The sequence below is a fragment of the Hippichthys cyanospilos genome, chromosome 12 (genome assembly GCF_059441005.1).
Source record: "Hippichthys cyanospilos isolate Australia breed blue-spotted pipefish chromosome 12, RoL_Hcya_1.0, whole genome shotgun sequence".
Classification (NCBI taxonomy): domain Eukaryota; kingdom Metazoa; phylum Chordata; class Actinopteri; order Syngnathiformes; family Syngnathidae; genus Hippichthys; species Hippichthys cyanospilos.
In genome coordinates this window covers 1978677-2048319 of record NC_142380.1, presented here as the reverse complement: position 1 = coordinate 2048319, position 69643 = coordinate 1978677, and the positions used below count along the sequence as shown (strand labels likewise).

At 40.0% G+C, this 69643-nt stretch overlaps 8 protein-coding genes across 13 annotated transcripts; 1 reads left to right on the top strand and 7 right to left on the bottom strand.

The window, feature by feature from the left end:
- Positions 1-1609: 1609 nt before the first annotated feature.
- On the bottom strand, positions 1610-5656 carry tmem275a (transmembrane protein 275a). The gene is made up of 2 exons (XM_088430548.1): positions 5291-5656; positions 1610-4296 (listed from the first exon to the last, which is right to left on the bottom strand). The coding sequence occupies exon 2, from the start codon at positions 4190-4192 to the stop codon at positions 3590-3592; it is 603 nt and encodes a 200-aa protein (XP_088286674.1). The 5' UTR covers positions 4193-4296; positions 5291-5656; the 3' UTR covers positions 1610-3589.
- Positions 5657-10387: 4731 nt separating this feature from the next.
- Positions 10388-15742, bottom strand: LOC148414370 (complement factor H-related protein 1-like). 2 transcript variants are annotated; one of them, XM_088428961.1, is made up of 11 exons: positions 15446-15742; positions 15188-15370; positions 13789-13971; positions 13526-13711; positions 13394-13462; positions 12321-12404; positions 11663-11710; positions 11267-11428; positions 11002-11163; positions 10899-10924; positions 10388-10509 (listed from the first exon to the last, which is right to left on the bottom strand). In XM_088428961.1, exons 1-11 carry the CDS (start codon positions 15501-15503, stop codon positions 10495-10497), a joined length of 1176 nt encoding a protein of 391 aa, XP_088285087.1. In that variant the 5' UTR covers positions 15504-15742; the 3' UTR covers positions 10388-10494. The 2 variants fall into 2 exon arrangements, with proteins under 2 accessions (XP_088285087.1, XP_088285088.1); XM_088428962.1 differs by lacking the exon at positions 13394-13462 and having other exon boundaries at positions 15446-15741.
- On the top strand, positions 14838-18825 carry LOC148414369 (beta-1,3-galactosyltransferase 2). Of its 4 annotated transcripts, XM_088428965.1 has the most exons (3): positions 14881-14943; positions 15003-15050; positions 17169-18825. In XM_088428965.1, the coding sequence occupies exon 3, from the start codon at positions 17285-17287 to the stop codon at positions 18335-18337; it is 1053 nt and encodes a 350-aa protein (XP_088285091.1). In that variant the 5' UTR covers positions 14881-14943; positions 15003-15050; positions 17169-17284; the 3' UTR covers positions 18338-18825. The 4 variants fall into 4 exon arrangements, with proteins under 4 accessions (XP_088285093.1, XP_088285089.1, XP_088285091.1 ...); XM_088428967.1 differs by having other exon boundaries at positions 14838-15050; positions 17597-18825; XM_088428963.1 differs by having other exon boundaries at positions 14848-15050.
- Positions 18826-19179: 354 nt separating this feature from the next.
- On the bottom strand, positions 19180-26482 carry cdc73 (cell division cycle 73, Paf1/RNA polymerase II complex component, homolog (S. cerevisiae)). The gene is made up of 17 exons (XM_088428960.1): positions 26318-26482; positions 25750-25855; positions 25551-25620; positions 25365-25427; positions 25040-25092; positions 24556-24644; positions 24264-24477; positions 23480-23578; positions 23128-23206; positions 22879-22943; positions 22410-22467; positions 22024-22059; positions 21257-21344; positions 21015-21176; positions 20621-20721; positions 20397-20538; positions 19180-19840 (listed from the first exon to the last, which is right to left on the bottom strand). Exons 1-17 carry the CDS (start codon positions 26446-26448, stop codon positions 19804-19806), a joined length of 1593 nt encoding a protein of 530 aa, XP_088285086.1. The 5' UTR covers positions 26449-26482; the 3' UTR covers positions 19180-19803.
- A 666-nt stretch (positions 26483-27148) lies between these two features.
- On the bottom strand, positions 27149-34196 carry ro60 (Ro60, Y RNA binding protein). 2 transcript variants are annotated; one of them, XM_088429431.1, is made up of 9 exons: positions 34013-34196; positions 31847-32447; positions 30605-30825; positions 30387-30533; positions 30170-30307; positions 29986-30102; positions 29302-29433; positions 29050-29235; positions 27149-28872 (listed from the first exon to the last, which is right to left on the bottom strand). In XM_088429431.1, exons 1-9 carry the CDS (start codon positions 34055-34057, stop codon positions 28720-28722), a joined length of 1740 nt encoding a protein of 579 aa, XP_088285557.1. In that variant the 5' UTR covers positions 34058-34196; the 3' UTR covers positions 27149-28719. The 2 variants fall into 2 exon arrangements, with proteins under 2 accessions (XP_088285557.1, XP_088285558.1); XM_088429432.1 differs by having other exon boundaries at positions 31847-32307; positions 34013-34100.
- Positions 34197-34479: 283 nt separating this feature from the next.
- LOC148414366 (uncharacterized) lies at positions 34480-40676 on the bottom strand. The gene is made up of 8 exons (XM_088429433.1): positions 40533-40676; positions 39996-40073; positions 39862-39923; positions 39622-39788; positions 39413-39543; positions 35978-36039; positions 35223-35389; positions 34480-35130 (listed from the first exon to the last, which is right to left on the bottom strand). Exons 1-8 carry the CDS (start codon positions 40637-40639, stop codon positions 34951-34953), a joined length of 954 nt encoding a protein of 317 aa, XP_088285559.1. The 5' UTR covers positions 40640-40676; the 3' UTR covers positions 34480-34950.
- Positions 40677-44178: 3502 nt separating this feature from the next.
- rgs1 (regulator of G protein signaling 1) lies at positions 44179-46338 on the bottom strand. Its single transcript, XM_088430246.1, has 4 exons — positions 46143-46338; positions 45880-45964; positions 45537-45703; positions 44179-44778 (listed from the first exon to the last, which is right to left on the bottom strand). Exons 1-4 carry the CDS (start codon positions 46173-46175, stop codon positions 44602-44604), a joined length of 462 nt encoding a protein of 153 aa, XP_088286372.1. The 5' UTR covers positions 46176-46338; the 3' UTR covers positions 44179-44601.
- Positions 46339-51799: 5461 nt separating this feature from the next.
- rgs18 (regulator of G protein signaling 18) lies at positions 51800-58459 on the bottom strand. Its single transcript, XM_088430245.1, has 5 exons — positions 58269-58459; positions 56975-57067; positions 56778-56839; positions 55025-55191; positions 51800-53466 (listed from the first exon to the last, which is right to left on the bottom strand). Exons 1-5 carry the CDS (start codon positions 58388-58390, stop codon positions 53212-53214), a joined length of 699 nt encoding a protein of 232 aa, XP_088286371.1. The 5' UTR covers positions 58391-58459; the 3' UTR covers positions 51800-53211.
- Positions 58460-69643: the final 11184 nt, after the last annotated feature.

The following is a 69643-nucleotide window of genomic DNA, read 5'->3' as shown; positions in this document are numbered from 1 at the left end:
AAGTTTCGCGGCAGGAGAAAATAAGTTGTTTTCTTTTCTTCTTCTTCTTTAATCTGCATTGTTCCTCTGATGCTTAATCACAGAAAATCCAATTATATGACGCTGGTATGTGAGAGCCTTATTGTGTTGGCTGAGTTTTCCAGCATGGCTAAGCTAGTCAGCAGCCTGAAGCGACCATCTGCTCCATCTAACCCTTTGTGTTCTTTCTATCTTGTGTTTATGTAAAAACATACAGTATCCGATGTTCATTGGGCGACTAGAGTTCAGTGATTTAAGTGCGGTCCATGATAAAACCTGTAATAGGTTAGCAGGATCGTCAATACCACTTTTTTCCGGCGATACCAGTACGAAACTCTCCTGACTACACGCCGATACTCTTAGTACCTTTGATACATACAATTTCAGTTAACACAATGACATATGTTATAATAATTACTCGATAGGTTCAACAGCCACAGTACGGCGCCACCTACTGGCAAGGAGGGCAATACCAGCTTGATTTTGTTCTTTTATTTTGTTTTGTCGTAAAATATAGCCTGTATCGCTCATCTGTAGCATACAAAGCTGTCATAATCGCCTTCCATTTTTTCCTTATTCAAGTCACAGGTGAACTCAAGCCTGAAATGGTCAGCAGTTAATTACAGCCCTGATTATACAGTTTATCGGAATGCAGGAACAAGTGAAGAAACCCATACAAGCGGCCTTGAACCCTCAGATTGACATGTGAGAACCTCGAATGTGGTATATGTGAATCCCATATATCCAACAAAAACGACACGTGTGCAATTTAAGAAAATAAGCAAATAATTTCCTTTAAAATAATCACTTTTAGTCTCATGCGTCACTTAATTTATGAGCTCCAAAAAAGCAATATGGATTCAAAACGACACCACCACTACGACAACGTTTAGTATCTGCTGACATCTGCTGGCTTGATTTGAAATAACAATTATGTACGAGTCTCATAGATGCAGCTCGACTGCCCACTACTGGTAGAGATCAATACAACCAGTTGACCTGTCTACACCGTTTTATCGACAAAACTGAATTTAAGACAGAATGAGGAATATAAATCATTAAAAAAAAAAAAATCATTATCTTAACCGCTTATTCTGACATGGGTCATGGACATGCTGGAGCCTATCCCAGCTGTCTTTGTGTAGTCGAAGGGTTGCCAGCCATTTTACTGAAATACAACCATTTTGTGTAATTAAGTAAAATATAAAAGCATTTCAACTCCTATTCTTCTTCTTTATATATATATATATATATACCAGCGTTTATAGATGAATAAGAATCTTAAATTATTTAGACATTTGCAGCTATTAATGTTTAATTCGTATATGGCCCTTTTTTCTGTCAATTTGAATTGTCCAACTCCATTTAAATGCATCACGGTTTTCGCGGCTACCGCCAACGCTGGAAAGAGACATGATAGTCGAAGCTAGCTGTTAGCAACCACCGTTGCAAAGGCTAACTTCAAAATAATAATGGACAACAAGTATTACGCTAACTTTCATGCATTATTCGGTGTGTTTATTTTGAAGTTAGCTCGCTGTTAGCGTGTCACATGATGAAGTTGCCACTTCCCTGGCGCACTTAGAAGTCGACAGGAAGCGGATTTGTTTTATTTTTCGTCTTTCACAAAATGAATACTGGGACATTTTATACAGATTCTGAATTGTAATCAATGATCATTTCACACTGACAGTTACTGTCGCGTGATTGGATGGCTATCTCCGTTTGTAACCTATACCCGTACACACACAAGTATCGATTTTCACCCGAAGAACATTTTTATTTACAAACACACGCGCACATTTTACGTATATCGGCTTGGTAGTTCCCGAAATTGAAAGACACACATATATACAATACTGTAAACACTGTATATCACAGCAAGTACGCAAATAACGCTGGTTGCATTTCCGTAAAAGTGAGCATGCAAAAACAGTTATCGGCAGGAGATTTAAGCTGGAATCACAAATAGTGGATCGTAGTTCATAGCTCTATGTACAAGGCTGCGATTCCGCGTGCACCCGGCGGACGCTTCATCAGGAACACCCGCACATCAAATCATCGTCTCTCGTGACACTCAAAAGAGAATGTCGCCCTTGTTCAACATACACAAAAAAGGTACTTCATTTTGATGTTGCAGGTTTATCAAAATCTATGGCATCCAAACGGGAACTTTCCGAAACAAAGTGAGCGTGCCCTTTTTGCTGTAAAATAGCCCTCTTTGAATGGATTCGTATAGCTCAATCTAAGGCAACGTCGCTTTCACAGGAATTCAGGCTTTTTGCAAGTCAGCTTTGTCACAAAAAATGACTTTTGACTCCAAAAGTCAAGTGGACAGTTCATTAAATCTGTCCTAAAAAGTGAGGGCGGGCGGTCCCCGTTCCGCTTGTTTTTTAAATACAAGGAAAGAAAAATCAGTATACACAGTTTTATACCATGGACACAAAATGGAAATATAGTATACTGTTTTGTTTGCCCTTCAGATGATCACAGCACAATTGTGTGAATACCAAAGCGTTTATTTGGTATTCAAATGGCAAACGTCCCAGCGAATGCACTTCGACTCAACCGAGGTCACGCGTAACCTTTGAATTCCAATTTTTGACGGCAACACAGACACGCAGTGGCAGTCGAAAACTTTTTGCAGATCAAACAAACAGTTTTCAACTCCTGCTCCGCAGCCCGGTAGCCATTTTGTTCTGGTCCGAGGACCATTTGGTCCTGGGCCACAACCACGGACGGGGACAAATATTTACAGGATCAGTCAAACATCGGACACACCCTCTAATTCGGATTTTTTTGCATTTGTAGATACATTCTAAAATGTAGATTAAAAATAAAGTCATTGATATTATGATAAAATATCGATGAAGTATTGGGTACACAAAAAATAATGTTACTCGAAACAAGAAATGCACTCCATCACACTGGGCCCCGTTTGACCCAGATTGGATACACACACACACATATATATATATATATATATATATATATATATATATATATATATATATATATATACACATACATATATATATATATATATTATATATATATATATGATTATTACGCTTCAAAACATAGCCATTAATTGGTCTCTACTGCCACCTACTGTCTTGAGGTGGAACACAGGAAAATCAAAGTAATAAATCCTATTAAAATGCATCAGAAAAAATGTAATTATAACGGTTTTGTATGGTCCAAAATTTGGACAATGATTATTTTTGCAGCCGCAGTCACTTAGAAATCGTCGCATTTCAAAATTTGACATGTTTTCATCATCCGCTGGAAATTTCAGCTCGCTAGTGGTTTTCCCCATTGATTGTTTTATGATATCATAAACAAAATCGAAAGAATGTCCATAATTTGTAACATAATGCCACGAGGCGGTAGGGTTCGGGTTAGGGAATTTGAAGGTTTCCAAACTTTTGACTGCTACTAAAAGCAGGCAAAGCCTTTTTTTTCCCTTGTCACGCACGGTTCCTCTGACATTTCCAAAATCGGTCACCATGTTAAAACCGGTTGGATGGTCGGTAAACGAGACAAAGCCGCACTCCGTAAGGTGAGACGGTTATGTACACTGCTGAAATTCAGGCGAGGTAGCCACGTCTTCCCTCGGCAGGCTGAGGGCGGTTTCCCCCCCCGAAGCCGCGGACGCCGAGTAGACGGCGCCGACGGAGCCGTTGGTCTCCACGGTGAAGAGCTTGCAGGTGGCGCCGAGGGCCCCCCCCTCGGGGCTGGATCCCCGAGACGAGGCGGGCGAGGACGCGGGGCTGAGCTGCACGGCCGTGGTGTCCTGCAGCGTGTGCTCGCTGGTCTCGATCTCGAACGCCGCCCCGCCCGCCAGCCCGCCGTTCCCTATCAGGTTCATGCCCCGCCCGCCCGCGGCGCCCCCGTGCGAGCTGCGGGGAGGCGGCAGGCGGCTGCACACGCAACAGGCCCCGAAAAAGGAGAAGGCCACCAGCAGCAGGATGGGTCCGATGATGATGGAAGGGTTGGCGGAAGGCAGCAGGGTCCGGAAGGCGAACACGCCCACCAAGGTGATGTTGAGCCCGGCCAGCATGATGCACAGGCCGCAGGCGCAGCACAAGGCGGGGGAAGGCAGGCCGTGAGGACGGGACGCTCGCCGCTTCTGGGCTTTGGGCGGCTCCTTCTTGGACGCGGCGCCGACCATGACGTCACCTCCGGGCTCGGGCTCGGCCTCGTTTCTTCACCGCGATTTCTTCGCCATTGTCCTCTTTCACAAACAAAAGTGCTGCGGCCGGGTGACGCCTTTGTCTGGGAATGGCAATGCACCATGAAGGTCAAATGTGTGTCAGGTATAGCCATGAAAAGGTTTACGTTAGGGGGGGGGGGGCGCATTTTTTCCTCTATGGCTGCATACAGATAAATAGAAAAGGGGACAATATTTATTTATTTATTTTAAAATTAAACACTGTAATATATGTTAACAATTATATTTATTATGACAGTTATTCATGTTTAATGCATCAATGGCTCGCGATGGGATACGAAAGTCTCATGAAGCAATTGTAATGATTTATTAATCCTGTAGATGGCGCGCTTGGTTTAAAACTGCTGCAGTATTTTATTTCAACCCAATTGCTCTTTACATTAAAGGCGTTTCACATGGAAGGGAAAGCATTGAGAGAAGAGTAGGGAGCTGAAATTTCACCCAGAGGGTGCCAGCATGACCACTTTTTATTGTTATTTTCTATTGTAATAATCATTGATTTAATATTTATTAAATGTCTCTTTTGTATATATATATATATATATATATATATATATATATATATATATATATATATATATATATATATATAGGGTAAGGCAACATTTTTTTTAAATAAAAAATTTTCACACGTTGGTATTTTAATGTTTTTTTTGTGCATTTTAAGGAGTTAGTTTCGTGATATTGGAATTGGGAATTGAAACTTTTGACTGGTACTGTATATACCACTGGCTGGTAAAGTAAAGGTAACCTCAAGCCCATTTTGTACTAAAAATAGTTAATTATTTTGTAAAAATAAATGCATTTGATCAAATTAATATAGTAATACATTTTTTTGTCGAAAGCATAATCAAACAGCACCACTACACTTTCTGCTCTATACTTCATAATTGTATCATCCCTGCACTCTTTGGTGAATTTTTATTAGATTAATTACCTTATGTCAAATAAGCCCATCCATTTTAAAGGCCCTTTGTATAAAAATTCATCTTTTTTTTTGCTGCATAGGAGTAAACATCGGAACCAACATCTGCTTACCTTTCATGCCTAACGACGCCCCATTCTTCAGCGATGCTTTATTTAAAATATATAAAAAAAGCAAAGAGAAGAAATCAAAAGTCGTCGTACGACGATGGTTCGATGTGCAGACGTTGTTTGGCGCGCGGCTGTCTTTGCAAGTGTCTCGAGGGCGCAAGTCATGACACGCGTTCAATCAGCGGCCATGAGGCGAGACGTGGCCGCCAAGTGATGCGCCACATCCGAAACGATCACTTTCTAAAAAAGCATCTCAGACGGATGAGGACCAACCCCAGCAAAAAAAAGGGGGAAGGGCTCGTCTAAAACGAGAAGCGTGCACAGCATATTCCCTCCTTCTGTCAACCTCTGGATGTGTGGAAGTGCGTGTGCAATGACGTGTTTCTTTTTTTTTTTTTTTTTCGTTTTAAAGAGGAACCTACCCAGAAATTGAACAGCACTGTCAGTCCCCATTATGGCGCACCTGAATCTAAAATGAATTGCAATTGCAGGAGAAGTGTATAGTTCACGATTTAAGTGTTTATTGTTGCTTGTACCTACCCTTTTTGTCTAAGATGTTGGCTTTACTTTTCACTAGAGCTGTGTGAAACTTGTGTTTTGGGGATTGATACCAAGTGAATATTGCTGCCAATATCAACGATGTGGCATTGTAAATTATATATATATATATATATATATATATATATATATATATATATATATATATATATATATATATATATATTCATTCATTCATTTTCTATAGCCACTTATCCTCACTAGGGTTTTTGACATGCCAGCATGATTTTGGGATTACGGAAGCTGGAGTACACTAAAGAAAAAAACAACTTGGGCATGGGGAGCGCTTGCAAACTCCATGTAGGAAGGCTGAAGCTGGAAGTGAACCAGTGATCTCTGAACTGTGAGGCAGACATGCTAGGCTGTCACTGTGCGGCTCTAATGACGTGTTTTTTTAAATTAAACTTTTTTTTTAGTTATATATATAATATCATATTATATCATATAAAAATCAAAGTATCATATGAGGGTGTCCAAACAACGGCTCGGGGGCCTTTTGTGGCCCACTATCGAGAGTTTAGCGGCCAGCAGGATGTAGTAAAAATTACATTTTGACACAGCCCGCACCGATATTTTAGAAAAAGTTTGATTCTAATCTGAAATCAAAGCAAGACTAAATTTGGGTAAACGTGAAACTGGACTTCAAAATTTGAAAACAAATCAATAAACTCTGCTTCAAAATAGTATTAAACAATACTCAGGAATTGAATACAAACGAAAGCATGGCGCGCTGGCAGGTGTGTCCCATGTACATGCACTGTAATTGTGTGAGGTACCCATAAAATCATAATAAACACATAAATCTAAATAATCGACAATACCTCATTGTTAATTCGATACCGATATCGTTGAAATCGATACTTGGATTGATCCGCGCAGCCCTCGTCGCCACTTTATTGGTTACGTAACTTGCGCAGGTTGCAGAAGATGCTGGAAGAGATACAGCAGCACCTGCCACTCCAAACACTTTAGTTCCATATACATCTGTGCACATTTACGTCACAAAGCGTTCTATAAAATCTCAAGTGTTTCCCTCGACCCACGCTGCGCAAATGTGACCTTTGCTTTGTGCGCCGCACATCGTCCTCGGGTAGCTATTGTGCGTCTCCCCGCGTTCGCCGTTGTTTCTAGACCGCTAATCAAAAGTGCGGGCGCTCCTCAGGATCCAGCGACTCAAGCCGCGCGGCCAGGTGTTGATCGGCCGCTCAGCACGCTGCCATTTTCTTTTCCAGGCCACAACAATCCACATAATGCGATGTGATGTATTCATACAATAGACTTGTACAATACTGTACACGCGCGGAACACCAAGCGAGGCCACGTAAATATCTGGCATCATATCCTGAGCTCTTCTTCGTATAATAATCATAATGGTTCCTTAATTGTGGGATGAGAACACGACGTGATGAGATGAGCTGCATAGAAATGGAACCACTGGGCTTAATTTGTTTTAATCAGCGTCAGGAAATCGTGAGGCGCCGCTCCAGGAATCCTAATTTAACACCGGAGCCCGAGTTCAATTCGGGATATGTCTACGGAACTACATCAATAAAATATTTCATTTTCTGTAAAAATCGGAGGGAAGAAACTCGAAAAAACATGTTTATGTTGAGGAGGATGGTGGATATGCCAACATGGGAATGAAATAAAACAATGGCCAACATTCAGCTTAAAATCTTCTTCTACACATTAGATTCAGACATTCATTTTTTGAGTGACATGATTTTTTTTTTGCCGCGTGACATAAACACTAATTTGAACACGACTGAATCATGTTCAGGGTCATTATTTCAAGTCAAAATCACATCCGTTTGTTAGCAGTAGCTCATGCTACTTTAAATACCGGAAAAGACGACTACGGAAATAAACCAGAATCAACAGACTGTAGAGAACAAGACCAAAACAGAGACTAGCTAAACTTCGAGCGACAGCGTGACAGCGACTCGAAACGAACCGAACGGAAACTGGAGACTAAATACCCACACACCTAACGAGATGACGCGAGCCAGCTGGACAGGAAACCATTGGCGGAGGGAGCTGATTGGTCAACACAGAGGGGCAGGTTGACAAGGACAGGTGGACGCAATGAGCGCTAACGAGACAGACGTGGCTGGACAAAAAAAAAAAAATTTGGGACATGGCTGGACAAAAAAAAAAAAAAAAACCTACAATCTACATCTACATCCAAATGCGTTTTATTTTTTTCAATGACATAGATTAGATGTGTCACGCTCGTTGCGAATGAGTGGTCAGCGAACATCGTTTTAATATGGAGTTCCCATGGCGACAACATCCGACAAAATTATCCATTGTACCTAGCGATGTTCCTGTTTAAAAAAAAAAAAGTCCCCATTTCTCCTCTAATTGGGTCGGGCTGGCAACAAAAACCTTATTGAGCTGGTTGTTATGTTCTGGTATAAAAGCTGTCATTTATTAATAATCCACCTGTTATTATCATTTAAAAGTTTGCTTTATAGATTTTAAACAAATCATGGACTAAAATTACAATTGAGTGACTTAGGGTTACTAAAATAAATATTAATTTAAACCTTGTGGCAAGATGTTAAAATATATGGAAATAGATTTGATCATCATTAAAGAATCGATGAGAAAGAAAACACAAGGGAGCTGAAATTTCCAGCGGATGATGAAAACATGTAAAATTTCAAAATGCAACCATTCTGACGTTTCTATGTGTTCTATGTGTGTATGTAAATAACCATTATCCAAATTTTGGACCATATAAAACCATTTTAATTCAAATTTTTGAGACGCATTTTAACAGGCTTTATGCCATTGATTTTCCTGCAATGTTTGCAACATTACATTGAGTGGCTGAAAATTCTTCATTGACTCGAGTTTCACCTCACGACAGTAGGTGGCGATAGAGACCAGTTAACGTTTATGTCTTAAAGTCACTTATCCTGCGGTAGGGTCACATGACATGTACATGTCAGTATGCAAATAACGTCAAACGAAATCCCGCATCCATCTGCTATTTTCTCCAATCGGAGCGCAGCGGGTGCGACGCACTCAAAGGTATTAAAATCTGTATTCCGGATAGCGCGTAATGTATTTCCAATAAACTGGAGGCAGAAGATATTAGCTGAAGCGCGGCGCCCGCGGTCATCTCAGTGGCGCATCCCTCCGATTTAACACTTATTGATTCCTCCTTATGAGCGGCGCTAGCTGGCACTAAAACCCTGGCGGGTCCTTGGGGTGGCTGTGAAGCTTGCGTCTGTTCAGAATGTCACGAAAGTAGCGAAGGAGTGAAGAGACTCTGCCAAGAACACTCTGTTCATGCTCATTAGTCAGCTCGTGTGTCGGACGGCGTCAAAACGCACCAAGCCCCCAAAAAACACCTAATTAAAGACACGGCACCGTCTTATCAAGCCGCCGCCCGGTTTTTGAAACGCCCATCATGTGCCGCATTGAAATGTAGACGGAAAGACAAATTAAGCATTCAAAGTTGTTTTTCTCAAGCGTCCGAGATGGAAAGCCCCAGAAATTCTCAAGTGGAGCCGTGAACAGACTTCTTTATCCCGGCGTCGCCGTCGGCTGGCTCCTGTTACTCTGTTATGAAGCCATCACATGGTGTGTTTTTTCATGTACGACCACAAGAAGACGACGCGGATGATACTTTCTCTTTTCGGCTGAAATTTTCGAAAACGATCTATAATAAACTCTGAATTTTCAACACCCAATGCTGTGTTAAAAATAAGATTAGGGGCAAATTCCATTTCTGGTGTATAGTACTACAATTAATGGGAACGGACCCCCCTCCCCGCGAAAAGTGAAAAAACCACAAAGTAGCGTCACCCCCCCACCCCCGATGGAATTTTCATGCAGGTGTATCTAGGCACATGAATTTTTGAAATGTCAAAATATTTATATTTGACATATTTATGACAAATATTACTGCTGTATGTATAATTACCTAAATCTACTCCTGCCCTCATTGAATAATGGTTACGCCGGGAGACAATCACGCGTCTTGTAGGAGTGCCCATCTCCCTCATGAAACTCACACACGTTGTTAGATTGACGCAAAGGGTATATATATATATATATATATATATATATATATATATATATATATATATATATATATATATATATATATATATATATATGTGTTCAGCATTTGAGCAAAGCAGTCTCTTTTTACTTGAACTTACAAGAAGCACTGGCATTCTTTTACAATGCAGCTTAAGTCCTGGAAGTTGCCATAGGAATAGCGTAACTACGGCAACAGAGGAGACGAGGCTACGCACTAACCCCATAATGAATAAGAGGGCAATAAATAAGGAATCAAGAGAAAACGAGGTGGTTGTTCGTGTCTAAAGGGGAGTTGTGGTTCATCGGAAGAGATTTTTTGGGGATGCAAACAAATTGAACATGATATTATTTGTTATTGATGATGATTGATGATGTTATTTCAAGAATTTTTCAGTGCAAGTTTTTTTTTCCCCCTACTCGTCTGCTAATAAATTTTATTTACTAAAACATGGTGTCTAGTTGCTAAAGAAAAGCTTGCAGACATAGAGGAAATGTTTTTTTATTTAAATGTTTATTTTTAATGACCGAAAAAGTGTTTGTTTGTATTGTTGTCTTGATGCGGAGACGATTTTCCGTGGGATGATCGCGCATTAGTTGCACCTTTGCTGTTTGTAACAAATAATACAAAACTGAAGTTACCAAAAAAATGAATCTTACTGAGAAGCTATTAAGAAAATACGCTCGTCCTCAGTTCATAATTACCGTATTTTCCACGATAAGACGCACCTAAAATCCTAAAATAAAGTTTGATTGACTTTGCTTTGTTGACATTAGCTTTAGCTAGTGGATGCATAACACAAGCCCAGCCACTACTGTAGCTTCTATTCTACGCGCCTTATAATGCAATGTACCCTATATATGAAAATTCTTTTAAAATTGGCCATTCGTTGAAGGTGCGCCTTATAACCTGGCGCGCCTTATAGTGTGGAAAATAAGGTAGTGATAATGCATGAAAAAATTAAAAAAAAAAAAAAGGTCACGCTATAACACTTACGTAATAGTGATCCTGGTAATGGCAACCTAAACAATATAAAAATCATAGTCATGACAATTGTGATTTTCAGTAATTTGGGACAAAGTGTGTAGTGCGTACTTACATTGGGTAACTCGAACATTTCCTCGAGTGCACGTAATTCGGCTTGTATACTCAGCCCAGATACATTGAACTCTCCTGCTCTCTCGTTCTTTTAGAATTATGGTTCCAGATTCTTGGAAATTGTAGTTTGTGTATTCATCAAGGTTTATTCGACAAAAAGCTTCTGCACAAAGTAAACAGAAACGTTTAATTGCATTTTTCCCCTTTTTGCGAGTGGATCTTTATATATATATATATATAAACAAAATGGAGGTCAGTTGACTCACCTTTGCACGTAGGCGCCTCTGACCAAGTCCCGTTACGGAAGCAGACCACTGTCTCAGGTCCCAGCCTTTTGTAAAAACCATTGCACGCGTATCTTAGAGATGTTGCTTTTTTTCGCACGACATCACCATTCGCAACTTTTGGATATGGTCCACAGTTGGCAACTGAAAAAAAAAAAGAGAGAAATTTCAGTTGTCTAATAATGTTTCTTTAAAACGTTTTTAAACCTATTTTTACAGCTAAATTATCTATAATGTTTTAAATTGATTTAAGTTGTACTGAATAAGAATCACAATTCTTATGTGAATTTAGGGTTAGGGTTAGGGTTAACCTTATACACCCTAACCCTAACCCTGACCCTAACCCACACAAAATATGAAAACATGCTTTTTTTTTACCTGCCGTGACATGGAGTGAATCCGTTCTGTCAGTCTTGTCAAGAGATCCTTGAACAGAGAAAAAAAAAGTGGAATGTTGCAGGTAGTGTTACAACGGTTGGTATGTGAGAACCAACCGAGTATTGTTAGTTAGCTGCTTTTTGGCGTGCATCTTTTTCTACATAATGTATTCGATTCACATCAGTTCAATTTAAACACATGCCAAAAATTCACATACTGTGGGCTAGTAATTTTCTCATTCCAAATGTTCATGGTTCTTCCAAATTCCCAATTCATTCCCAACGACGGTGAGTTTGCCTCAAATGTCGGTCGTAACCCTTTCCAATTGCACATTCCTGATTACATTTAAATGATTCCCATTAGAAATGTAAAACATTTAGCTTATTAAATTTACCTACGGAAGAATTTCAAATCCTTTTTTACCACGATAATACCCACACAAAAATCCCTATTTATTCACAAATCCTAACACCTAACCTAACCCTGACACCTGCAAAAAAACACATAGAAATTGTCCCCATTTGAAATTCCGAATGCTCATTCATGTCAAATGCCCCCAAAAATTCTACACCCCCAAAAATAAATAAATAAATAAAAACCTCACATAAACAGTTGTCGCGGAACGATTTATTGCTGGAGAATGATTTTGGTTGCGCACCTGTTTCAGTGGCTGTAGAACCACCAGTACCCGCACCAGGAGTTGCGCCACCAGTATTGGTACGGCCCCGCCCGCTTCCTCTGTCTGACGTGAAAACAAAACCATTTTGACTGCGAATATATATATATATATATATATATATATACATATATATATATATATATATATATATATATATATATATATATATATACACACACACATATACATGTATGTGTGTACATAGTGGTATCTCGACTTACATTTGTCCCAGAAGTCATTTCATCATGTAAATTTTTCGTAAGTAGAGCCACTTTTTACATGTAAAAGGCATAATCCGTTCCAAGCCCGAAAAACCGCTCCTAAACCCTATTTTAATATTATATTATAAAAATGCGTATTGTAAAAAAGACATATTAGAATTACATTGGAGCATAGTAATCACGGATTTCAATTTCTTGTAAAAGAATAAAATTAAAAAAAAAAAACAACATCCAAACCTCTTTAAATTAATCATATTAATCATAGCAGTTGACAATATGAATGCAGTGTTTTGTTTTGTTTTCTTTTACCTTGAGATGGTGACGCCGTGCTAGGTGCAGAGAAAGACCTTTTTAGGTCGTGTTATATGTACGGCTTTATTTTACAATTCCGGTGATCTAGGCGTCATTTATCCACGGGATAGTCCACGAGAGCAAGAATAATTATTTCTGTATCATTTTAAATTTACTTACGTTTAGTGTGCAAGGTGCTTCCTGTGTGATGTCACTCAGCCCACCAGCTAAAGTGCAAACAACGCTAACATCAAAGTGGTATGTTATGTATGTATATACGTATGTTTAATGCGAATATGTACAATGTTACCAGAGCTAATGCTTTATTTTATGTTTATTAGTTCTACTATGTGAACGGGAACTGCGGATGAAGCACGTCAAGATGAAAAGTGCAAGACCACGTTAAAAATCGGTGCGAAATCGTCATATCAATAAATTGTGGCAATATTTTTCCCGCAGAGGCGTTTTGCAACCTGAATTATTCGTAACAAGAGGCGTTTGTAAGTAGAGGTACCACTGTGCTGTATATTAATACCCTACTTTCATCAACAGGTTTCGCAACGCCACCCGATTTGTCATCGTCTTCACCAGAAGCTGCTTTGGATATTGCTTAAAAAAAAATGGAAAAACATGAGTGTTTTGGATCTATCTCATCACAGTTTTGTAACTTACTGCAGCTCGGAGCTTTCGTCCAGGTCCCGGCAACGCAAAAGACGGACTTCCTGGCGTTTGCTTGGACGCCGTATCCATCTTCGCATTCGAAGCCAACCTCGGAGTCGGCCGCAAATATATCTTGGTACTCGTGAAGGATAACGGCGTGAGGGATGTTTGGCGGCTCGTTACAAGATGTTTGGCTACCTATGAATGTGTAAATGGGATATAAGCAGGTGAGGTATGAACGGATGTACGTAAGTGGCGAACGCGACGGGACTTACGCTCGCAAAGAGGCAATGCCGACCAAGTTCCCTTTCTGCACGTGGCCGTTGCTCCCCAGGCTTTGTGTTTGTAGCCTTCGTCGCACTTGATCCGGATGACTGATCCTTCTACGTACCACAAGCCTTCGGGACTTTCATTGTATTTCCCATTCGGAATAACCGGTGTAAAGCAGGCATTTTCGTCTAAGGAAGGAAAAAAAAATCACTTTTATTCTTTTAATGCAAGGAGGTGCAGGTGTAAAAAGAAAAAAAAAGCCAGTATTTTATGTTGCTAAATATTTAAAAAAATCATATATATATATATATATATATATATATATATATATATATATATATATATATATATATATATATATATATATATATATATATATATATATATTTTTTTTTTTTTTTTTTAATGAAATCTTTTATTCTAAATTTTATACTTTATTTAATACTATTTTTTAACTATTTTGAGCACAGTCATTGATTCACATCTTTTCAGTTTTTTCCTGTAGTAGTTCCATAAATTGACACCTTAAAACGGTGCTTCTGAAATAGTGGGGCATGCCCACCTGGGTGATGCCAGGGGGTGCACGGACATGTTTTTGTTTCTGACACGGGAAGTGTAATTGCCAAAAATAAGAATTTTCATCTTTTTTTTTTTTTAGTTTCCGGCACTTTTATCTGTTTTAGACTAAGCTGTAACCCATATAAAAGCTATAAAAAATAATTAACTGTACTTGAAAGTTAATTTATATTTTGATAGTTTATTTATAAAACTGCAGACAAATCGCACTGGATTATAAACTGCAGGGTTAAATCTTTATAAAAAAATAAAGAAAACTATGCAGCATGTAGTCCAAAACCGAATGCATACTTATGAAATCATCAAAGGCCTCAGCTCAAGACAGAAATAAAACCTTGTAAATTATCATCTGCAACAAAATGATCCAGATAACGGCCACATGCTGTAAGGCCAGTATAACGTGCAAAACTTCTTTAAGGCGTCCAGATCGGAATCATTACGGGCTCTGAATATTTAAGGCTTGCACACGGAACAAAAATGTATCATATCAACAAGGGGTTGAACACCATCATCGCCGCAAGCAAAAAAAAAAATTGATGTCATCAATTCGGTGTCCTATGAGATAACGCTTCTGCTAGTACCAGGCGAGCTGACCCCGGCCATTGCACTCTATATAAAAAGTAACCTTTTTTTTTCAAAGCAGGAAATGATGCGCGCCTGTGAAGACGAAAACAGCCAAACATCCAGACTGGTAAGACTTTAAAGCTGAAATCCACCATTTTTCATTTTCTATGTAAACATGCCAAGATTGTTCCTAATGTTCAAAATAGTTGACGCTAACTTACTGATCGTTCCTAAAAAGTTCATGCTAACTTACTGTATACTCACCAATACATTGCGGCGGATGAGACCATAACCCATTGAGGCAGACGCTTGTGGCCCACCAGCCCTCAACCGCCGGTTTCCGTCCGGCGCCGCAAGCGTAGGCCAGACTGCTTCCATGCAAGTAGGTTCCGAGTTCCGGCACCCAAAAACCTCCTTCCAGTTCGGGAGCGGGACAAGATTCTTGAGCTACGACAAAACAGAAAGTAAACAAAACAAAACAAAAAAAATGCTGCCGTCATTGTTAGAATGAAGATGACATACCGTCAAGTTCCAGCAGATAAGACGAGGCGAGGACAAATCCGAGACACCTGAGAAACATTTTTCCCGGGAATTGTGTTATTCTCTGACAAAGTTGAGCAAAATGCTCTCAATTACATGAGGAACGGTTAATAATTGTTCAGGCGTACCATCACCCACTCCAAAGTAAATACAGACATCCCACATAGGACAACTTGATGTTTGCTTTGAGAGCGAGATTGCAAACTTTTCAGACATTTCCCATTCAAACGGGGGTGTCGAACAAACGGCGCGCCGCCCGGTTCTGGCCCGCGAACGGGATCGATTCGGTCCGCGAGATGATGATTGGGCCGCACCCGAAATCATGTTTTGTAACTGTTTCGGTTTAACAAAGATTTACAGATTTTAGATGCAGATTCAAAAGCTTTATGAGGTCACAGTCCATGATGTTTAGCCATGCAAGCTTTTGCTTAATTTTGCCTCATTTTTATTCATATTCATGAGTAAAATCCTACAATTTGCGGACCTTCCTGCGCACTTTCAGCTCAGGCTGCGCATCGAGGTAAATGTCTATTCTCAACTAAGATGACGGTTTAAATATTTTACAAATTTTCTCAATACAGCGTTTACAGTAAACCGTTTGCGCGGTTTATTAAACAGAGCAAACGGATTAGTGCAAATATTCTTTTTCTGACCCTGGCACCAGAGGGGCTCCGTACTACACGAAAAATTAAGTACAACGACGCTTGACAAAGAGCGGGCATTAGGACCATGTCTCTCGCCCAGTAGATCGTGGTGGTTTTATTCTAAATGATTTGGACAATGTTGTGCAGTTTTGTGACTGATTCGTCGTCTTGCCACACTGCCATCTAGCGGTGTTTTTGAGGTACCTCGGAGGCTGTAAGCACGCCGGAGAAGAACATAGTTTGCACATAATAGTAAACATGTTCAGTTGTACAGATGATATTCTTTATTGTGTTTACTATCCATGCAGCGCATTCAGAAGAATATGATGCAAAAAAGAAAAAAGAGCAACAAACAACAAAGCTACAAAAAAGCAACAAAGCTACAAAAAAGCAACAAACACGTCCCGGAACAAGGCGCATTTTTGACGTATTTCGTCATTGTGTTATTTTGACGACCTTGAACTCGATACTGAAAAGGATACTTGTTGGTTTTGTTCGGAAAGTTCCGCACTGTCGCAATGACTGCTCGCTCGTGTTGAAATAACAGACTCACAACGAAACGCCGACAATACAGATAAACAGTTGCTTCTGATGTTTTCAGACGGCAAAATATTCAAAACATCAGCAGACCATCGACATTATTTGAATTCCTCACCGGCAAGTTACGTGAGATGCTGCGGGTGGGGCACAATAAAATGTGCTTGCTTTGTGTCCTCACGTGCACTTGACCTTAGCCCGTGAAGTCAAGTGCACAAGACGGAACTCAAATGAATTCGGTATTTGGTTTTAAGTGACTGATGCGTCCAAAAGTCTTTCTTTCTTTCTCTTTCTTCCCTCTCTTCCTGTAAACTCTTCCTTTAAACTTTAATGTTTGTGCCGTTCGTTCGATTAAAATAGATTACAATCAAAATTGTCCAGAATCACTAAAGAAACTTTTAAGATTCCGTTTTTTAGGCCAAACTGTTTTTAAATTAGACTAGGTCCCAAAATAATTCTTGATCAATTTGTTTTGGATTGACAGTCGCACGTCAACTAGTCTTTTTCTTGACCTTGTCTCCTAGGTGACCACCAGAGCTTCAACGTTAATGCGCGACTAGGAATCGAGAAGACAAAGGTTTCCTGGACAAACTCGTTCCGGAACAATTCGATATCTTTCAAAAGTGATTGAGTCGGAACAATGTACATGAAAAGATACCAAAATCTTATACAGGGAGCAAAGATTGCATTTTTCCTTTTGCTGCTATGGATTCTGCTGCTTTTTCTGCTTTATCACAATTGGCCCCAAAACACATTAGGCAATCGAGACGTCGAAGGACCTCCGACCGAGAATTGGCGGAGAGTAAACAGAGGAGCTCCTATCCAGGCGAAATTAGAAGACGTCTTCGAGGGCACCCAAATTCCCGGCCTATTCCCTTACGTCATCAACGAACTGGACAAATGCAGGAAGGATCCATTCCTTGTGTTTTTTATATTGACGGAAGCTTCGCAGGTGGAAGCCAGGGAGGCCATACGAGAAACCTGGGGGAACGAGAGTTTGATCCCGGGCGTGGCCGTGGTCCGCGTCTTCCTGCTCGGAAGACGTTACGACGAAGAAGGGAGCCGCTGGCAAAGGATCCTCCGGGAAGAGAGTGGAAAATATCACGACATCATCCAGCAGGACTTCTTGGACACCTACCACAACCTGACCCTGAAGACCTTGATGGGACTGCACTGGGTCGCGCGCTACTGCTCGCGGGCCAGCTACGTCATGAAGACGGACAGCGACATGTTCATCAACACGGAGAAGCTCATCCTGAAGCTGCTTAGGCCGGAGCTGAAGCCCAGGAGGAACTATTTAACAGGACGGGTCATTTTCAATAACGCGCCCATCCGGGACAAAGGAAGCAAGTGGTACGTTTCCGAAAAGGAGTACCCGCAAACGAGCTATCCCGACTTCTGCTCCGGGACCGGTTACGTGTTCTCCGCCGACTTGGCTCTGAAAATTTACAAAACGTCTAAGAGCGTACGCTACATGTTCATGGAGGACGTGTACGTGGCGCTGTGCCTGGCCAAGCTTGGATTGAGGCCCGTCGACCCGCCCCATGAGTTTCTGTTCAACCACTGGCGGGTCCCCTTCCACGGTTGCGCGTATCACCGGCTGATAACGTCTCACGGATTTCGGCCCGGGGAAATCATTCGCCATTGGAAGATGCAGCAAACAAACAAGGCCAAATGTAACCCGGGACAATAAAATCCCACGATAATCGAGACATCTTCTCACTTTCGTATTTAGCTCAGATGTCCCCGGAGGCCCGGTACGGGTTCGCGGATGGAATGGTACCGGGCCCCGATAATGACGTTTTGGAATCGATTTATCGATCTGAGCTTTATCGGTGCTTTGTTTGGCTTGAGCTACTCCATTTTGTAGTGAGGAAGGACGCGCGGCTTCCGTTGAGAGCGGTGACACGCACATTGTTCTCGCAAGTGCCTCTTGTACTTTCTCGGTAAGAATGTGTCATTTATGCTCGAAATTTGTTTGTTGATCCAACAATGTGTGACTGTGGATACCATGCTAATGATAGTCCTTATCTTATGCATGTTATGTAGCGCTGCCTTGTATGCGTTTAGCTCATTAGCATTGCCAGGTATTTCCCTATATATATGTAATTCCAACAATTTACGCAATAAAGACTTGTGTGAATTGTTGAAAAATGTAATTAAACATGAGTGACTAAATCATTCTTTGCACTTAGTCATTAGCACAAATTAAGCCATATTTTTTTGTTTTTTTAAATCAAACCACTCTTAAGAGCGCAAATCTCTGCCCGATGTAGCATCGGATTTTACCCAAGCCACATCACAAATTGTTAGTATATAACAATAAAATGAATGGTCCAAATATAGACCCCTGGAGACCACCACAGATGAGGCTCCTCCCGTTATGAACCACATCACTCATCTGCACATTGTCATATGTTTGAGAAGGCAATTTAATATCAGGTTAAGATATAGTGCGAGGTAGAAAAAAACTGAACTCAAAAACTACACGGCAGAGGCGCATTGCACACAGCTCATAAACACAGCGGCACACAGTTAAGTTTCTCCTAAGTTTTATTGTCTTCATGGGATGACTGGAGAAACCGTATTTCCCTCGGCTCTATAACCACATCAACAAAAAAAACTGAAGTGTAGAACAGGCTCATTCCATGGCCCAGGATCTCCAAAACAGTGACGGGAGCCCCCTAAAGTATTAAATCTGTTCATCTGTGCTCCAAAGCGCTTTGGGTATGTCTTTTTGTTTTTGTTTTTTTGAAGCATGTATGTACATCGGACCGTAAGACAATTTCGCAAACGCAGCGGCAATTATTTTTTTTGCCAAATGACTGAGTCCCACAATCCAACTCCTCTTCACTGAGCCCACACTTGAATGTCTTGTTTTTGATGACCCATTCCACAGTGTCATCATTTGAATAGAAAAAGTATGTTTGCCTACGTCGGAACATTTAAAAAAAAAAAAAACTATTCCAACAACACCCACCGCCACCACTTTTAATCTCGTCTTTGTGAAAAATTGCCTTACAAGTCGTCAGGTGAGTCCCTGGGGGGTCCGTTGTTCTTCTCCGGGGAGTATCCGCGCTGGAATATGGGACGGCGGCGAGAAAACCCGGACCCGAGGTTGGATGGGGAGTTCCGGGGTTTGGCAGTTGCGATCCGAGTTTAAAACCTGAGGTGAGATTTGTGTTTCACCATATATCTGGACAAACAGAAAAGAGAGAAGTGAATTTGTGTTGCCAGGTGACTGCTGACAAGAGTTTGAAGGCTCCCAAAATAATTGATGCACTCCTGGTACTGCTCATATTTTTGAAGCGCATCGGATAAAAATATTTCCAAAGGCGGGCCTGATAACCCCAAGGGCATTCATCACAAACTACGGAATAAAAATACAGTATATGCATGCGAAAAAAAATGTCTATTGATTTGTCAGTTATTTTATCTTTTAAACAGGTTTTAAAAAAGCGTTTTTTCTTTTTAACCTTTAGTTGGTGGTTTTGTCCATGACGTCAGAGAATATTGACCAATGGCAGTGAATGAGTTAAAGAAAGAGCAAAAATGTATCCAAAAGGGTAGAGAAAGTCATTTTTCATCATTAGAACTTACCAACAGTTATCAATAATAGCAAAGTCGGCAATAACTAAAAACAAAAGTCAGTGCTTTGATTCAAACTATTTTAAGCGACAAAATATCAGCGCAGGCGCCGCCCAAATTAATCAGTATTTCCGAAAAGAAGGCATTTGGTAAACGCCTGGTACCTGTCCAGGGTTTCCCAAAAGCGCAGGAAGACAGGCCGGTCCAGATGGCGGCGGTGGCGGCTCAGCTCCAGGACCGTCACGTCCCACTTCTGCACGTTGGGGTCCGTCTTGGCCTCGTCGTACTTCAGGTGGAAGGCTCGGACTGAGGGCAACGCGTTGGGATCAAGTTTGAGAGCGGCAGGCTTTAGCGTTCCCCGTCGGAACCAAAAGGGCCGTCGGCTTACTCTTGGCGAAGATGTCGACAGGAGAGCCATCGGGCAGCAGCCAGGGCCAGCCCTTGAACTGCCAGGCGGGACCCTGCACAAACACGGCCACCACTCGGTCCCTGTAGCGGAGAGGGAAAGAGGGGGCGGTTTACCCACCCAAGCTGACCGCTTTCCTTTTTCATCATTAGAGCTGGTACTATTGAGGAATAAAATCAAGTAGCCCCTGTTTTGTCAGGGAGTCTTTCTTCCTTTGCCTGACGTTTTCTGTCGACCTATTTTTATGTAAAGACGACTTGACCCGCCTTGGTCGACTTTTGTCCTAAAATACATTTCTGGCTAATAATGGAACTCAAAAAAATCCCTTTTAAATACATTAGTGGAAGTAATGTGAACATGCGCGACATCTTCTCACCAATCCTGCGGCGCTAGTTTGAGAGGCTGGTCGATGACTCTGTAGGGGACGGTGACGGAGAGCGTGTTGCCACCAGGTTGGATCTGGTCTTTGCGCCTCTGAAGAAGAACCTCATTGTCACGCTGGATGCCTTGCTTCTTCTTCTCATCAGATGTGAGAAACCTGGCGGGAGGGAGGAAGACGCCTCATTTTGGCTGAAATGCGACGGCACTCAAAGCTACTTATGGGACGGTGAAACGTACTTGAGATCCTGCAGTAGATCCTTAGCATTCAGCATTGTGATGAGTGAGGTGGTGGCGGCCGGGATGATGATGATGGGTGTGCGGGACCCTGGAGGGAGAATAAGTTGTTTCGTATGAATATTTGCAGACGTCGCATTCAAGTTTGACCTTTCGCTCCACGTGAGAAGCATGAAGATGATACTGCGTGAATGCGATCGACGTGACTTGTAGTGAATGGCTACTGGGGTACTTATGATTTTTTCATAAATAGAAATTTGTAGACACCAACAAAATGTACCTGTGCTAACCAGATAGCAATCGCAGTTAGCATGAGCGTGCTAGTGATTGTCATTTTAGTTCACATATACATTACAAATGTGATAGCGCCCCTAAAGTCACTTCGAGACCGTACTACTTGCCTTTTAAAACCTCACACATTCAAAAGATGGGAACCAAATGTAGACAAAAATAATTAGGGGGACAACAAAGCACATTAAAAATACTTGAATCCTCTCCAAATTTGACAGTGTGCATTCTGTATTGGTATTATACAATACATACTGTATAACCCTCTAATATACATATAAATAGTTAAATATATACTCTTCATATGGCTCTGTCTTAATGTGGCGGTTCTGAAATGTAAACCCAGCATTAAAGGAGGGGCTACTCCATATATCTGAGAGCATTTGTGCAACGTTATATAAAGCGATACAAATACGGGATATAAATAGTGACCCGGGAGAAGTTTATTTACAGCGGTGACAATGTTGACTCAAGTTGTTTACCTTTTTTCTGATTCGGTGGAGGTCTTGCTTGTGAAACTAGAAGACATGCAAAAACAGATGCGTTTATGAGTGTCGAGCATTGCCGAAAACAAAACCACCAAACTTTTATACAGTTCAATATCGAATAGAGTTAGATTCGAACATTTTAGAGCATCAACATCTGAAATTAGAAATAATACATTATTTCCTACATGGTAAATGCAACATTATCTTTAAAACTTCACAAATAAATGCTGAAAAGCTAATTCCCCATAGTGATACCAAAGCTAAATATATTGAGCTCTTATCACTGTCTAAATACTTCGAGATAACTGCAATAATTAATGCTAATTTCTTTGAAATGTGACAAATTAGAAGGGAAAGTTCAATCGCATTCTCAAACTCACCAGGGCGGGGTACAGGTTGGAGTGCGGGGGTCTGGGCCTTGCGATCAGATGCGCCTTCCTAAAAAAAACAAAAAACAAATCGAGTCATCCAAATGTTATATTACGGCTCATGGGTTAGATTAGGCATTTGGAACTTCAACAAAATGAAAGTTCTTAGTAAGAAAAAAACTAAACAAAAAGGATGCTATTCCATCTAGATTCTTTTATTAAGACAATTTTTACCCCAGCGAAGTCTTTAGATTCATTTTAACATGGTGGTAGTATGAGATAACATTTGGCTTTCTTCTGCCCCTTCTCAAACAAATGTTTGTACTTTACATGAGATGCGTTAAGACATAAAAATCAAACAAAAACAAGCAATCATAAGGCATGAAAGAAACACATACTTTATTTAAAATTTAAAAAAAATGTACTAAGTAAACTTTGTAGCATTTGCAAGAAGTTGGATTTAGAAGATGTCCGTTCTTACCGTCACTGATTTCAGTGTCATACCGTGGTAGGTCCCCATAGTATCGATTTTGAAGCCCTCAGTTTCTACAACACACAATTCCAAACAGCATCATTGGCTGCCGCTGTTTTACGCAAGTACTCACCCACCTCAACATGTTAAATCACGAGTAATATTTTTTGAACGTAGCTAAAAGCACAATTTGTAATGATGATCTTTTTGTCTCCTGTCGAACTGAGAAATTAAATTAAAAAATGAGTCCAAACGCACCTTCTTTTCCTTTGAATCTCTCCTGACCATATCTGTTGTAAGGCGCCGGTCCAGGCTGCTTGTTCCTTAACGAAGGGTCCTGCGAAATATAGTGACATCATTTGAAACAGGACATTTTTAGCTGGTATACGAATATACGGGTCGCTGGAGTGCCTGCTCACCCGCCTACTGTGAAATTACATAAACAAGTCAACTTCAAATAACATTGTATTGGCATTAGAGACATTAAGTTTGTGACGCCAAATTCTGATTCATTTAAATAGCGCCTCCACAGACGGCTTAGCAGGTAGACTGGGCAAAGAGCGGCTATTTTAAGCATGCACACTGGCTGGAATGAGAAAGACGTTCTTGCCACTTGAGTTGCGTTCTGTGCTGGTCTTTGCTCTGGGGCCCGGCCTTCTTCTCTGGCTTTCACCGACAGAAGAATGGCGAAGATGTTCTTGGAGAAGTTCTACAAGAGAAGTCACGGCACGTTCATCTATTGGACAAACGCAGGCTTATTATTTGCTCAACTGAAAAAAGGGAAACTGACACAGTGTTCCCCTGCATGTTTGCGATTTTCAATTTAACATCTCCGAATTCATTTTTCCATGATTAAATCCTCATCTATTCCTTGCTTTTGCGCCAAAGTCTTATGAAATATAAAACAATCGCTTTCGCCTTATCTTGTGGCATCTTGCTGCACGGTTCTGAAATGGGGGTACATTAAGCAATACCACTGCAAAAGTAGCACCAAACTTTGATAAGGATGACACTGATGGCAGAGCACGGTTTTATTTTATTTTTTTCCAAATGCTTTGCACCAGTAAGGGGGTTCTTGGCAGGAAAAGAATTTTTCATTAAGGTTACATAATATAAAAAAAGGTTGTGAACCCGCGGTACTTTGTCAAGACCTTGAGGCATCTATAGGCAGTTAAAAACTTACACTGGTACGCCAATTACTTTTGGATTTGACATCTGCAGCGGGATTTGCTCAGGTTTTGCCTAAAAATAACCGAGATACGGCATACTAATAAGCCAGAGATGTATTTCAAAGACCGTGTCATCTGTAGGCTCACTAAAGCGGGACCGCTGGTTTTGAGGCCATATCAAGAGAAATCTCAAATGAATTCTATTAACTTGGAATGAACTCAGACCTTTCCAGTGCTTTGGAGAATGGTTGTCCTTGTCCTCCACACCCTCTCTCTGCTGACGATGTCTCTCGTAACATCCACTTCTGCATCCACAAAGCTTCTCTGTTTCACAGTGATGTCGTCGTCCAGATCTGTTTTGATTGTGGAACGCTTTTTGGCCATAATCTTGGCTTTGATGGCTGCAATCTTCTCCACCGACATGGCTTCAGACAATGATCTGCAGGAGCGGGAAGCACGTGTATATTTGGGGGATCTGCAGCATTTAGCCCAAAGAGTAAATATGCTTACACATTACCTGATCTGGTCGGTCTGTACGATCCCCTCTTTGTGGCCCTCCAAACGAGCAGCCAAGCGCTCTTTGTCCAGACGCACCCGCTCCTCATCCTACAGGAAAACATACAAAAGAAAATATATATATATATATATATATATATATATATATATATATATATATATATATATATATTATTGTGTCATGACCGGCATTTCATAAGCTGAGCACGACTGTTCAAATTACAATTTTTAAAAAGTGACAAAGATCCTATATAGAAGGGAAATAAATAAAGCTACAATATAAAAACCCATGGAAATATCATCAAGATTTGAATGGATTGAGGAAATCGGTGTCATTGCGTTCACGCAAACACAGAAACATCCAGATTTGGCTCCTTTGTCCGGAACTTTAGATGCCGATCCCAGACACTGTCGTTATGCGTCCGGTGTGCCGGTTACGAGACTCTCTGAGTGAAAGGGGTTTCTGATTAGTGAAAAATATTCACCTCAATCCTTGGTTTTTTGGCTTCTGAAGATACCTCATCGGCAGCTCTTTTCACTGAGAAAAATCAAAACAATGTCAACTGGGCCCTTTGCATTTGTATTCGTTTAAGGTGTTACTTAAACAACATGCATCAGGTTACTTTCGAAAATCAAGCACTGAGCAAATATAACTTTTCACATAAAAACGGACTATTTTTGTGCTTTTAAAGTTTAAAGCGTGAGGTATTAAGCAGTGCAGTATTTCTGCAGATTGTTGTGCTCTTTTTCATAACCCAGGAAGTTGCCCAAACTCTGTTCAAAGAAAAAAAGTTACCCCCACAAATTTACCTTGCGTTGGCCTTTGCAGGCCAATTTCTATGGGTGCGCTTCTGTCGATACTGGTCGATGTCGCTGTCAGACAAAGTTGAAAGACTCGATTAAAATTCCTCCCAGGAAAATGCATTAACATAGAGTTGAGCGTAGTGACAATATCATCAAGGGAAGCAAGTCGTATATTTTCCAGGGACTACTTACAACTTTCTCCATTAAGGTAAGAAAGCAAACCCTTTCGATCAGGCCTTCGAACAACCGGGATGTTCTCTGTCTATGAAAACATGGAGGGAAAATTAAACATTAGCCAGCAAGAGTGATGAGCAACACCACATTAACGTTAAGAAAAACAAGAACTCAATGGCATAACTTCAGAATAACACAGGGGATCTAAAATACTTACTGCAGCTCTTCGCACATAGGATGGATGTGGTAAGTGTACATTGTTGAGCAAGAACAAAATTGAGTCCAATGTATAGTATTCTTTGGGCTGGCCCTCTTTACCAGTTCTGGAGGGATAAAACACAAAAGTGGTTGAATGTTAACGCAAATCACCAGAGGTCGGTGCAACTTTAACAACTGCCCGTGTGCCAGTTAGGCTTCCGTTCATAAACAGTAAGCGATTGGGCAGCACGAACAAAGCCTCAGATTGAAAACACGTCGCCCTCAGAAACACGGGGCAACTCATCTGCCACTGTAGTGGACCACACGCCATCGAGTCAAGTTTTGTGTTGCTTGACAAAACAGGAAAATTACACGTTCTATAAACGCACACCTAAGAGTCATTGTGAGTGATCTTTGGGTCATGGATAAATGCAAGGCAAAGCGATTAACTACGCACAGTGTGCGAAGTACGGAAGTTTAAGAGTTAGGTTAGCATCTCGTAGCTTCCGAGCTCACTCATAGCAAGAATGATACAGAAGCCGCAGGCCTGCAAAATGCACTGGCAAATAAAACAAACGTTGCCTTACCCCCAGATAATATAGTTGGTCTTGACATTTTTCGGCCAAGAGAACTCTCCAAATATAACTTCGTCTCCCTTTGCGACGATTTCCTTTTTCTGGATATTATACTGACGAAGAACACTCAACACATCCGCCATCTTCACTTGTCTGTGTAGAAGTGCGTTTGGAAGGCCCCCAGTTATCAGGATGAGGTGTCCTCACAGGATGCCTGAATGGAGAATTGAAAAAAAAATAGATATACGGTACATCTAGAGTACTGTATTTAGTGTACAATTTAGACCTACCTCGTTTCTTCAGTGCCTTCTTCGTGTCATGTGTTTGGAAAAATGTAACGACAAAAGTAGGATGGATTCATTTTTTCTCTTATTATTTTTAACAAAACAAAGCACAACGTTCTTCCAGTCTGTTCTTAAATCCTTTTAAAAAGCATTGTAAACAAATAACATATTTTCGGGTATAATAAAATTACAGTTTGACAATGCCAAAATAAATGAACTAGTTTCTGGGGATTTCTGATAAAACTGGAGTTCACGTCGACACCTTTTAGCTGGATAGAATTTATATATTAATTATAATATATTTCCCTAACCTTGTTTGTTATTACTATTTCTTATTTAGGAACCATACCTTCTTCCGCGGTATCTCATCTTCAAACATGTTCCGAAAAGGAACGACATTGGGAGAAATTGCAATAAAAGTAAATCACAAGGGTCTTTGATCTTTTTTATTATTATTAATTTATGCAGATCGACTTTCCCTGGTAGCTCGGCATGACGTCATCCCCCAAATTATTTTGAGTGTAATTTGTGTTAGTCGACATAAGGGTACACACACAGATTCATTTGAATATGAAGATTTATTAAGTTTTCACAATGACAACGCAAATACTACAATGTAGACCGATAGCATTGCTAAAACTCGTGAAAAAATTGATACAGTATTCATTATTACCTGGTCATTTCAAACATTTACCTTGTTTGTATTTACATTAAATGTCATTTAACCATTTCACACCTTCAAAGTGAGCATCACACATTTCAGTTACGTGATTATATGTGAACATTTTTGAAAATGGACTAAGGAACAGTATTTCGTCATTTTAACCCAATGTTGCAGTCATCGGCACCTCATCCAATCAAACATTCCATAATAATGGACAAATGTTGAAACTGCCATATACGTGGAATCATGGAAGTGTAAACAGTCTAGTCTCCGCACTTAACTGTCACTTCAATTGTTTTTTCAAGTGGTGAAGAAAATTAATGGTTGGCTGGGCGGTCTGCAGAGGTTAAAAACTGCTTGAAACACTGATTCCCCTAGCGGACATGTTGGTCATTGCAGTCTAGTACCAGGGGAACCCGTTTAGCCATATGTATCAAACTCTTGCTGATGTTTCTTTCTCAAGAAGACCTGATTCAAATACGCATGATCATATTTAAGCTCCCGAGAGCTTGCTGATGCACTAATCATTATGTTAGGGGGTGCGCAACCTGGGAAACCTGCAGAATACCGGCCCTCGAGGACCAGAGTTTGACACCTGTGCATTAAAACAATCCATTTTACAAGTTGTTGCTTGCAAGCCAAGCTTTATTGGAAAAGGAAACCTTTAGAGGGCCAGTATTTTTAGCATTTTCACTCACCTTTCAAGGCCAACATTTGCTATGTCTACGTAGATACGGGTGCTACCATATGAAAGATTGACTTCCATTCTTCAGTTAGAATCGATGCAGGTAATAGCTGTGTTGTAAGGTTGGAAACACTGCTACAGTGCTCAACTCGCTTATATCAGGTAAGCATTAGTCAAGGGTGTCAGCGCTTTTCTATTAAAAAACGTATTTTAACACAATATTATTATCTATTATTGATATTACTATTTTAAAAGACGAGAATTCTCGTCCATGGCACTGAATGAGTTAACAATTGACCGCAATAACTTAAATGGTAAATCATAATAAAATATTTTGACAGTGGCTAAAAGATGGAAATTGGCTTGAAAATCGTGACTCTCGCATAAATCGAGAGAGTTGGCAAGTGTGGCAACTACCAGCCAGTGAATTGCATGAGATTGTGTTTGCCAGCTGTGGATGTTCACAAAATATCATCCGCTGTGATGCGGACAGCCCATGAGTGTCAGAGCAGCAAAAATAATACAGATTAGTGTTGAAACTTCACATTTTAACAGCACAATATACAACCACGTCCTGTTTGCCCTTTCATGTAAGAAAAACATATGAACGTAAAATTTGAAGAGTGCTGTCCAGCCTGCTGGACACTTTGTCAATTTGTCAGCAATTAAATACATAAAGGAAATGATACATTTTGAATAACGTGCTCTTCCCTCAGGACTCTATTGTGCATATGTTCCTTCATGCTGCAGTCAAACGACGTTAGTCAGAGACTGAAGAGTTTCATATTATGTCCTGCGCCAAGTTACGAATGACGCTAAAGGCGCCAAGGTCAAAGCCCCGTATACCCAGCACACCTCTGTCTTCCGTCTCGGTGATCATGTGACCAAAGGATGTCAGATTGCACACCACCAACTTGGAATGTCGTCCCGATCTCTGTCCGCACAAAGCACACGCGCGTAAAAATACGAGTTAAATCATTTGAACTCATTCGCTGCCATCCCATACAGATCAAACGGAGAAAATCGGTCTGATTTTGAGTTATGTGGTTAGAAATCGAAAATGGGGGAAAAAAACGTGTCCTCCCAAAAACTCGGTAAATAAAAATGTTACCTTTCTGTACTCCTTGAGTGCTTCCAGCTGGCTTCCACGGATTCCCCACAAAAGTTTGTTGGTTAAAATGATAAACACGTCTACGGCTTTCCCATTCTCCGTGGCCCACGCGATGGGAAGAGCGCAGTCCGTGCTGGTTCCTGGCATCCATTCCTTTCCGAGGTACCAGCAGTCCAGCGAGTAGACCTAAATGCGAAGGTCAGTAAGATATGGGAAGCGAAAGGCAACGATTCTTGTTAGCGTAGCACTAACCGGCATGTTTTGTTCCTTCACTAGTTCGTCCATGGCTTGTGCAAGGGTCATGTCGGGAGGTATGGAGCGCGGCTGAAAATGGCTTCCATGGAAAGCTAGGACATGGGTATCTGCCTCGGTTTTTGCAAACGCCTGCGGTGGACACGAAGGTTGAAAGGGACGTCACGAAAGAGTTCATCAAGTCAAATAGCAGAATATGCAAAAACCTACTAGACGGGTGTCAAACTCCAGGCCCGGGGGCCAGATCCGGCCCGCGACATTATTTTATGTGGCCCGCGAAATGCTGATTTGAAGTTCCAGGTAAAAATACCAAATTTGCAAGTTGTCTTCAAGTTTTAAAAATTTGGGGGGAAAATAACAAGCATTTTGTGTTCCCAATCTCTTTTTTGAACACTTTTTCTCTCTGATTTAAAAACTAAACTAAACTAAACTAACTAACTAAACTAAACTAACTAGTTGGAACTGTGACGAACACATGTAAAATTGATTTGATTTCGCAGTCGTACTGACTCTGACAGAAACTATAACGGCAACACGGCCCGTGCGAAAAATGAGTTTGACACCCCTGACTTAATGCATCGGACCCACGCTTTGACTATTGCCTCTTAAGAAGTCCCCTCCTCCCCACCCAAAAAAAAAAAAAAAAAAAATGGTGGCCCCCAAATTAGATTACCACCGTCTTACCATAGTAATTACCGCAGCAGCGACGGCAGGGCTCATCGCAGTCCCCCGGACAACTCCGCTAATCCAAGTATTCACATCCACAGCCACAACAAAGCTTTTACCCACCGGCTCAATTGTCTGGAAAAAAAAAACAGAAAACGTGTATTAGCCGCTACGGATCGCCATGATTATTCATTCAACCCACCGAGAAGCTCTTGTAAAAAGCAACATCCAGCGCTTTGAGAATGCTGCCATCTACTGCCCATCTGGTTTCACCCTGATAGCCGTATCCTCTTTTGTAGCGTTCAGAAGCTGAGCAGATGCTGAAAGGGTGCAACTTTGCCTGAAAAAAACAAAACAAAAAACAACACACCACTGAATGATGACAATCGGCGAGCAACGAGGAGCTCCATGGATCATACCTTCTTTAGCGTTGCCTCAGCCTGGATTCTCTCGCACAGCGCTTGCGTTTCCAAAGTCCCCGGTTGAAGAATCTTTTTGGCCGTCATCGTTCCGAGACTGCGCAGGATGGAGTGAAGCGGTATTTCCTTCAGTAACACGCTCCAAACCTGGAATGAATCACAAAGTTATTTCTTAATGGCGCGCAATCCAACGGAGTTCATTATGCAACGACGCTCACTAATTTGGACTTGAGGTGGTCAGTAAGGAGCTGCTCCCTCTCCAGTTTGTGCTCCTCTATCAAATTGATGACCTCCGTTTCATCGCTACTGTGCTTGACCTTCTCCACCACTTCAAGATACGAAAGCACTTTGGCAACCTGCTCCGTGTTCTCTTTGTCGGCATAGGCAAGTTGGACCTCCTTCCATCCTTTTGTAACGTATTTGCTGATCAAGGCAATAGCTGAAAGAAACAGAAAAAAAAGAAAACATCCTTGGAAATTTCAATGGTCCTTCTTGTTCAAATGTGGGATTCTCAAAAACATCCTCGGAAGGATGTGGATTGTGCCTAAAAGGACACGTGAAAATAGTTTGTATGCAGTCTCAACATTTAAAAGCTAATTGTCAGAAGCAACAAATAATGAAATCCGTATTTCTCTTCCATACAGTAAGAACTATGGCCCGACTGATTTTTTTCCAGCCAGTGCCGATTTGTGGCGGAAAAAAACATTTACCTATTAATTTGATTGAGAACTTTATATGATGAATAAAATAGAGTTTGTTTCCTCTCAATGCATTTCATTATGCAAATTCGAACTATTCACGGGGCGGCCTGGTACCAATTCCCCAAGAATAGCAAGTAAATATATAGCAAGTAAATATATTGTTAAATTTAAAATAAACTAAAAAGAGAAAAAAAACGTTCATTTTCAGTTCACAGTTTAATGTATTGCTTGTCACAATTATAGAAGTTACAAAAGACATGTCATATGTATATATCGTTCATGGTTAAATAATATTTCACACGTTTCTACTTAATTTCTGGTTCATTCTTTCCTGCACTCTTCCACATTGCTTGTAAAAATTAAGATCAGCTTTTTTTTTTTAAATGTCAGGTCTGCAGAAAGGGCTTATCAACAAATTTCATGGCATATACTGCATTAAAGAATACAAGGTTATGGCGAGAATTTAAGTATAATAATGACACTGTGTTGCTCGTATGCAACTGCTGTTAATGGTTAGAGTACATAAAGGGGAAAAGTCAGAATAATTGGCAAATTTTGGCCGATTAATTCGGGTCGATGTTTGAAGGGCCATAATTGGCCGATTGCCGGGCCCTGGTCAAATTACAGATGTATTTTCCGTCTTTTTGCGTCAAATCAATCACATCATATTTATTCGTATTTTTTGATGACGTATGTGAGGTCTTATGTTGTAGCGCTCCCTCCAACACAGCCACTGGTATACATTTGCGCGACTTTTACCTTCATCCGCCGGTTTGGTGTGAGATAGCCTGAGTACGTCATGGTGCGACCAGCCCCCTCTCTGTTTACATCTGGTCACGACCGCGGCCAGACTCAGGGCATCCTGCCCGTTGTACCAGTCGGACACGGCTTTCCTCAGGGCGCGTCCCCAAATTCCACACTTCATGCCGTCTTTCAATTCCTTCTTGTATTGGATAAAAGAAAATAAATGGGCGGGATCTTGACAGATTTCCCTCACGGCTTTAAAAGCCGCACGTTTGGTCGTCGCCTCGGCGTGCTGGGAGCAAAGCGCCAAGGCGAAAATGGAGGGCTCGAGGGAGACGGCTCGGCCATCTTGAGCAAACCTTTTGATTTCGTTCACCGCTTCGATACCTTGGCCATCCTGAAGCATGGAAAGCAGGGCGCCTGCTCTCGTCATGTTGACGCGAACCCCATCTGAGGCAAAGTATTCGCCCTCCTCCCTGCCATAGCACAGAAAGCGACACAGTTTGACCTTGTCATTGACCTCCCAGTAACAATTATCCCCGGCTGCGTTCAGCGCGTGGTGGCTGGGACAAGTAGCCGAGCATTCCGGTGGTTCCGTTGTCATGTCGTGGTCGACCTTGAAAAGTGAAAGACATCATGTAAATCCATGTATGCATTTTTCTGAAGCGTACACTTTTTTTTCTGACTAAACAAATGTACTTTTAATGTGGGATGTGGCACGAAATAGGGAGTCGTGGTTATCATGACTCCAAAATCGAGGCCAGTTTGAAAAATCGTTCCATTTGAAAAGTACTCAACAGTAGGGATGCGCGATTATGGTCAAAATGATAAACACGATTATTTTGGTCAATATTGAGATCGCGATTATTCATCATGTTTGGTCAAACATGTCTATTTGGTGCCTTGTTTTAAACAAGCTGTATAATAAACAAGGCTTCAAGGCTTGGCTAACAAATAATAAAAATAAACTAAAATAAATATAGTTAAAACAAATTCACAAGACATGGCAAAAACTTGCCCACAGTTAATTTAGTGCAAACCAATGAAAATAATGAAGCCTACTTCGAACCAAGCACATTATTTATTACATTATAGTTTATTATAGTTGTCGTAAATAACATATAAAGGAGAGAAAAGCAGAAACTTTTGTAATGCAAACATGTGGGAAACACTGCCCCCTGGTGGTAGGATGACAAAGTGCTTGATTTGACTGAAAGGGTAGCCGTCTTTTCGAATGTTAATATCGCCGAGGATCAACTTAATTAATCGTGGCAGCCAATGTCGTGATCGCGATTAAAATTAGATTAATTGTGTAGCCCTATTCAACATACAGTTTGATACCTATTCGCAACACATTTGTGACTGAACAAAAATCCTGGCTTGGACGTTCTGTGATTTATTTATTATGTTTCCACAGCTTCCTCCGCTATTCTCAAAACATGTTTAGTCACCTAAACTTTCCAGGACAGAAAAAAAACAATAGTTGCAGTATTAAGAGGTGGATTTAGCCAGTAAATGGATTAAGTAGTAAATGCAATGTCGGCCACTGCATAGACGAATGAGTTTAAATATACATATTGCATCGATATAAATGCATGTTTAATACGAAATGGACATTATATGAAAAGGAAGAGCAGCCCAAAACAGGACGTCCAGTGTAGGCTCTTGCAAGACCCAAGTTCAACGTCAAAATCAACAGTTGGCCTCCATGCATCGACAAAAATAGATGAAAGCCGATTAGCCGACGCGATGACACAACGCGACAGATGCAAACACAACAAATTGTTAACAGTCACCCGAACCGATGTCAAGCCGACTTGCTCATTTGTTCATCATTGCGCTATGCATTTGTTGTTGTTGTTTTGGTAACCAGGTTACGCCAGCATCGTTCGAACTATGCTAGCTATGCTATCCACAGGGGTAAACGTACAATATTTATAGCGATGAATCGAAAATGAAAGCATTAGTCAATTAATAACAATGCTCCGTTGATGGAATTAAAATTCTCTCGCGTCACCCTAAACGACAGTCGGTCCGATCTGGACTGGAAACTGGAGAAGCATCTCAGGACTTTGCTAAGATAGCGAGACTTGAATCATGCTTAATTTGTTTCAAAATACCCCGTGACACAGTCGTAAAACATCGCAAAGTTAAATATCGCGGCACAAATCACAGACTCACCGCAACAAACGGCAACTGGCTTGAACTTGTGCTGCTATCCATCATGAGGCCTCCTATGAACCTCCTCGGACTGGAGGCTCGGCCGCAGTGGACGATGGGAAATGAAGTTCAATCAGAGGGAATACGCTATGCACCGCGTTGGATTTGTAAATCTGCTTTCAATAGGGGTAAAAGTCTTTTACGATTTACCATACGAGTTTACAGAAAGCAAACATGAAAAGCGAAATCAGAATTTGAGTTCAGAAGGATGAGAAAGAAGACAGCAATTATAAGAAAGAAAAAAATCATTAATGAACATAATAAAATAGTAAATAAAAAAATGATAATAATAACATTAAAATTTCCAGCAATAGCAGTAATAACCACTACATTTAGAATGACAAATCCACATTCCCAGTTACGTTGGTAAGTGTAGTATAAAATGAATGCAATAGTAGTGTAATGCATTACATTTCAAATGCAGTAATATTGTAACTAATTACTTTGAAGTGACGGTAATAGGTCATAAATAATTGTGTAAGAAATCATACATTAGGTTATCATTATGTGTTTTATCTCCTAGCATGTACTGCAATGCATCTATGCAGTCCTTGTCCATCTCACACCATTCCTTACACAAAAAAGTCGGAGAAGTGTCTAAAGCAGCAACCGAAGGCGGGTCGGCCGTCGAATGTTGATTGATGAGCGTCGTTTTTGTCTTCTTTGTGTTGAAGACAATTTCTCGTCCCAAGCCACCTGGGATAAACTTGAGCACGCTCGGAGCCCTTAATGAGGAGACCAGGAACTGATGGTGCTCAGTGCGTGTCATATCTTCATAGTATCGAGCGGCGTCATATTTCAATTGCAGGAAAACGTGCCTGTGCCTGTCCTTTGCGTCCGATGACGCCTTTGTACGAGGCCGATTAGCGTAGATTCGTCCTTTATGCTTAGGAGCGTCTCTAGTGTCCCGTCACTTGGCACTTGAGCAGAGCTTTGCAGTGTTCCGATTGAACGAAGCGCGGGAAGGATCCGTTCTCCATCAGATTGTAGATTTTCATCTGCGCCGCCGTGAAACAGGACGCAGCAGGCTGTTGGAGATTTTGTCTGATGGAGTCTTTCGTGTCAAAATCTAAGTTGACCTGATGAAGGCATTTCATGTATGTTTACGCAGATACTTTGGACATACACTGCAAAGGTCATTCCCAAAACGTCATGTCAAAGAGTTGTTTACCTGCGAAGGGGATTCGTTGCAAATAAATTCTTCGTAAATGTCCGACGCCCTCTGTTTACGCTCGTCCGGTCCGTCCAAGGTTTTGAAGTCTTGACAGGCCAGCCAAAAGTCCAAGTTTTCCTCACAGAATTCGGACTTCAGAAAGTCCCGAAAGGCTGTCTGTCCAACTTTTGTTTTCCCCCCAAAATCAAAAGAGTGAAAGGTTTTGGTCAAAAAAACTATCACGATATAATGTTACAATAGGAATTGCCGACCAAAACAAACTCTCATTGAAAAAATATTTTTCAAAATTCTTTGCATTTACTGGTTATCAGTGACACATAAAAAACATGCCAATAATAAAAAAAAAAAAAACTGTTGTTTTTTATAAACACATATATATATATAATATATATATATATATAATATATATATATATATATATAAATATATATATATATATATAAATATATATATAGAAAAATATTGCCCCTCCCCCCCAAAATTTCAAGTGCTATTTATGCACAATGTATGCACACTAAACATAAGCGAAGCTTTAATTAGTTGAAGTTCACTTCCAATAAAATGTAAAATATCATTTAAATGTAAGAATAGTGAGGCGATAAAAAAGGATGCTAAATTTATCCCCACATTTTTAGCAGTAAAATGTTCATATTCCTTTTCAAGGCAATTATACAATAAGACAAAATACAGGTTTCAACTTTTAAAGTCCAGTATTCTTTTTGTTATTACAAGGAATTCGATTCAGAAAATACCTTTTTGGGAAAGAAGCACCTCAAGAGACGTTTCCACTGGCCTTCTTTCACTTTTCATTTCACTGTACAGAAAAAAGCCCCCAAATATATGATATAATATTGTATATTTACATGGACTATGAATAAAAGCCAAGTACCTGTTGATCGTAGCCCACGGTGAAGGGTTCTGGATGAAAACATGTATTTTGGGCTTCCAGGCTTTGTGTCTGCAGAAAATGAATCATGAGGCCCATTTCCTTATTCGAAAGAAATTGTGCAACAAAGTACTCACATTCTCTTTAGGGTCAGAAGGTCAAGGGATGTTTTTCTAAGTCCATCCATTGTCAAACAGAGAACCGGTCCGCCTCTTTATTCTGTTTTGCAGATGGCAACCGTTTGCATAACCATATATGAAAAAAAAACGATTGATATCCTCACAGCTTCATGGCTTGACCCTGTCTGACTGGCAAACCAGAGGAGGCGGAGCTTGCATCCAATACGACTGTGATGTCAAGACATCACGCTTCTTTCTCAGCCACAGGCAATTTGCTATTTTTTTTTTCAATATTTGTTGACATGCGCACAGATTTTCAAGTGTGTCCGAAAAAAATCATGCGTCCTTATCGATTATCCGTAGATCTACTATCACCCCTCACCATTACATTGATCCTAACTCTAACCTACTTAACGCATTAAAAAGGCGTCTGCGTCATTTGGCTGCAAATACAAACGCTAATCTTAGTCAGACGTCAAGTGATCATGAGTTTCAAGAGGTCAGCGCTTTATTGACAATTCAAAGAGGGTTTTCTTTGTGCTATTCATGATCAGCAGGGGTATTTGAACCGGGTATTTTTAGCCATTTTCCGCAGTCAAAAGTACACATTTGATCTAAATTTCATTTCAGAATGTTTTTATTGTGCATGTAAAATGATTACCTTTAAAAATGGATTTTGCCACTGAACAAAAAATGCTCAGAGATCAGGAAGCGATCAATCATAGCTCACCTGTTTCCTAGGTTTGGTCACGTGGCGTTCCCAAGGTGAGCTGTGATTGGTTGTTACCTGAGCACAAATTATGCCATTTTCACAAAACAGTAACTTTTTACTGCTAAAAATGTATCCCGTTATTGCAGTGTGTGTGTGTGTGTGTGTGTGTGTGGGGGGGGGGGGGGGGGGGTGTAATTGCAATAAAATTTAGAATATTCATCTTTTTGTTGTATCAGGAACTTTGATGCTCTTGTGTTATTTTTTTATTTTTTTTCTGTTTTAGACTAAGCTGTAACCCGTATAAACGCTGTAAAAAATAACAGTTGCTGGAAGTGGATTTATATTGCTTTTTCCTGTTGTTAAAGTAAAAAAAAATACAGATTTTGGATGCTTATACAATTTTTATAGATATAGTAAGTGCGTCAAGTTGGGGGGGGGGGGGGGGGGTAGGGCTAGGGTTACCAACCATTTGAAGAAAAACAAAAATATAAACAAACTAAGGGTGGAACTTCTGCACTGTTAAGGAAGGAAAAATATATTTAAGAAAGATATTTGTTGAGATTGCTGTCCTCAAAATTGTTCTCAAAGTATATTTGTCGATTTTCATTTCATTCGCCCTAGTTTCCTCTCCGTAAAACAGATATCTTGCGCGTTAATCATCAGTGTGTCTGAACCAGGGTGTGTGCGATCACAAGGATGACAAGTGATACCAAATGCGGATGTGGGCCTTTGCAGTTCCTCCTCGTATCTGTCACAGGATAAGCGTTTGTTGTGGCACATTTTTCATGATACAAATGCACGTTGTTTCTTTACTTCGGTTTATGGGGAGCAACTCAGATTAGCCGCAATTAAAAGATTAAAAATGGACTTAGACGAAGTGCCCGGCGGCGAAGATTTGGAAAGATTTTTAACACCGTGAAGGTCCGATGACATGGTTGAAAAACGCTCAATGAGTCGCGCATATTTTCGACATCAAAGTTGTTCACGTGCAGGTTGTTTATGCTCTCACGTGGATTTGTGGATTTAGACCGGGCGTGGAAAAACTACGGCCCGTGGGCCAAACGCGGCCATGTAAACTTTTTAACCGCCGAACTTGAAAAAAAAAAAAAAAGAGTCTTTACAATAAATAGTTAAATACACAGAATGAATAACACGGGTCATTTTCTATTGAAATACCCCATTTTTTTCTATTATGATTATCAAATTACTCCATTCATCCGATCCTGGTCCGGCCCATTTGTCAAATTTTTGAACCCTTTGAGGCCCTCGAGTCAAAAAATTTGCTGATTTAGATAATGGCCTCCTTGTATTTACCGGGTTTTTGGAGGCGTTGCAAATGTGGAAAACATCTTTCATCGTTTGAGGTATTTAGTTTATTGAAAAATACCACACAATAAGAATTACTGAAGAAAAATGCAAGACATCAAAGTAAACCTTGAATGCGTTTAAAAAGAAAATCAAACTTTTCCAATCTAATGAGAGAGTAAATATTAGCCCTTGTTATGTATTTTGGCCAATCTTTTGCTCTTTACATTAAAGGCATTTTATGTCATAGGGAAAACATTGAAATAAGACAGTAGGGAGCTGAAATTTCACCCACATGGTGACAACAGGCCAAAATGGCATGGCCACTTAGTTATCACACTATCAGGAGTGTAACAACTTTAAAGAATACTGCGAGAATGATATAGAAGACCTCAAAATTCTACACAATGGATTGAAAGAATAAAAAAAAAAAAAGACCCAAAATTTTCTAGCGACAGTGTTGCTTTGCTACATTGCGGTTTGCTTTGCTTCACTCTTTCGTGAAAGTTCCTTTATGACCATCACTGTTTCTATGCAACTTATCCTCATTTACAGTCAGGTCAATCAAAAAAATAGCAATTTTTATATATATATATATATATATATATATATATATATATATATATATATATATATATATATATATATATATATATATATATATATACTAGACAGAAAAAATGTATTTATTTTTTCAACAAAAAAAAAAGACAAAAAAAGGGAACAAAAGCAAAAAATAAATAAAAAACAACGTCAATCTCTACTTCACCGATTTTGGTTACTGCAGGTATTTTTAGGATTGTAACCATATACAAGGAGAACACTGTATATTATAATGCACAAAGCTCTGCCTTCTGGGTTGAATCCATATTCTCAGAGATACACAGTAGCTTTTTTTCTTCATGAAAAAAAAATCTGCGATGCACCGAGGGCGCGATAGGTGAGGCGCGAAGTAGCGAGGCCTCACAGTATCGTTCAGCACATCAGCAACTTCGGCCGACGTCACATTCGGTTTCGGTCTAAAAAGAGTCCCCGGCCGACACTCCATTGGCGAGGACGCTAACCTCCACTCAGGCGGCCAATCATGTTGCTTCCATATCCCATACGTATATTCACATCATCACTGATTCAGAAGGAGTCCAGAAAAGCCCTGTAGATGTCAGACCTGAGAAAACGGGGGTAAGAATCCCTCTCCATCAGCGCAAAGACAATCCTCTGGGCCTCATCAAAGCACCCCGCGCCGCCCGTTTTCATATTTCGCCTGATCAACTCTCTGGTCTTGTGATCGATGTTGATCTAAGGACAGACAAGAGGGATTTACAACGCGCACTCCCATCTTCCACATCCATTAAATATCAGCCAAGGTGCGCGCACCTCTCGAGGAGCTTCGGCCTGGATGTAATGTTTGAAGATTTTCTCCGCCTTGCATGTCATCCTGGAGGAGGACCTGATTTTTTTGTACTCCTCGCAGACCAACCAAAATTCAATGTTTTCGTCGCTGAACTCCGACTTCAGGAAGGCCTGGAATATTTTGGTTCCATCTAAAAAATGAAGAAGGAAGGTCAGTAGGTAAAAATTCAACGGGAACACTGTGGGACAAAAGCATGAACTTACATTTGGATGCCATAAGTTTCTCAAGGGAGTGTGACCACTGGGACAGTTCTTCAAAACAAAGTCTTCAAATTGTAAAAATACCAAAAAAACGTTACTAAAATCTCATTTGGACTCCTCTGCTCATTTTTACTCACTTTTTATTGGCCTTTTTTCCTCTTGGGTTCGATCCTTGAAAGGATCTACACTGCAGCCGTGACTTTAGGCTTCCTTCCCTGTCCACATCAACACCGTCATATTTTTTTTAAGTATATATATATATATATATATATATATATATATATATATATATATATATATATATATATATATATATATACACATTCATTTATTGTCATATATATACACACAATGAAATTCTTATTCCATTCACTTCCTGAACAGCAGACTACGTTTCATAATCGAGTAAATAATAAGTACGTAATAAGTAATATAGTAATGTTCCATAATCGAGTAAATAAGTACGTAATAAGTAATATAGTAATGTTCCATAATCGAGTAAAGAATAAGTACGTAATAAGTAATATAGTAATAAGTAATAGGTAAAAAACAATAATAAGTAAATAGCAATGAAAAACAAACAGAGACAATGGCGCTAATAATGGAATGTAGAATATCATGTAGTGGGAAATTTGAATGCAAAATATTGCAGGAAACAATAAACAATAACTCACCTCACTGTCGCCTGTTTCTTTTTGTCCGCGTCCATGCTGTGCAATTGGTCGACGGGATTTGACATGTGGCATGGCAGTGATGAACAACTTGAGTTTGGCGCACGCATGTACGAGCTTGTGTCGAGCGGCTCCGGAAAAAAAGAAAAGTCTCACACCGTTTCGTCAATCTGCTGGAACTTTTATATGAGCGGCGGGAGAGAGGTATGAGCGTCATAGCTTCGTTCTGGGCTAACCACAGGAGAAAAGAGGAAGTTGAAAATTACGCAAATGCAGCTGCGACTCCACGTATTGAAACTTACCAACGCGCTTTATTGTTTGATGTCATGTCTGAAGATGCAAATGCGGCAGTGGAAAGAAGATAGGCAAATGTTTGTCACGACGAAGAACATATGAAATGAAGGTCGAACTTACAAGATCTGGTTTCCTCCAGATTTGAAAAGACGGCGGTAACCATTTTGTTCTGTGATTGACGCGCCGCAACAACAAAAGGAAGGCAAACAAAAAAAAAAAAAAAAAACATATGGAGGTGGATAGCTGAATAGCTTGAGCTGTGTGATTAGTAGAGCATAAACAAACAACAATAGAAAAACTACAGCAAGCAAAAAATGCAAACACATTAAATGAAAAACCAAAAAAAATCACAAAAACCTCATGGATGCAAACAAAAAAACAAATGAAAAAACAAAACAAATGCAACAAAACCCCCAAAAAACTCAAAAGGCAAAACGTGCTACAAATTGACAAAACAAAACCGAAACGGCACCACTGTGGGGGACAGGTGTCAGTCACACACCACTGAATCTCCATTTCCCAAATAATACGTCACTAGTAATTTCACCAAAGTTTTACAGTAAAAATAGTCATTTGTTCTCCATTGAGGACCGAAAGTGCCAAAACTCATTAAATAAATGTACCATTAACCCCTGGGGGAAATTTTGACCCAACTTAGGCTTTTAGCTGTTTTTTCATGTGTGATATCAAAGGAAAAACATTTAAAAAAAACACTAGGAGGCTAAAATATTGCACAGATAGTCAAAATATGTCAACTTTCAAAATGCCATCTTGGCATCCCTTCTAAATGCTTGCAAAGAGGAGGTTGAGAGGTGCACCAGGCAGATGTCAAATTTAGCCCATGTCGGGCTCATTTACTGCCATTGAAAATGGAAAATATTGACAATTTTGGACGAATTGAAAACTGGATATTTAATCATGCATTTCCCTGGATTTTTGCATTAATCCTTTCAATGGAAACTCGCAAATAAAAAGTGAAATGGCGGCAGGTGGTTACACTGGTGAGTGACAAAGCAGAGCAAGCAGATGGAGAGCAATTCACAAGGCTGGAATAGAAAAGCATCATCTTGAACATCGTGTGTTCAGGACTGTTTGGCCTCGGTGGCGGTCAGGGGTCTTGTACATTTTATTTTCAGCCAAGTAGCTTTTACAAACACATAACGATCAACAATGACCAACATTTGCATTTTCAACTCCCACAAACTTTGCTATTGTCTATTTAAACGTTCAAATATAGGAAAACATATTTGTATTCTGTGTGTGTGCATATTCGAAACAACTCAGGGCCAGCACAAGAAGAGGAAGAAAACCTCTGGGGATCACATTCAATCCCTTCGACCGCAAAATAAATAAATAAATACATATTTTTTTTCATTATTTAAACATTTCTTGAATTGTAGATAACCTCATTCTCTACCATTGGCGCATAAAGATGTTGAAGATCCAATTGAAGCGGTCAGCTAGTGAATGAGTTAATACTTATTCATTGGCATTATGAAGAATTATTATTGGAACAGTTTGGTATACAAAATGTGAATCATAACACGTTATGGTTTGATTCTTTTTTTATTCTTTTGTTAGCTGAGCCTTGAGCAAAGGTGACGCCATTTTGAGTGAAAAGATCGAGGCAAGATGGGCAGCCTTTAGCGCAGCTCCATCTAGTGGACGCATAAGGCAACCCCAGCCACTACTGTTGTTTCTATTCTATGCGCCTTATAATGCGGTGCGCCTTATATGTGAAAGGCGTTTTAAAATAGGCTATTCGTTGACGGTGCGCGTTATAGTGCGGAAAATATGGAAATCAGAATGCTGTGAATATTTTGACTAAGTCAAAATTGCTTCTTCAAAATCTGATTTGTGGAATGAGGAAAAAAATCATGGTGGTAAATGCGATAACAAATGTACCAAATGAGATTATTTTCCCGGAGTTTAAACGTTAAAATAATTTAAATGAAAAAAAAATAACATCTCCATCAATACGTAGTTATTCAATTTATGGTTTGTGGTCAATGGTTGTTAGCTTGTTGACAGAGGACAGACGTCAGTACGGGGTGAAATGCAAAAGTTTATCAGTTGCCGTGATACAAACTTATGTAAGACTTTTTATTCCGCTTCCTCCATTAAATGTCAGCGTCACTCACTTCCTCCTCATCAATAAATTTTCATTTCACTCATCCCATCCTCTTTTTGATCAGCGTGGATGTGTTTGCAAAAAAAAAAAAGTTAGGGTGGTGAACTCCTGAAAAGAGTCTCATTTTGACTGATCAGCCGCTAAATGTCAGAAAACAAATCCTGCAAGGTAGTAGATCAAAATGTGCATAACGCCATTTTCCAATCTTGGATGGGAAAAAAGCTGTAAAAATAAAATCATGCATAAAATTTCTTTGAGGTTATATTCCTTTATTGCATTTGCTCATTAAAGGTTTGTCACACATCTTAATCCTAAGGGTCTCAGCAGTACAATTTACAAGGCTGTTTTTTATTTGCTTGGGCACTGACAAATATGGGAAAAAAAAACAAAAAAAAACAACCCACCAGCACCGCAAAAGTGTCCATCATTTGTTATTGAAATCATCATCAAAAAAAAAATGCAACTGCCAGCAAAGGAAAACTTCCCTTCTGATAATCTAACCACAAGGCATACAAAAAGATGTAATAAATAAGCATACATAAACATTAGTATATATATAAATCTAGATTTTAATTTAAATGCACTATAGTATAATTTAAATTTATAGTAACATTTAAATTTATATCTATATTTTAAATTTATTATATATATTTAAATTTATAATAAAATTGTTGAATTAAAATGGAATAAAAGTAAATATTATATTTAAAATATAAATAAATAATAACACAATAAATAATAATAAATAAAATAAATACAAAAGATTGTCACACACACACACACACACACACGCACCTTAATCCTAAAGGTCTTAGCAGTACAGATTACAAGGTTGTTTCAATTTGCATGGGCACTGACTGTATTTAAAAATAAAAACTACCTGCACAGCAAATGCATCCATCATTTGTTATTGAAATCATCAACAAGGAAAAAAATGCAACTGCCTGCAAAATAAAATTTCCCTGTGATGATTTAACCACATTATAGATTGGGAATCCCTTCTTGTTGTGTAACATACCGACCTCAGGGAATTTTGATCAATCTTTTACAAAGGGCCGCACATAGATTGTATTTTATTAAAAAATCTCTAATCGTGTCCAAATGAGCAACTGGAAGAAGACTGTGCTTTTATAGTTGTGTAGCTGCTAGCTAGCAGCTAATTTAAGCTAGGCATATCTGTAACAGCGCCTGAGCCACCGGTAAAAACTAGCAAGCGGTGTCGTATACCATTAAATCGTTTGTTAGCATCCTAAATTGACATAATTTCAGTGTGAACCTCACTTCAACTCTGCTTGAACCTTCTAGTTTGGAATAAAATGTTTGTATCGAGTTCAATACGTCACAAATCTATCTGGAAACAAAATGTGGGAGCGTGTATTAAATTTAATTGAATTATATGTTGATAATACTTAAGAGGGTGTTTTTATGATAGTGGAATGGGCAGAGAATATAAATCTCGGCTCACAATCTCTTCAAATACTTTTCATAACCTTCGCTTAATAAATAAAAGCGACACGGGCAGAACATGAGAGCGTCTACTGAAATAAACAGGTCGAGAACATCAAGAGAAATCCTGAGATCACACTCAGTGCTACTACGGAAAACAAAAGCGTGAGCAATTCCGCACGTCCGCTGCTTTTAAGACAGTCACCTTACGTCACTTTTTTTCAGGAGTCCTTGATAGATGTCCGACTTGAGGAAGCGCGGGTAGCAATCTCTGGCCATCAGACAGTAGATAAGCTTCTGAGCCGAGTCGAAGGAAGTCGACGTCGGCTGGGAGATGTTCTTTGTAATTTTTTCCCTGGTACCGCAATCTATGTTGATCTGAAATCAAACCGTTTCGGACAAAGTCATTTCAACAACAGTTCGGACATCCATCTTCGCAGTTTCCCAGGGCGCGACATAACGAAAGTCACATGAGCCAACTAAGAAAACAGCTGTCGCGATTGGTTACAACCAAAAATGTCAGAGAAATAGATACACATGAGCCTAATAGATCCATTTCAACCTGTGGGGGTGGAAGGGGGCTCCTCCCACCTGTGGTACCTTCTGAAGGTTTCTAATTTTCCCCAAATTGGGGTTTTTGAGTTTTTTCCTTCCTCTTCTGGGAGCTTAGACAGGGGATGCTGTTGTGTACCTCACACTGAAAAGATGTCTCTGTAGGACTTGTTTTTTCAAAGGAAGTCCCGACATGACCTTTTTTCATCTGTGAAGCGATTCGGTGATTCAGGGCTATACAAATAACATTTGATTGAGCTGTCCATGTAGAAAGACGAGCAGTGGTTTAGTTTGAAGCCAAAGTGCCAAAAACAAGACCGAGTATTAACAGGCTGTTAGACTGCTTCAGACTCCACCTTGGGACTGAGCGTGGGAGTGTTACTGCAGGACATCCCGTAGGCGCTGCAGTAAAGTGATGGTCATTTGAAAGAAGAAAAAAAATAACTATAATAACTATATTGCGATTAATAAGCATTCGAATATTTTCGACCCGGAGTTCAAATGTATCGAACTGGAGGGCACATACCAACAATCAATAATTCGGACCTAGGAACAAATGAAGAGTCTTTTTCATCATCATGTACCTGTTTGGGTGCCTCGGTTTGAACAAACTCCGAGTAGATCCTGTTGGCAGAAGAGATCATCTCCGGGACATCCTTAATTTTTTTATACTCCTCACACGCGAGCCAAAACAGGATGTTCTCCTCGCTGTGCTCCGACTGCAAGAACTCTCGGAACGCCGACCGACCGCCTGGGAAGCAAATAGAACAGGAAGTCGAGACGAAGCGCATTCTAGAACAACCTAAATGAGGGCGAGAACATCTTAACCCCGGAGAACCCTTTTTCTTCTCGCAAAATATCATTAGAAACGGACGCCGCGGGTTCTCCAAGGTTAATCGAGCCGCGAAAACCAAGAGGGACACTCACTTTTACAAGCGAGGACATTGTCCACCGACTCACTCCAAGAGTAGACGTCCTCCAGCGGGTCTTGGAGAAAGCAACATAATCTACCCTTGAAAAGAGCAGTCCGATGGAATCATAGCACATATGCATATTCATGTATTATAAAAACAATTGGAGCAGTTATTTGGTGATTCTTCATTCGAATGGCTGGACTATAAACAAACAGATCAAGTCTCAAGCGGAGCCTTCTTTCCAAAATGAATATTCAGTTGCATAATAATACTTACAGACAGCAAAATCCGTCTCGGCGTTTTCCACATGGCTGCTGTAAATGCTTGTAAATGCAGGAATGATGAAACGCACGTAAACTCATTTTACCGCCATCTCCAAGACGCAAGGAAGGTAGCGAGGAGACCGATGTGATTGTTTGGAAATGAGGGAGACAGGTGACTGAACAAATACAAATTCCCTTTCCCAACATGAATGCAAGATATGAAAATGCGGATGCAAATCGGCCTTTTCTAAGGGGGGGTTAGCCCTCCTCGTCTGCTGCTCCTCGGAATGGTGAAAGCTTGACACTGATTTAGCACTAGCTCACCTTTTGACCCCTGTGTGCTCAATGGAGTTTCTCTAATATATATATATATATATATATATATATATATATATATATATATATATATATATATATATATATATATATACTGTATTTTTCGGTCTATAAGCCACAACTTTTTTCTCATGATTTGGGCCCTGTAGCTTCTAGTCTAGAGCGGCTAATGTGCCATTTTGCTAGCCACCAGGAGGCAGTGCGCCAGTAAAACAAATGTGTGTATCGAGCTGTCAATTTTTGGAACAACTATGAAACAGAGCTGAAAAAATGTGTATGAATGGCTGTTTTCAAAAAGTTTTCAAAATATATGAGCTCATTTATTGCCAGGGACATATTTTCACGTTTTTTTTAAAGAGTACTTAAGCAATGACTTAAGTACATTAAGGACATTAATTTCCAGATACTAAAGTATGAAATCGATACTTAAGTATCTGGGATTGAATGTCTAAGATCTTAAAAAAAAAAAAAAAAGTGAAAATATGTCCCCAGTATTGAATAGTTCAAAGGACAATGTGTTTATATTTTGACACTTATATGTTGATTTTAAAAACTATTTTCAATAAAAATGGAATAAAAAGGTATAAAACTACCATATCTTTCTGCGTAAATATCTGATTTTACAACTTTGCAGCTTATAGTCCGGATGTTGTTCAAATGGATTAAAATAACATTTTCATGAGTCATACACAACATTTTATTTAATTGAAGCATGCACAATGAGATGACATCGTGTATACTGAGGAAGTGAAGTGCTCCAATCTGTTTTAAGCGAGCTTGCGGTGGAGTACACGGAAATTTTGCATCATCTTATGAGCATTTGCATATTCATTTAATATTCTCTGATTTCGAAAACATCAAAGATGCTGTACGTTTAGCAAATTGACATGGTCATGATGATTCTCTCTCTTCTGCTCCCCTTGCATCAGTCAATCACAAAACACATCCTTTTTGAACCACGCTCACCTGCCTAACCGCAGACCGAGAATGGAAATCTGAACAGGTGATGGAAAATACCGTGCTGCCCTTATTTGCATGACTGTGCACGCGCCAGCTTGAGGAATTTGATTTTCAAAAAAGGCACAGCCCTGCAAACACGATGGCCATAGTAATGAATATCATGTTTAGTTTGGAGATAAACGTAATAAAAGAATTCATAGCTTTGAGGAAGAAGGGCAACGCAACCATTAATTAAACGCTTGATTAAATACACCTATTTTTTGCTCTCATACATATGCAAAGAATTGCTATTATAACTTTATTATCAGGCTGCGTTTGTTTGCAATCCTCAAATCGAACACAGGAGGGCAGTGTTGTCCTCTTCAGCATTTCTACCATAATAATACCGTTTTCTCTTCAGCTATTCCACCTTGTATTATACCTCCATTAGGTGTCAAAGTTGAATAGGATTTTGAACCCCTTCGCAGAAAGTCATTTTGCATGAATTTTTCCTGCATCTAACTTGAGAGGGGTTTAGTGAAGAGCGACTTAAGTCCTACACAAACACACGTGGAGTGGCAAGGAGCCAACCTTGGAGCTGTATGGCATATAATAGCCCAATGAGTCCATTAAGCGCCACTTAAGCAAAAACTGCACCATTAGTAATCAAAGCAGGTGCAGCATATTATGCTCGTAGCTAATACTAATACACACAAACCTTAACACATCTCTACAGGCCCGATGTAATTGAGCTTTTCTCATAGAGGTGTTGTTTGGCCTGGAGCTTGCACTTGCTGCAAAATTCTGACATATGTTCATTGACAGGATTCGGTCCCTGAGCTGAGGCCATTATAACTGAAAGTTTTGTTTCAGGCAGAATGCATTCATTCCTATTTTTTTGTGTGTTTTGAAGGCATCAACTTTGTCTGAGAGGGGTAGTATTGTAAATTTAAAAACCTGGAAAAGGTACAAACTATGAGCCTGATTATACGGACGGCGGAGACTAAATTCACGGTCTTTGGATACCGAATCTATCTTGGTGTATTTGTCTGGGTCAATGTCCCCCGGCCGTGAGTCAGCAAAACCTCCCAAAAATTTGGATCACGTAGCAGGCGACAGCTTCGAGACGGTGAACAATTGGTACCTTAAATGTGAATTTGCCGAAGGGCCGGCATACGAAAGTGAATTGAAGCGATATTTCATCTGAAATCCAACGTTAACATGAAGGGCATCAAGAATTTGGATAAATGTTCTGCCCCACACAGGGCGATAAGATGAACGCGTCGAAAAGTAAAGTGCATCGCTAACAACAAAAATAAACATCTCAACCTGTCCAGTTTGTGAGCATTAATGGTGTGAATCAAGGCACATGCCGTTGTGCAAATGGGACAGACGACAGGAGGAAATGAGAGATAATTAGAACAAAGACAACCGCCGAAAAGAAATAAGCTCTTATGGTATGCTTTTGCAGGTGGTGGTCATGGCTCATTACCCTTTCCCCATCTTTTCTGCTGGATTCCTGACGAGTTTAGCCCCCACGTAGTAGTAGTAACAGAAGGCAGTATATGCGGCACAGAGGTACTTAAGTCAAGCTCAAGGAGACATACAGTCTCGAACGGAACTCCAAGCATGACCGTGATTTTTTTTTCCCCATTATTACTAGCGCATTCAATATATTTTTTCGGCATTCAAAAGCTAGTTAGCTAGTATGGAATTCAATGGCTAAAAGTATGCTGGTTGATTAGCTAGCTAACATTTTAGCTAACTGGCTATATATATATATATATATATACATATATATATATATATATATATATATATATACGTATATATATATATATATATACATATATATATATATATATACATATATATATATATATATATATATACATATATATATATATATATATATATATATATATATATATATACATATATATATATATATATATATATATATACATATATATATATATATATATATATACATATATATATATATACATATATATATATATATACATATATATATATATACATATACATATATATATATATATACATATATATATATATACATATACATATATATATATATATATATATATATATATATATATATATATATATATATATATATATATATATATATAGTGGTTTCTAACCTTGTTGGTGATTGGAAAACTAATTAACGAACCCATACCCTAACCCCAACCAGAATCCAATACGGACCTATACTTTAAAAGCGGACCTAGACTTGTAGGGTCCACCAAAATGGTCCCCACAAGTACAAGAGGTCCCCCATAAAGACAGTAAAACCTGGAATTTGGTCCCCACCATATAGTAAAAAACGAGGGTGCGCACTTGTTCACACACAAACACAAGTGTGTTTTATCGATCATAGTGGGGACATCCCATCAACATCATGTTTTTTTTTTTTTTTTTTGCCCTTAACCTTACCCACCACAAGAGATTACCTAACCCTAATCGTTATCTTAACCTCGACCATAATCCAAACCAAACCTTTGATCTAAAACCAAGTCTTGACCCTCGAAATAAGGTCTGGACTTGTGGGGTCCACTAAAATGGTCCCCACAAGTACAAGAGGTTCCCACAAAGTCAGTAAAACCCATATTTCGGTGCCCACCATATTGTAAGACGTGTATACACACATATGCACTAATATATATATATATATATATATATATATATATATATATATATATATATATATATATATATATGTTTTGGGGCACACACCTGCTTATAGTGTACAAGCAAGCTGTTAGGAAATATAGCAGCTGTTAATTTGGATCCTGCAAAATCGGGCGCACGTGTGTCGTTGAGTGAAAAAGTCTTGATTATTCTTGCTCTTGCTTTTCAGTTCTGAGAAAAATGTTGCCATGACAACATCATCGCTAATCTCTGAAAATGAATATTGATTAGCAGCTCATAGTGGCGCTTGCCAAGATTAAGTACGTTTGCGCGATTACGCACCTACACGTGTTTTTGTTAATCAATCCGTCGTACGACAGAGCAGTGACACGACGGTTCCGCGTTCCCGAGGTGAGTTATAACTCCTCATTCTCTTAATTTATGAGTATTCGCGATTGATGGCCTTGTTTATGTGATAATGTTCTGTTTTCCTTCAAAGTCTGCACAATTTGTGGGTGATTTCCAAGGATTGCAGTGCAGAGCGAGTCACCAATCTAGAAAAACGAGAAGAAGAAAGAAGAAATCTGCCAGCAAAGTCTCAGCAGGCCACTAATCTTAAGCGGTGATGAATTTGGCACACCGGCAGAGCCCCCACCTCCGTTACCGTATCATTTATTATTTCTCCCCTTGTTCTCAGACTTTCAGGGAAAAATAACAACATGAGAACTGCAGTATAGGCACGCCGGTAACATCTCAATTGATACATAATTAATAGGAATTGTGAGGTATCCGATAACAGGTCTTTTCTAGCGATTTGACTTGCGATGGGCCCCGTAGGATCCTCGATATCTCGGCTTCTCCGGTTAATGAGCTGCAGCAGCCGCGTGTGCGCGGATGTTCCGAACACAGGCATATGTTGTACATATATTTTCCCTGTATGCATATTCACAAGGCCGGAGGGAGAATCCCATTGGTGTACCGACGGTTTGAAACGAGTACGTATTTGTCACCGAGGAAAAAAAAAAAAAAGAAAGCTTGCGTACGCCTATACGCTGACATCAATTATTCGGCGCTCGTGTTGGCGGTTGATAAGGTCTATTAATTTTTCAGCGATGTGAAAAAGCCGGCTCCGAAGCGTCACAACGTTGCCGGCTGTAATACGCGGTTTCATACGTCTCGTTTAAATTTGGTCATTCAAACAATTAAGATCGCAGTCATGCCTCATTAAAAGCGGATTTAATTGACTGTCTGGGGGAAAACATCGCAATGAATGCGCGGATACGGAATGGGTCCGAAGAGGAACGGCAGATCTTTATTGAATCAAAAAGCAAATTAGTATCGAATAGCCGGTGACTGATAACGTGCAGATACAAGCGTGCGTCTACTACATTATATCTAGAGTGCTAATTTCAGAGCTCGTGTCACCGTATATGCATGCTTCTCACTTCAAGTTAGCGTGAAGATGTCCGGACACCGGGAGGGATGAAATAACGAATCATTTTTTTGTTAAGATATGGTCAAACGAGCTTGTAACTCATATCGAATGTATTAAAGTTGCATGAGGCGCCGTTGCCCGTGGAAGACAAATCACCGGCGATGCGGCGTCTTTCAATTCGGTAGATGGAGAACAGCAGGCCGGACACATTCCATCACTTGCGCGAATCTCCGACGCCGAGCTTCCATCCACGCTATTGTCAAGTGGCTTTTAAAAAATAAAGGAACGGACAACAAACGGCCTTGTTGTGAAGCGGATTTTATGGCGTGATCTTCAGCTACGTAAATGGTTAGGTATTGTCAATGCACTTTACGAATGGCAAAAAGGACGAAATAGCACTGCAAAAATAGAAGTGTATATACAGTAGGCGGTTCTCAAATGGGGGTACGGGTACCCCTGGGATTTGACATCGTCAATAAAACAAAAACACGCAAAAGTACTTAAATAATTACCAAATTCATTAAATGTTGCGGGAAAAAAATATTTTGTCACCCGTACTAGAATGCTTCACGCACCACATTATAAGGCGCATAGAATAGAAGCTACAGTAGTGGCTGGGCTTGCAACATGCATCCACTAGATGGCGTTACGCTAAAGGGAATTTCAACAAAACAATTAGATAAGTCAGTCAAACTTTTCAATCAGGAATGAAGAATTTTGTGGAGGGTAATCCTAACCCTAACCCTAACCCTATCTGAAGAACAGTAAAAATAAAAAACAATGCTAAGACCAATCAGGAGTGTAAAAGAATATAACTATGATTCACTTAAATATCAAACATTTTTTAAACAAAATTGGAACCGAAAACATTTTGTTGATTTGAGATCACACTTTTTTTCCCCAAAACTCACAGTCCATATAAATTGCTTCAAAATTGGCACATATAGCATTTCAAATAGGACATTTTGACTGTAAAAAAATACATCCATAATTGAAATGTAGAAGTAAAAAATCGTCCCCCACAAATGATAATATATAAGGCGGATTATAAGGCGCACTGTCAGCTTTTGAGAAAACTAAAGGCTTTTAGGTGAGCCTCAAAATGCAGAAAACACGGTAGTCGTGTAAATATTGTATCATATAATGTCGTCTTTTCTATTGATGTTATTGTGCATCTTTTATAATTCACCGAATGAATAAACGTCAGCTGTACATGCATATCCGTGTTTCAGGTCAACCGAAGGGAGCGACAGCCTCGCCCCGCCGTTTCGGCGCCAAAGAACTCCGAGAAACGGTTGACTCGCGTTCTGCGCATCACTCGGCTTCCGGGAACAAACGCGAATGCTCAGACTTTGATTTATGAGGTGAAATATTATGGAGCGACGGTTTTAGTGAGGATTAGGAGCTGGCATTATTTGCTGAACAGATGAGGACAGGAGCCGCGTTAATACACAAATACGTCGTCATGGTACCTCATTAAAACGGTATATTCCGCAAAACAGCCTCCATTTGCGCGGCTCAACGGCTTGTCGCCGGGCCGCGCCGTTGCTTGAATAATCCACCGCGATTGTAAAAAAAAAAATGATTCATTCCGCAGACACATTGGATGATCCGAAACACAAATTACGCAATTAAAATTCGGCGGCTCGCCACCGATTATCACCGATGTAATAATCGTTTTTACGAGCGAGCGGCTACGTCTGAAACGTTATCGTTACCAAGGCGAAGGCTCGGCCGTGCCGCCGCCTCGCTCGTTGAACACACAGGAGCGTGACCTCCTGCGAAACATTGGGACTCCCGGCCCTCTCCTCCTGGTGAGGCGTAAATAAAGGTCGGAGTGCAGGAATCTGGGATAGGAGTCTTTTTTCATCAGGCTGTAGATTTTCGTCTGAGCCGCTTCAAAACAGCTCCTCGTGGGGTGCGCTAAATTCGTCTGGATGGCCATCTTGGTGCCGTAGTCGATATTGACCTGAGAAACAAACAAACGGGAAAATTAATTCCTTCGGATAATACGTACGGGTTTTGGATTCTGACAAAAAAACTGAAGATGAGAAATATGGAGTTCCCGGTCGCGGCGTCGGGGTAAATAAATTTTTTTCCGTCGCAAAACTTTACTGCGATGCTAAATTCAGATGTCACAGAACAAATTATCGCTCATCAATTATTGTTTTTGGTTGTAGATTTGAGACCCAAAATGATGTAAATACACAGAATTTCATTTCTTTAACATTTCTTTAGTTTTTCATGGTTATCAAAATACAACATTTCCAAACATCTGCTTCTACTATGAAAAACATTATTCAACATTTTTGAACGACGTTTAAGTGAGCCCATATATTTATTATTTAATTGCTATACACAAATTTCTACAAACCAACAAACATGCGGTCAGCAAAAGCAATTAGCATTAGCAAAAAGCGCTAATCATTTCAGGTCAACAAACACTAACTACCATTGGGTTCACACACACAGAATGTTATTTGTACATTATACATATTCGGGTGGTGCTTCAAGGACGATATTTGTCAACCTAGTTTTAAAGTTGACTTACACAACTTGGTCAACTTTTTTCACGGCCCTAAAAGTCCTAAAATCCACATTAAAAAGCTGACTAAGAAAATTTTGAGACAAGCAAAACTGCAGTCTAAATGTAGTTATTTAATATAATTGTGTCAATATTTCTTCCCAATGACGATGACTCAAGTCAGTGGTCCCCAAACTATGGTCCGCGGGCCGGATCCGGCCCCCTTCTACACTTTGCCAGGCCATACTAGATATTATGGACGCATGATGACTTTTCTTTTCTTAAATGCCGCTTTAATACTGTCACTTATTTTTAATTTTTTTCCCAGTCGAGATCCCGAAACGAGCTATTAATATTTGATTATGTTCTCGAAAACAAAAACTTTCACATTTCTGCAATGGCCGCACTTTTTGTTACAAACCGACCCGACCGCGCGTCTTATGAAAAAAAAGACTCATTATTTTTAGAAAGCGTCTTACGTTTTCTCTTAGCGGCTTCGTGACGACATGAAATGAATTACTCACTGCGTTGTCGAGCAATGAGTAATGCGGGCGCGATTACTTCTGAGAAATCACTTAGGAACACGCGTTATGTATCCAGAATTTGGGCTGGCAATCATCCTCTCCAGAAAGTGTGTGGGTGCCGCCTTCTTGACTTTTGTAACGAAGAGTCACAGCCACAAAGCGGCCGCCCGCTCGCAACGGTCAGACGCGGTCAAATCATCATCGGCGCCGCCGAAGGGAAATCTCATACACCGTTTCCATCTCTCGACCGGCCGCTTCGCGCTTGTTGTGCTTTTTTGAGATGCATGAGCAAACTCGGCTTCTGCGGCTCCCCGCCGAGCGTTCAAAAAGGTCGACGGGTTCTTGACCCCATAACGATTCGGAATTCATCTACCGTACTTGTATCGCCGCGCCATGAATATTCCCAACCTTCCAAGAGCGCTCAGCGACAGGCCCAAGGAAAATAAATTCATTTCTATCAGCAAATTAACATGAAATACCTCTTTGGGCGCATCCGACTCAATAAAAACCGTATAAATATTTTTGGCCTTGGACAGCAGTTTTTTGTCAGAGTCATAGGTCTTGAATTCTTCACACGCCAGCCAGAACTCGATGTTTTCCTCACTGAACTCCGTGCGGAGGAACTCAGAGAAAGTTTCCACCCCGTCTGATAAAGAGAAACAAAAAAACGCGGCCGGTTACGAGAAAAATATGAAAGCAAGAAGATATCCATAAAATATAAAAGATAATAATACAATGAAACTGTTTGCATGGGCTAGGTAATTGAGTAGAAAGATGTGTGAGTGGGGAATAAAATTCGCACAAGTTCTTCATTTAAAATGCAGTAATATGTGCTTAATATATAGAAATAATCACATAACCCTGCGAAATCTAATGTTATTTTCATTGTACCACATTCAGTATTGTAACTGCCCCCTCGTGAGTACAAGCAGTTTTTTTAATGCGACACGAAGGGGAAATTTTGTTATGAGTAAGGTGCAAACATTGAAGGGAAACCAGCAGTAAAAAGTTAATATTTTGTCGACGATTTATTTGAAATGTTTGTTATTTTTCAAGTGTAATTAACATTTTCACTGCCGGCCCAATGAAGGCAAAAGTAGAACGGTGTCGCTCTTGATGTTACTGAGGAAAAATATAGCAGCGTGGACTCAGAAACTGCCTTCCCCACTATCAAAAACTGATTGTTTACATTGTTGCCAGATTTCTCCCCCAACCCTTTAGGGCAGCATTGGCTGTTGTACCTAGGGCCAAACCAAATGAATAAAGGAGGAGCAGAAAGGATTTGAAACCAGATTACTGTTCCTGTCTGCTCTCCTCGTGAGAAAAAGAACCTAGTTGTCTTCCTTCCTGTTTGTTGTTTATTAAACGTTCGAGGTTGCCTGAACTCGATACGTGTAGTGATCTAGAAAAAGTAATATAGTACGTTTCTTCTTTTGGAGTAACTGTGATGTCGTTTTCAGTTGATAGCAAGTGGCAAAATGCATTTAGGATATTACTTGTGCATAAAAATTAAGCTATCAAATTCATTGTAGACAAAATAACTTTATAGTGCAGGAAATTGCTGAATAATTCAAATATGTGTTACAAATTATGGAAATTCCTTAGATTTTTTTAATGACATTGTAAAAGAATCATTGAGGGAAAAAAAAACATTCGGGAGCAAAATGTTCAGCAGACGATTAAAACATTTAAAAGTTAAAAATGCAACGATTCTATTTATTTGCAGCTGACGTGAGATTTTGTGAACAATCATTGTCCAAATTTTGGACCCTACAAAATTATTATAATTACGATTTTTGAGATGCATTTGAAAAGGATTTATGACATTGATTTTCCTGCGATTTTTGCAACATTCCGTTTAGCGGCGATCAAACTATGTCAGGGAACAGAAAATTCTTTTTCGATTTGTGTTTCACCTCAAGACAGTAGGTGGCAGTAGAGACCAGTTAATGGCTATGTCTTAGAGACGACATAGCCATTAACTGGTCATTTTTTATTTTTTTTGTGGGTGTTAATAAATGAGTGGTTGAAGGAAAATAAATCATGAATAACTTTAATAATTACACCTTCAAAAGCATTTACAAAATTAGTAAAAAAAAATACAATATGTATAGTTCGCAAAGTGTGTGCACGAGTCTTAAAGCCTGCAACGCATCTCACAATTTCTATCATTATTGTTAAGTAGAATTTGGATTCCAAGCTATCTCTTTTTCTCCTGTCGGAAACTCTGACCTGCATTCTTCATCAGTTCTTCAAATGAGCTGCTCCACTGTAGCGCCGTCTCCGGCGAGATGCTGAGAAAAGATGAGCCAACTGTCTTTTAGTGACTCAGCAGCAAAGTTTGAGCATCTTGCGTGCAGGTGACACCCGAGGTCAAATATGATTAATGGCGGCCTAAATATCGGCGGCACGTGAAATCGATGCCTCACTTGCTGGACGGCGTCTTCTTCTGGTGACTGACATTTTCATGCGAGCCGGACCTGGTGAGACTCGGTCTGCTCTTCCTCTCCTTGTCTTGCGCTCTGCACACAAAAGCATCAAGGGTTTGTTGACCGAAATCCGAAGGCCTCCTCTCTCGCACGCTGATTTGGTTTATAAATGACATTTCTGAGCGGGACAATAAACAAGTCACACATGCGCGGCTCTTCACTTGCAAATAGGGATTCACGCCGCAGCCCACACTGCACCCCCTGACTACGGCTATAATGGCAGCTGTCAAGACTTTCCAACACACTGGAGCTCCTGAACAGGTCGGTTATTATTGAAATGAGATGATCGCTTTCAGACCTTTTGACAATAGCGGCAGTTAGGAATTCAATTGCGCTTTTTGAAAGCCTTGTGCAGACACTTTGCAGACTATACGCGGTACATTTTTTTTCCCTACTTCTGTAAATGCTTTTAAAGGAGTAGCGATTAAAGTTATGTTGGTGTTCAATGTTCTTTTTCAAGTTCTTGATTTCAAACATGTGGGAAAATAAACATGAACACACACAAGAAAGAAAAAAAAAAACACACGGCCTGGCTCCATGTCCTGGAAGAAGTAAAACGTACTTAATCCCGCCCCCTTTTAATAACACCAAAATACCCTAGCCATAAGACCAATTACCCTAGCTTGTCCCAACCAATACTCGAATATAATCCACCTCCTGATAGCTGAACGCTCAGGAGAAAGATTTAACATACACGCCTACCACAATTATAACACAATGTACCACATCCATAACAATAGTTATTTATGACTTTTTTTTCCTTCAACCACTAAAATTGGTCTGCGGCATCATACATATGTAGTGTAGGTTAAATCTATTAACACCCACAAGAGATAACTGGTCTCTACCGCCACCTACGGTCTTGAGGTGAAACACAAGTCAACAGAGAACTTTCTGTTTGCCGACATAGTTTGAGCGCCGCTCAGTGGAATGTTGCGAAAATCACAGGAAAATCGATATAATATATCCTATTAAAATGCTTCTCAAAAATTGTAATTACAGTGGTTTTATACGGTCCAAAATTTGGACAATGATTACTTCTGTACACAAAATCTCAAAAACATAGAAACGTCAGAATCGTTGCATTTTGACATTCTACACGTTTCGATCATCTGCTGGAAGTTTTTTCCTCCTTTGATTCTTTTATGATATCTCAAAAAACAATGAAAGTCATTTTCCTAATTTGTAACATAAAGCCACAAGGGTTAAAATAGTTTAAGAGCCAAACACCAACCTGCTGCTATCAGCCTTCATTGCTGGTTCCTGCCCGCCTTGTGGACCAAGCCCTTTGAAATATGCTTCCTCCTTCTGGGCCGTGAAGTTCAATTGAGGAAATAAGAAAACAAGTGTTTCCATGCTGTTCTGTCTGCAACTGGCGTGTGATGCAGCGGGCCGCAAATAGCTCAGTGCAAAACGTTGAACCCGTCACCAAAGCGCTTTTGCATTTCATTTCCCATACCTTTGCTGAGACTTCCTGTAATGTTGTCACCCCTTACTGCCGAAAGCTCTGGTCGCGGTGGAGAAACCCCCCCTTTGTGTTCAACATCCTGTCTGGGAAATTCTTTTTTAAAGTCATATATTTATCGCCGGGCAGTTTTCTTTCAGGCGTTTCATGATGTTGTAACCCGAAAATGCCTAAAATCGGACGCCGTTTTAGAGATAGAAATTGCGTCGTTTACTTATATTGTCATACGAAGCTTGAAATTCAGTCGAAATTCATCATTTTATATTTGTAAAATCAGAACCTGATCGACGATGCCATCAGATTAAAAATAGTCGTAATGTATTACAACGATCCCCCGCTTTAACAAGGTTCACCTTTTACTGCCATGTTGTTTTTAAGGGCAAATGTTTTCCCTACTTCAACAAAGGTTTAAACTATAAGTGTATAAACAAAGAAATGTGACAAAATGTTAATTAGGGCGGTGCAGATTGATCCAATCCAAGTATCAGAAGAGCAGTGGTCCTCAAAGTGGGGTCCGCGGTGACATAATTTGGGTGTTTTGGAACTGATTTAGCTCATATTGTTACAGATACACATTTGTACCTTATTTAGCTTCGTCTTTGTTTTTTGGCGCCGCCTCTGGCCGATGTTGATAATGCGCTTTCTGTTTATATTGACAGAAGCCATTGTAAAATCTAGAAAGAACAGAACATACATTGAATTATTAATTATTAATAGGGTGATCAAGCATTTTTATTTTATTCACAATCCCTCTTTTGAACAGTTTTCAAAACTAGGTTCGTGTTTTTCAAACGCATTTAAAATTTGACTTCAACGTCGTACCGGCCCTCTGACAGAAACTAAAAGTGCAATGTGGTTTACCATAAAAATAACTTTGACACCCCTGCATGATGGGAATTCCTGCTAATCCAGTATAACGAACAAAAAAAATAATAACAAATATAAAACCAGAACACATAAACCATATTTCCATTTTATAGTGAACAGGTGAGGGTCAAAACACCATTTTGTCCTACTTAAGGGAGAACACTACTACTATTGTATCATTACCGAAGCATTTCTTTTTTATCAGCACACACCCGGAGCAGGAAATGAGGTGTGAATGTCGGCTTGACCGCGGATTGATTTCAAATTCACTAAATTGTAGGCTAGAGCCCACCAAATTTCCATTCATCACCGAGCCTCCTCCGGAGAAACGTCGGGAATATAAAGCCCCGGAGCGCAAACGTTTGCACAGGCGGCGCGGAGCGAAAGCCGGAGACACCTGCGTAACTCGGGGCCCAATCAGAAGCTCTCTCAAAGTCACATTAAAAACAGCGCATTGATTACAAGGGACACAACGTGCGCCTCAAATGTATGCAGCTACAGCCCAATGATCCAATAAAGTGAAAATGCGCTATCCTTTCCCTTCAGGTAAACAATGGACAGCTGAATCACTAAAAGCAAATTGAATAGCAGTCATTTAGTTTAGCTGTATGTATTTGCCTGCTGTCAACATACCAGATGAGAGAAGCAACAAAATCAATACGCAAAGCGTTGCCCCGAAGGTGCTTCCGCCAGCTGGGTGCAAAAGATTAGGGATGCTCTATTTTATCGTTCGGAAATAATATTCCCGTTTGCACTTTTAATTCGGTAACTATATCACCAATGCGTTTTTTTGTTTTTTGATAGTTGTTCACCCGTAAAACGAAAGGGTGCAAAGGACAAACAAAGGCGAGTTCGGCTTGAAAACGCAATTGTCTAAAACCAACGGAAACCCGATGGCCTAGCACAGTGGTGTCAAACACGTTTTTATTTTGGGCCGCATTATAGTGATAGTTTCCTTCAGAGGGCCGGAATGACGGGGAATTCAAATACATTTTAAGTGTGTTGATCACACATTTACCAAGATTTGAAATCAGAAGCCGACAAAAACTGTTCAAAAAAGATTTGCTCAAAAAACATTTTGCCCCGGACTTTTCTCCTCCCACCTTGCGTTGTTTTTGGCGTATTTGAGGGGATAACAAACACCACTTTCGGCTAAAAATAAATTGTCATGCATTTAGTTACTCTCATTTTTACCGAGTACGGTATTACTATTTTTTGTGTAATTTATGACACTACCTTGTTACAGTAAAAAGTAATGCACTACAGTAATTACGTTACTTTTGTAATACACTTCTCCCAACACTGATCGCAATGTATACAAATTGTTTTTGTTTTTAAAAGAGTGAGGATTTAACAGAAAGAGGAAGTGACGGAAGTGAAACTGCTGCACTCGCATGGTTGAAGCAGGAAGGCGGGGTGTTGTTACTTCCTGTCTGGAGTGTCCAGTTTGCCTCTTGAAAACTTGATTTTGTCTTAAGCGGCAAACCAAACAAAAACAGCAGGAAAAACACATACAGTACCAATAAAACAGTGTGAAAGTACTGGAAAATAGCTCACATTCACTCTGTGCTTAAACAAGTAGATAGATAAATACATATTTAAACAGCCAGATATAAACCACAAGAGAAATTCACTGCTCCAGTAGTTTCCACAGCGAAAGCAACTCAAGGCAAGCAGGCAGGCGTTGCAAAACACAAATGTTAAAAAGCAGAAAAATAGTTGCATCTATACGGGTCTTTCTTTTAACCCATTCAATGCCAGGAACATATTTTCACATTTTTTTAGGAGTCCAGACATTCACAACTTAAGTATTGATTTAATGTCCTTAAAGGGACAATGTGTAAGGTTTAGACTGTTTTTCAGTAAAAATAAATACATTAAATTATTATACATTTCAAAAACGTGCAAATATATGTGTTTTTAATGACTAACAGTATGTTTTAAATATAATTGTAGGTCTAGTTATCATTAAATGATATTACATGGGGGGGTGGCACTCCTCTGGAGGCTGCCATGTCTGTCATAGCTTCGGACATACTGAAAAACGGTCTAAATCTTACACATTGTGCCTTTAATGTAATTGTATGTAACCGAATGGATTTATCACTTAAAAGTATCTGGGTTTTAATGTCCGGAACGTAACAATTTGATAACTTCTCGATGTTTCAATGCAACAACAACCAGGAACCGTCTGTGGCAGACCGACAAGTCCACTTTATGCTGTTTTGAGCCGCATGAAAATCAAACGAGTATGAGCACTATTGACCTCGAAGACGAAAAATATCACAAATGGTCCAACCACCTCTTCATAATGACACAGATAAATTGACTTAAGGTGTTTCCTTTGTATTACGTTGAAGAAAAAAAAAGCGTGGACCGATCAAGGTGATTTCATTTTCTTTTTGCGGCCAAATGAATTTGAGACATAATATCACTATTTTTGCTCAATTTCAGCTGTTAGAGGTCAAACTTACTTAACTTTTAAAGGCTGCATATCTTAAATGATGTCCTTTTCTATTTGAACTTACTTTCCTGTAGACTTTGAACAGTTCCTGAAAGTTTGAGGTCATTATCTTTTTGCTAAGGTCTTAGTTGCTATGGAACTTTGAAATATGTATGCGCTAAAACCATGAATCAATTTTTCTCAGATGGTGGGATTTCAACCCAGCAACATTCAAATTGCTCACTTTTGCTCGTTTTTGAGTTATGAATGGAAAATGGAATGGAAATAGAATTAAGTGGAAAAATGAGAATATATGATTAACTCACCTTTCATCACGTTTAAATGTTCAATTTGTACTCAAAATAACAGCATATAATTCCATATACATGTGTAAAGAGTGGTGAAATTTTACCCATCAATTACCAGTACTCTTGCTCGACATTCGTCATGCAGCTCAAAGAAACCTATCCAGGATCCAATTTACCCTCCAATCTCAGCATCGTCAAGAAAAAGAGCTGTCAAGACAAGTCAGGGACAAGATTGTAGACCTCAACATGGTTGAAATAGTTAAAAAAGGGCTTGGACAGAAGGTGAAAACTATCGCCCTCATTATTGGAAGGAGACACACAAAATGGCCATCAATTGGCCTCGGCCTGGAGATGTTTGCTTCGCGGAGTGGGACTGAGCAAGAGACAGGTCGGGAGAAGCCTCAAAGTACATGGCGGGAACATTTTTATTGATTTGAAGGCAGTTGGGATGTCTGCGACCATGAAAACAGTTATACTGCAGACTAATGGGCCGAAATCGTGCATTGCCCAACAGAGCCCCCATCAACAAAACATATTTATTGTCCAGAGTGAGCACTTCTTCAGCACTGATGGACTGTCTGTCATTCCGTCACCGATGGACGCCAGTTTTACCAAAGGACCGACAAATGATGGTAGAAAAAACTGGGTTGGTTTGTCGTTTGTTTGTGATTGCTCCCTTTCTTAGTCCTGGTTTCACAAACCAAAATTTATACTGTGCACAGTCTCGCTGACCGAAAGTTAGAAGTAATGTTTAGAATTGGGTTAAGAGATTTTATATATTATTTTGCAAGAAATTGCTTGCTGACAAGAGCATTCTGGGTTGTGTTTCCACTGCAAGGGTGTCACTAGTTCAAGTAACCGATGGGTGCAGAACAAATTTGCATTCTTTCTCTGATTGGCTCTTGGCCAGGAAATGCAAGATAGAAGTTTTTCAATTGCCTAATTAAGGTCTAGTTATCATTAAATGATATTACATGGGGGGTGGCACTCCTCCGGAGGCTGCCATGTCTGTTATTGCTACAGACTATGGTAAATGCAGCACCTCCTGCTGTTCGTAATGAAAAAGGTCTAAATTTGACATATTGTCCCTTCAAGTGCAAGTACAAAAACAGGAAAAATAATGAATAAGTGCAATGTGTCATGTGCGCAAACAGAAGTAAACCTGACGACAAGAAAAAAAAGTCAAATGTCGCCCCCTAGTGGCAAAGGAAGGTAGGGCATAAATACACCGCCCGACTGACGATTACAATTTTGTCTGGCTTGAAAAAAATGGCGGACCGATGATAACAGAAAGGGGAACACAAACAAAATTTCTGATAAAAACCACTTGTTTCTTTCAGTTTCATTCTCCTGCTGCTAATATCACGTAGCTAACTAGTGCGATGTTAGCTGTTAATTGTCTAGTTCAGCTTGTGGACTGGAATACAAATATGAATTATGAAAGCCATAACTGACTTCACCCACGTGAACAAAAGAGAAAAATACCCTTTGAAGGAAATCGACATTATTCGCTACTCCATGAGACAAACTCATGACCGTTTTACTGTGGCTGCGGAAACTCTTATCCTCAAGGTCTGTCTTCTTTTCCACATTTGCCAGTGAGCGAAAGACATTGACGTTTCAATGTTTTGTGATGACGATAAAAGCATTGAGAATATTGACACAAATAAATCACACTGCTATGCTTGCTGTGATTTCTGTTCCTTTTCAAGATGAAAGTTCTTGACCTTACTCATAAGTGCTGCCCCATATCTGATGTCCAGAGTCCATAATATTGCAACTGCATTCTCAAAATGAATTCATTGGACCTATTATTTCACAGAACATAAGATTATTTATTTTTAAAAGGTCTGCTTTTTCATTCCATTCAAATTCATAGATGTTCTATGGCTTTTTCTTCTCACAATTTATGAACAAAACCTGTATTTTACCAAGTTCTCAAGATTTGAAAATGACGGTGAATTAGTTTTGTGAGCATCCAAAAAAAAACTCATTCATTCATTTTTTAGTAGCTTGCATTCTACCTGTACTGTATTTTGCCTCTGAAAAAGCGCCTTACCTTGTGTCGCTAATGAGGAACAGCCGAAAGCGGCCTTGTGGCACAAGTGGGTCATTTGGTGCACTGTGTTTGCCAATTATAACTATAAAAAATAAAAAGATATTGAAAATACACCTGGTTCAGTCAATTACACAAGGAGAAGAGCTACCAATTTAGTCTAAAACCCTAAAAATCAAAACCAGTCTTAGTGGGGGGGAAAAAAAGCATCAATTAATGACTTGAAAATAATGGCTTGATTCATGGCAACAGCCGTAAATGAAGAATGTTGCAGACAAACTCCAAGCTTGAGACATCCGCCACTTCCATTGTGCCGCGTGTTTTTCTCTGCAAAGGCCTGCAAAACTGCACGCGCACAAAATGAAGCGTAGCGACAAAACAGCTCGTCTCAAATGAGACATTTTTGGCAGGTCAATTTGTTTTAAGTGTTCTCAACACTTTTTTTTTTTTTTCTCGGGAGATATAGATGATCACTGAACAGTCTGTATCCAGAGCGCGGTGAAGAGGGAGCCACAGTGAATACGAATGCAGTCATTCACATGACAGATAATTAGAATGTTATAAATGAAAAAAAGAATGTATACTGACATATCTAAGATTCAAAATGAACGCAAGACTTGAGTTGCTTCTCCTGAGCTCAACATTGAGACTCATTTGACAAGAGGCAGAAAAACTGCAATCTAAATTTGATCATTATTTTCCTATATTACAGTTTGAGATATAACCAGTACATTTTTTTTGGTCCCGGAATATATTTTGACAGGATCTAGAGCGCACGCCGCGAGGAAGAAAAACAACTGCTTCAAGCGCATTAGCCGTAAATTGGCGCTGCTTTCACTGACCACTCACAATGTGGGAAATCAAACAAATATATAACTTATGGATATGAACACAAAAAATTGAAGGGTTTAGAAAGATGGTTGAAGCGTTGGTAAGTCCAGAATTTGACCCCAAAATGAAGGGTACGTCTTATAAGAATTTGACCCCAAAATGAAGGGTACGTCTTATAAGCAGGTGCGTCTTATATTTGGGGAATTACGGTAACTAACCGGTACGCAGATACGCATACACCACAGAAATCACTGATGTATAACATCGCATGCTTCACTTCGTGCAGTTGCGTACCCTCTCTAACTTTCGCCCATGACAACAACCAAGCCTGAGCTGAATGATTTTTTTTTCTGATTTTTTTTTTTTTACCCCTGAAGTGCCTCCAATATGGCTTAAAGCACACTTAAATGTGTTGCAGGATTTACCGCTCATGGCCTCAGCAAGCAGACAAAAAATTTGACAAATGAATATGAAAATAGAATGCCACTGTAACGCAGGTTGTGGCTAACTAGCATGCTAATCAAGAAGCTATATATATATATATATATATATATATATATATATAGATAGATAGATAGATAGATAGATAGATAGCAATTGGATCACATTACCGACTAGATTTTTAAACCAGGCAAATGGGTTGAAATCCCGTTTTTAAAGTAAGCCTCCCAATTCACGCTCATAAAACTAGGCTACTTTAGCTACATTTTATTGATCGATTACCGGCAAGCAAGCGGAAGCTCCATCGATTGCACCAAACATCGGGAGATTTAGCGCAAAAGAAAGCAAAGTGGAAAAGAGGCATGTATTTGAGTTTGCGCGCGGCCGCGGCAAATGAGGGGAAACAAAAGAAGCGGCGAGAAAATGCAGTTTATCACTTTAAAAGTTTGCCCGGCGTCCCGAGATGTCGTTTTAGGCTCATTACCTTCGGCGAGGAGACGAAAGGTGCGCTCGGTCCACCTAAGTGCATGATGCTTGCTTATGAAAATGCGGAATTGTAATTTGGGGTTGAAGAATTGTATTATTCACACTTATATGACAAGACCGTAAATAGGATGGATCTTTTGTTTGCGTCTGCTTGCTCCGTGAGTCAGGGGTTTAGCGAGAGCCGGCTTTTCTGCCGACTCTTGCAAAATGCTAACAGATTCCTGATTACCATAGCCGTTGCGGGAAAGGTAATTTTTCACATTTTATTTGCCTTTCTTGCCAGAATAATATTTCAAATCAAAACAAACCGCCCTAGCTGCTTTTGTTATCGCGTCGGGCTTAGCTACCGCGCCGTCTTCCCAACAAGTTCAATCCGGAAGCTCTTCCTCTCTCTGATGTGTCAGACTTTGAAGGCGTCGCGATGCGCTTTCTCTGGCGGCATTGAGCCGTGTTAACGTGATGGTGTCAAGAGGAGGGCAGCGACGAGAGCGTGAGGCCACGCTGTGAGTGATGCGCTTGTAAAGAGGCCCGGACAGAGTTCTTTATCATGGCTCTTTGAGACACTCGGGTAATCGGGTCCACGTGCCGATGGTGATGGATTCCATTCAGCGCCCGCACACCGTTACCCCACAACACAAACGCCGATCCGAATTTGCATGTCCGAGCTATTTCTAATCGATGAACGTCTTGGTGCTATGCTTGCGAATGGGAGGTGGAGAGGTACACCCTACGGGTGTCAAATTTAGCCCGTGTCGGGCTCATTTACTGCCATTGAAAATTGGAAATGTTGTCAATTTTTGACATATTGAAAAGCCAATGTTTTATCGCGCATCTCCCCCGATTTTTGCATTAATCCTTTCAATGGCAGCTCGCGAATAAATTCAGACCGTTTTAATGTCCAAAGACGTTATCTTCCTCTGTTATACAGTAGTGTTGTTTGAATGCTGTAGACTCCAAGTACTGCCACCTATAGCATGGGAGAATATCGTCTGACTGCGGGGGAAAGCCGAATCGTGTATAAAGTGCTGCATCAAGCATAAACCAAGCTAGACTTTTGCTGAAGGATTGTTTTTGTTGTAGTGAATTTCACTGCAAGGCAGATGCAGAAAAAAAAAAATCATACAATGCAACGGTGGGATTTTTCATTGTATGGGGAAGTAAGAAAAAGGGAAAGGCTTCAATGCATGGATTTCTTTTCACACTGGGGGATATTTTTGCACATGGATTTGCTGTATAGGAGTTTTACCCTACATACATGTTCTTCATTCATAAGTAGCAATAAATTCCTTTTTAGCATTTTAAAGCCAAGATGAGACAGAATTAGTGCAATATAAGGAAGCGATATTCCTTGGCGTTCATTTGGGTTCTAATGGCAGATGCAAGGCAGCTTTAGCAAACTCAGGCCCCACCAGAGAGCATCCTGACTGAATGTGGCGGTTTCTTAATATAGATTCCGTCAAAGTCAAGCAGGTTTTCTCAGCTGTTTGCGCTTCAGCAAGAAACGTCACACTGAGCGGGGTGTCAAACGCTTGTGCCTTTTCTCAGCAAGAGCCTCCTCATATCGAAGCACGTATATCTTCTCAGGAATTCATATCAAGCTAATCACACCCACTTGGATGCTTTACCACCCCCCGATGATTACGTGCGAGATTGATGTTTTTCATCCGAACATCTCGCGCTGTAGCCGTTGTGCAATTTCTCCTCGGAATCCTGAACTTCTTTCAAATTTCCAAGGCTCCTTTGGCAAACGAAGATAAGGAAGAAGCATTTCATCAGCATTATTATGCAGATTTGGTTAAAACGCACTCTCTGTGCTTTAAATTGATAAAAGTCACCTTGCTTTTTCCAAGTGCATTTTTAGATTTCATTTGCAGTAGCTACCCGATAGCGTACGTATGGCTGCTGCTGGCTCTACTTTATTACTCGGTTTCTAAAATATACGCTCATTACCTGCACATCCATTTATAAATAATTTCCAAGCAGGCGGGGGAGGAATAGCGGGATCGCACCTTTTTCTCCCCAGTTACTGTGATGAACCTTGTTATCTGCTTTCTATTGATGACAATTTCTTATATCTCTATGCATGAGCTATACTGTGGGTTAATTGAGCTTAGGGTTGACTGAACTTTTTTTTTTTTCCTTCCCATCTGTTCTGAAAGCAAATTCTTTGCTCAAAGAGTCAGCCCAGAGTTCTGGTTCACACTCAAGCTTGTTAGATGTGCTTTCCAAAAAGCCGAGCTTGAATTTAGTCCAAACTCCTACCAGAATCAGATGGTAGAACTTTGTGAATGAAGGTAGACCCGCAGCCATCTGCAGCTGCCAAAATAATAGGGCTGATCGTGCGTGACTTTTATGTAAAATAGCAACAAACAATGAGCTGATCACACAAGACGGGAAAGCAAAAAAAGTCTGTGCTGCAATCTTATATTGGGTATTTTTTTCAACAGATGTGAGCGAAAGGCGTGATACTGATACTTTAAGGCACTTCGAGAGGGTACGTGAGATTTTAATAAGGTTCATGCTTGTATTAGTAAATCCAACCAAATTTGTTTTACTGCAGTGACAGGAACATTACACTTTTCAAATTGAGAGCAAATTAATCGGAATCTAATCTTTAAGTTACCATTTACGGGATGCACCCATACTGTTGGCCTTCATTTTTGGTAAATTACCATACTAGTATTATTTTCTTCATGTCATTTTTTTTCCCATTGTGGGACGGTAAAGTCATTCAGTGCCATTGACTGCTAATGACGTCAGGGATCTATATATCTGAACCGATGAGCAATATCAAGATAGCTTCAACTTGAATAGGATTTTTCAGTTTCCCGCTCAGTACGAGTGCAGTTTGCCAAACTGCAACTAAATATGAAGATTTCCGTGGACAGAATATATGATTAGAGTCCAACCAGTATTTCTATTTTACAGATTTTTTTTTATTTCCACGAAGCATAAAATAGTCTAACTAGTCCTACAGGGGTTGAACTTGCCGTCATAATGGTGCGCAAAAACAATGTCGGCTGTCGACTATCCCAAAGCAGCAATGTATCAGTTTGAAATCAATACGAGAACCGCTGAAGCTTTTTTTCCCTTGCGTTTTGGGAGAAAGTGAGTCATAGTCATCCATCTGAATCCTTTTCTATCTCTAATTACTTAGGGTTCATGCTCATATTTTCATGGAGTCTATTTGTGCTACATGCTGAAAAATCCCCACAGCTGCACCTGCACCCTCATCTTCCGCTTACTTTCTGTAATTGCCAAAGTTGGAATCTTTCGCAAATCATGGGCGAGGAATCTGTTTTTATTTCTTTTTACTTTGCGTTTCCAACAAGGCGGCGCACGCGCCCTTCTCCCCGCTTGCTATTGCTATCAGGGAAGTGTAATTAGAGGGAAATATTTGGCTGACGGCGTGAGACGTGTTGGTGTACTATTATCTGACAAATCCCTAATGTCTGAAAGCAGACAGACGGGGGATTAATATCCCATATCCGGGGTTTATTTTCATTTTTCGTGCCGTTCAATTAGGGTAAAAATCAGCCCGTGCGTTTCATAATTTCAGCGGCGTCCGGCTCGTATAAATACCCCTCGGAAGCGCACGTCACTGGGCGGTGCATCGCCGTAATCGTGTACAACACAGGCTATTTTGACGGGGGATTAATATCCGATATCCTGGGTTTATTTTCATTTTTCGTGCCGTTCAATTAGGGTAAAA

Excerpts from the sequence above, each read along its gene's own strand:
- tmem275a (XM_088430548.1), bottom strand. The coding sequence starts at position 4,192 with ATGGTCGGCGCCGCGTCCAAGAAGGAGCCGCCCAAAGCCCAGAAGCGG.
- LOC148414370 (XM_088428961.1), bottom strand. The coding sequence starts at position 15,503 with ATGTTTCTCAGGTGTCTCGGATTTGTCCTCGCCTCGTCTTATCTGCTG. Across the intron at positions 15,371-15,445 it reads TTATCTGCTGGAACTTGACG|CTCAAGAATCTTGTCCCGCT; the intron begins GTATGTCATCTT and ends GTTTTGTCGTAG. Across the intron at positions 11,429-11,662 it reads TTCACTCCATGTCACGGCAG|TTGCCAACTGTGGACCATAT; the intron begins GTAAAAAAAAAG and ends TTTTTTTTTCAG.
- LOC148414369 (XM_088428963.1), top strand. The coding sequence starts at position 17,285 with ATGTACATGAAAAGATACCAAAATCTTATACAGGGAGCAAAGATTGCA.
- cdc73 (XM_088428960.1), bottom strand. The coding sequence starts at position 26,448 with ATGGCGGATGTGTTGAGTGTTCTTCGTCAGTATAATATCCAGAAAAAG. Across the intron at positions 23,207-23,479 it reads CACAGAACGCAACTCAAGTG|GACCCTTCGTTAAGGAACAA; the intron begins GCAAGAACGTCT and ends TATATTTCGCAG. Across the intron at positions 20,722-21,014 it reads AAACTAGCGCCGCAGGATTG|GGACCGAGTGGTGGCCGTGT; the intron begins GTGAGAAGATGT and ends TCTCCGCTACAG.
- ro60 (XM_088429431.1), bottom strand. The coding sequence starts at position 34,057 with ATGATGGATAGCAGCACAAGTTCAAGCCAGTTGCCGTTTGTTGCG. Across the intron at positions 30,534-30,604 it reads ACCACCTCAAGTCCAAATTA|GTTTGGAGCGTGTTACTGAA; the intron begins GTGAGCGTCGTT and ends GATTCATTCCAG. Across the intron at positions 29,434-29,985 it reads CTGCTGCGGTAATTACTATG|GCGTTTGCAAAAACCGAGGC; the intron begins GTAAGACGGTGG and ends TGTCCACCGCAG.
- LOC148414366 (XM_088429433.1), bottom strand. The coding sequence starts at position 40,639 with ATGCGTGCGCCAAACTCAAGTTGTTCATCACTGCCATGCCACATGTCA. Across the intron at positions 39,789-39,861 it reads GAAACTTATGGCATCCAAAT|ATGGAACCAAAATATTCCAG; the intron begins GTAAGTTCATGC and ends TTCATTTTTTAG. Across the intron at positions 35,390-35,977 it reads GGTGCTTCTTTCCCAAAAAG|TTGGACAGACAGCCTTTCGG; the intron begins GTATTTTCTGAA and ends GGAAAACAAAAG.
- rgs1 (XM_088430246.1), bottom strand. The coding sequence starts at position 46,175 with ATGTGGAAAACGCCGAGACGGATTTTGCTGTCT. Across the intron at positions 45,965-46,142 it reads CGAGACGGATTTTGCTGTCT|GGTAGATTATGTTGCTTTCT; the intron begins GTAAGTATTATT and ends GCTCTTTTCAAG. Across the intron at positions 45,704-45,879 it reads CAATGTCCTCGCTTGTAAAA|GCGGTCGGTCGGCGTTCCGA; the intron begins GTGAGTGTCCCT and ends TTTGCTTCCCAG.
- rgs18 (XM_088430245.1), bottom strand. The coding sequence starts at position 58,390 with ATGGAAACACTTGTTTTCTTATTTCCTCAATTGAACTTCACGGCCCAG. Across the intron at positions 56,840-56,974 it reads AAGAAGACGCCGTCCAGCAA|CATCTCGCCGGAGACGGCGC; the intron begins GTGAGGCATCGA and ends ATCTTTTCTCAG. Across the intron at positions 55,192-56,777 it reads AGAACTGATGAAGAATGCAG|ACGGGGTGGAAACTTTCTCT; the intron begins GTCAGAGTTTCC and ends TCTCTTTATCAG.